The sequence below is a fragment of the Podarcis raffonei genome, chromosome 11 (genome assembly GCF_027172205.1).
Source record: "Podarcis raffonei isolate rPodRaf1 chromosome 11, rPodRaf1.pri, whole genome shotgun sequence".
NCBI classification, from domain to species: Eukaryota; Metazoa; Chordata; class Lepidosauria; order Squamata; family Lacertidae; genus Podarcis; species Podarcis raffonei.
In genome coordinates, this window is record NC_070612.1 from 44258465 (window position 1) to 44330553 (window position 72089).

The 72089-nt window shown below is 41.6% G+C and overlaps 1 protein-coding gene across 6 annotated transcripts; it reads left to right on the plus strand.

Annotated features, from left to right (window-relative positions):
- The first annotated feature begins 1050 nt into the window (after window positions 1–1050).
- COMMD10 (COMM domain containing 10) lies at window positions 1051–58691 on the plus strand. 6 transcript variants are annotated; one of them, XM_053407748.1, is made up of 8 exons: window positions 1052–1153; window positions 2370–2460; window positions 3144–3254; window positions 4238–4393; window positions 15132–15242; window positions 34993–35072; window positions 57986–58045; window positions 58531–58691. In XM_053407748.1, the coding sequence occupies exons 1-8, from the start codon at window positions 1119–1121 to the stop codon at window positions 58577–58579; spliced, it is 693 nt and encodes a 230-aa protein (XP_053263723.1). In that variant the 5' UTR covers window positions 1052–1118; the 3' UTR covers window positions 58580–58691. The 6 variants fall into 6 exon arrangements, with proteins under 6 accessions (XP_053263724.1, XP_053263723.1, XP_053263725.1 ...); XM_053407750.1 differs by lacking the exon at window positions 34993–35072; XM_053407749.1 differs by lacking the exons at window positions 34993–35072; window positions 57986–58045; window positions 58531–58691 and adding an exon at window positions 17946–19334 and having other exon boundaries at window positions 1051–1153.
- Window positions 58692–72089: the final 13398 nt, after the last annotated feature.

Genomic DNA, 72089 nt, shown 5'->3' on the forward strand with positions numbered 1-72089 from the left:
TCTGGTGGAACGCTCTGTCACAAGAGACTAGGGCCCTGCGGGACTTGACATCTTTCCGCAGGGCCTGCAAGACAGAGCTGTTCCGCCAGGCCTTTGGCCAAGGCACAGTTTGACCCCCTCCTTTGGCAATCCTCACAGAACTCTAGCCCAATGGTTGCCATCAATCTGATTTGAACTGATTTTATAATGAACTGATTTCATAATGTTGTATCATTTTACTGTTGTTAGCTGCTCTGAGCCCGGCTTTGGCTGGGGAGGGCGGGATATAAATAATTTATTTTTATTTTTTTAATTATTATTATTAATGATGAAGATGAACAATAGCTGTAGGGATAAAGGCTTCTGAAATTGAATAGTGCCCTCTTGAAATAACCATGCTGTAAGATCTGGACTCCCTCCATGCATACTGAAGGTGCAAATAGGTGAATAAACCATATTTCTTAAAGCTATGGCAGACCCTGCCGTGTCTCAATTCTCCAAAGGAACACAGATCCTAGGAACCTTCTTTTCTCTTGCAGAGAGTAAGGGGGGCACCCAACTTTTATAACAACCACCACCTATGTGTTGTACCCAGTGCTTTTTTCGGGGGGGGGGGACGACGACACACACAGGGCTACACATACCCTAAACATTTTGTGAATCTACGTTTGGCCACATTGAGGGGCAGTATTTCAATATGAGTAGGAAAATGAGAGCACCCCTGGACATATTTTTAATATATAAAAGCACTTGTTGTAGCTACTGAGAAGTTCCATTAGAAAAACAATTGTACCAAAAGGAATTATTGTGAAAATAAGAAATATTTCAAGGGGGGCGGCCGCCACATTTTGTCCCCGCTCAGGGCACCCTGTCTCCCAAATCCGCCCCTGCTGGGTATTATTATTCCTGAGCAGTGACCCATTGGCGTAAAGTGATCTGGCATATGCGAGCTAAGGACTGCGCCGCCTGGCGGACAGAGAGGAGACGCCCCGCTTTGCATCTCCGACGCTAAACCTCAGTCCTGTGGGTTGAAGTCGAAAGGCGGAGCTAGCTCGGGGCAGCCTGAGCCGGGATTGGCTCTCGGCTTTAGCTGCCTGGCTATTGGCTGGGCGGGGACAGTATGATCGTCAGCGACCAAGATGGCGGCGCCCACTGTTATTCCGGACACCGTCAGGTAGGCTCTGCTCTGCCGCCTCCTCCCTTGTGGGTCTGCCAAAGGCGCTGCCAACCCCTTTTCTCCCTTTAAATATGGCACGGGCAGGCGGGGGGTGGCGGCTTGGAACGGTTTCCAATGCCAAGGCTTAAAGTAGTAAAAACAAAGTGGTGTCTGGGCATGTGCAGGTTTCTTTCCCCGCACCAGCGTTACCTACCTAGTGTGGGACTGAGGCTGGGTCTCCGCAGCTGCAGGCTTGCCGGTATTCCTGTGTCTGAACAGTTCCGTGGCAACCGGGGTTGCTGTTGTGCACACGGTTATTGGGGAGCAAACTCCTCTGGACTCAGCGGGTCTTGGTTTCCGAGACGTGCATCAGATTGTGCTGCAAAGAAAACCTATTGCTGATTCCCCCCTCTTAGCATAGAAGTGCAGTGGTAGGAAAAGCAGCAGCAGCAGCATTTGCTGTTGAGTAGCCTGTGATGTGTGTAGAGCAACGAACCAAAGAAAAAAGCAATAGCAGTAATGAGCTCAGCGACACGCACTTTTAGGCAGGGCGGAGGATGGTATGCTGGTTGAGAAGCAGGAACTAGACAGCCCAAAACCAGATGTAAAATTCTGCTTGGGTATAACCCCCTCCAAGTCCTTTGTTCACAGTTCCAGCATTTTTAATTTCTAGCTTCCCAGAAGCTGAAATGCTACGCTCAAGCATAGAATAAAGTGGTAATTCCGTCTTCTTTTTTCTATAATTTTTATTAAATTTTCTGTTTTACATTTTAGAATATTCATTTAAACAACCTTAAAATATCAGTGGCTTCCTTTCTTCTCTTTCCATGGTTCATTTTGCATAACATAAATCTCTACATACTTTGTATAAACTAAGCCATTCAATATTCCATTATTACATCCACCAAAACTTATTTACACTGTTAAATTTATCTTATTTCTGCCCACCTTTTCAAATGTAGACAATCCCCCCCCATATTCAATAAACATTTTAAATAAAGTGGTAATTCCTGATCAGGAGACTATTTTATTTTCTTCAGCGACTGCGTCTCTGGTGGGAGGTTTTCCCACAACACCTGTGTGTTCAGGAACTTTGTCTGGAAAAGTAGCCAGTCCTTTTCATTGTTGTTTAAACCTCTTCCTGGCATCAGAAAAGAGCAGAGAAAAACTTATTGTCCCCACCAAGTCCCTTGTCTTTAACTGATTCTTGCCATCCTCTCTTCTCCTTTTCTAGTGTTCGAAAGGCTGTGTCCCTCATCAATGCTATAGACACGGGAAAGTTCTCTCGGTTGCTTTCCCGCATCCTTCAGAAGCTGCACCTAAAGGTTTGTATACACAGAGAGAAAATGACTGCACAATGCACAGTGAAATCTCTTAAGCTGGTAGTATCCATGGGCTACAATTGAGTATAGATTCCAGAAAAGTACAATACAATTGCTTGTCCAAGTGTCTCTGCCAATGGCAGCTTTCCTCTGAGAGCGCTGTAAGGGCAATATTTTCTGCTGGGAGGAACACCTGGGAGAAAAACCATTCGGTAGATGTTTCACAGGTTTTTTAGCTTTGCGGGCACACTGATGGGGTTAAAAAATGCTGCTGTGCTCTGCTGTGCTCTCCTTCAGGCAATTTTATTTTGTGAACCACCCTGAGACATGCAGGTATAGGGTAGTATATAAATTTAATTATTACTACTACTACCACCACCACCACTAATAATTATTATTCCACTCTCATGGGAAATGGCTGAAAGCTAGTTCAATGACAGCCAAAGGATGAGGCTGGAAGAGATGGGAGAGGGAACTATATAAGGGATGGCGACTCCTATTTGAAGCTCTGGAGCGATTTTGCCTTATACTGAAAGCTAGGTGAACCAGTGGGCTGACTCAGTGTAAAGCAGCTTTTGCCAATATAATTGACATTTATGCTGTTTGTGAAAAGGCATGAGACCAATCAATCTAGTGAATAAAATAGTATCTTAATTTTTGGTAAATGGATTTTTTTTTAATTTCAGGCTGAGAGTACTTTCACAGAAGAGGAGGAAGAAAAGCTTCAAGCTGCTTTTTCAGTGGAGAAGCAAGATCTCCATCTTGTCCTTGAAACCATTGCATTCATTTTGGAACAGGTATCTTCTATTATAGTTCTATACTTTCAGTAAATTGATGCAAAGTATAAGGGATAATCCTCCTCCTTTAAGGTACTGCATCATTAAAAACTCTTGGGATTGCTTCTTTGTGCTTTAAGATTCCTGTACCTGCATGCTTATTAGTGAGTAAGCTGCATTAATCAGAATAGAACCTACCTTCCAAGAAAACATGCATAGGATTGTGATCTAAATTGGGATTATCTGGGGTTGTAATTCAGAATCCTGTGTGTGTGTGTGTGTGTGTGTGTGCGCGCACACACATGTCACACATGTAGTCTTCCCTGGTTCTTGCAGTGGTATATATAATGGTGTGCTGTAGCGCATGGAACTGAAGAACATATACCCATATGTTAACTGGGATGGGTGCATAGGAAGAAATAATAGAGATGCAATTTCTTCCTTTTAGGCAGGCTTCCCCAACCTCGGCCCTCCAGATGTTTTGAGACTACAATTCCCAGCATCCCTGACCTGCTAGCTAGGGATCATGGGAGCTGAAGGCCAAAAACATCTGGAGGGCTGAGGTTGAGGAAGCCTGCTATTAGGCATTTAAATAGGTTTACAAATAATGCAACATCCTGATCCTAAACATTGACTTAAGTAGGATTTTATCGTGGTACTGTATATCATGTGTCAATTGTACAAGGCCTTTCCAGACAGTCGGTTTGCCCTGCAACAAATGTGCAGCTAATCCTTTCAATGGTTCCTGCAACTTTAAAGTATCCTTTCTGTTGCAGAAATATTTTGTTGTTAGAAACATTCTGTTCTTCCTTCAGCCAGTGCCCTCATTGCTGTTGTAAATTTTGTGCTAACTTTTTTTGTGTATTTTGGACATACCCACCGTGACTTAAATAATGAACCACGAGTGTCAAATATTTACCATCACTTGAGTTGTTTAGCATGTTGTCTAGCATATCAGCTAGGGAAGTGTGTGTATTGCATTATTTTTCTTTCTTTTTTTGCAGGCTGTGTATCACAACTTGAAGCCAACTGTTCTGCAACAGCAGTTGGAGCATTCCAAAGTGGATCATGACAAAGCGGAAGTGTTTGCCACCACATGGGCTGCTGCAGGTCCAGAGACAGTGGAAAAGTTCAGACAGAGGACTTTGTCACCTCAGAAGGTAACAGTTACAGAAACATATAGAAAATACTTTTTCATTGGGACAGAAGGTACACAGTAAATGGTGAATGTGATGCATATGAGCTAAGAACTGGGTGTGTGCCAAAATTGAAAGAAATATTTTAATAGCGAAAACCTAGATTTTATTGCTAGCCAAGCAATGTAAACATTCTAGTGTGTGTACATACATATGCATGAGTCATCTTTGAGAGTTTGACACATTACGTTCAAAAAACAGCAACAAACCTTGCTTTGAACCCATTAATTCCTTGTAGAGAATCCATTAGTTTACGTGACTGGCTTGTCGGTTGAATAAGATACTTGGCTGGTGTAAGAGAGTACAGCGTTAAATCATTCAAATAAGGCAATGAAACCATTTATTTAAGAATAACCTATTGCATAGTATTATCGGTAGATGTGGTTACTGGTTGAATTGTGAAATGTACTTGGGCAGTGTGCCCAAGTTTCCTTAAGGTAACACGTACATGTAGCAAGATCAGAGCATTTATTTATTTATTTATGTCGCAATACATTAATAAATAATACATTCAGAGCATTCGTTTCTGTTGTATCACCACGAATCTTATTCTCTGCTGTGCCTCATCTTATTTTAATTGGTTGTCACTGTACTGATTGTTTACAGTTTTCATTCATGTACAATTAAAAAAACATACATATGAGATGGATGCATAAGGGAAATGGGAGGAAATTAGAATGTCCTGAGTATTAAAACCTGGGACTATTAAAAAAATAACCACCTCTGTTACTGTTAAGAGCATAATTAAGGTGACAAATGAGTTTGGAAAGGTTTAAGCAAAAACTACTCTAATGGTGCTCTATCAAGAGAGTTGTGTTTACTTCTGTGCCTCATGTGGGATAGATTGCTTCTTTAAATGCTCTTACATACCCCATTAGGTAAGAAGGCAGGAAGGGGAACATTGTATTATGAACTTTTATTATTGATCCCATGGAGAATCTGCCTGAGCCCAGTAGATGGTTGAAAAGCTACACGCTTTTAGAGAGGCAGAAGGTCAGAGCCAGATGAAAAGGTGGAAGGATGTTAGCTCGTCCTTCGCTCTGACACGTTAGTTTTTTGGGATTTTTTTAGTATTGGGTGCTATTTTAACAAGAGCTACCCTCATATTAAAGGAACGCGGGTGGCGCTGTTGGTTAAACCACAGAGCCCAGGACTTGCTGATCAGAAGGTTGGCGGTTCGAATCCCCGCGATGGGGAGAGCTCCCATTGCTCAGTCCCTGCTCCTGCCAACCTAGCAGTTCGAAAGCATGTCAAAGTGCAAGTAGATAAATAGGTACCGCTCCAGCAGGAAGGTACAGTGGTGCCTCGCAAGACGAAATTAATTCGTTCCGCAAGTTTTTTCTTCTTGCGAGTTTTTCGTCTTGCGAATCACGGTTTCCCATAGGAATGCATTGAAAATCAATCAATGCGTTCCTATGGAAACCGCCTTCAGACCAGGTCCGGGACAGTCTGTCCCCCGACCTCTTCTGAAGGCTGGGGGGGACGGACAAGGGCTTTTCTTCCCACCGCCAGCCTTCAGAAGGCTGTTCTGAAGGCTGGCGGTGGGAAGAAAAGCCCTTCTCCCCACCTCCCATCCCGCAAGCTCCGGGGACAGGAGGGCTTTCCTCCCGACTGCCAGCATTTTAAAAGCCCCCGGGACAGCGGAGACTTCTCCGCTGTCCTGGGCGATCTTAAAATGCTGGCGGGCGGCAGCGAAGGCTTCAGGAAGTCTCCACTGTCCCGGCGGCTTTTAAAATGCTGGGGGTCGGCAGCGAAAGCTTCGCTGCCGCCCGCCAGCATTTTAAGATCGCCCCGGGACAGTGGAGAAGTCTCCGCTGTCCCGGGAAGGCAGGCGGGGGGGGGGAGCAAAGACTTTTGCCCCCCGCCGGCCTTCAGAAGAGGTCCAGGACTTTTGCCCCCCGCCTGCCTTCAAAAGCCGTCGGGATAGCGGAGAAACGCGCTGCGCTTCTCCGCTATCCCGGGAAGGCAGGCGGGGGGGGGGAGCAAAGACTTTTGCCCCCCGCCGGCCTTCAGAAGAGGTCCAGGACCTCTTCTGAAGGCCGGCGGTGGGCGAAAGTCTTTGCTCTCGATGGCCAGCATTTTAAAAGCGGTCCGGGATAGCGGGAAAGCACAGCGCGCTTCCCTGCTATCCCGGACTGCTTTTAAAATGCTGGCGGTGGGGAGCAAAGCCTTTCAGCCCCCGCCGGCCTTCCTGGACCTCTTCTGAAGGCCGGAGGGGGGGCGAAAGGCTTTGCTCCCCACCGCCAGCATTTAAAAGAGGTCCCCGGAGATTTCCCTATGGGCTTTCTTCTTGCGAAGCAAGCCCATAGGGAAATTTGTCTTGCAGAACGACTCAAAAACGGAAAACTCGTCTTGCGAGTTTTTCGTTTTGCGAGGCGTTCGTCTTGCGAGGCACCACTGTAAACAGCGTTTCCGTGTGCTGCGCTGGCTCGCCAGATGCAGCTTGTCACGCTGGCCACATGACCTGGAAGTGTCTTTGGACAGCGCTGGCCCCCGGCCTCTTAAGCGAGATGGGCGCGCAACCCCAGAGTCGGACACGACTGGCCCGTACGGGCAGGGGTACCTTTACCTTTACCCTCATATTGCCTGGGAGAAGTACCAGTCTGCAGCAGGCTCCATCAGCTGTTTCTGCTCTTAGGACTCATGTCAGCTGTTCTTGCATGGAAATGCCATATGTGTGAACCGGGTTGAATCGGTGTGATAGACATACACATACACTAACATGATTTGTGACAACTTGAAAGGAAGGGCTCAGATTATAGTAGAGTCGTTAATGAAATCCACAAGCCAAATCTTGATCCCTGTGCCACTACTGTGCTCGCTTCCCCGCTGCCACCAACCCGTTACTCTCGGGTAAAACACTGAGTCCAGACAGTTGTTAAAAGTGAACCAAATAAACAAGTTTATTTTATAAACATTAACAAGTTTATGGTTTCTCAGATAATATTCCTGTCAGTTTCTTAACTTTAGTTTCTTTACCGCTTATACCTTCCTAATACCTTCTGACTGATTATATCAGCTATTTGACTGACTCCTCTTAACAAATTCTCTCACTCTCTCACACCAGACTAGCCCAACCCACAGACTTATCCTCTTTGTCTCTTCTAACTCCAGACTGTCTTCTCAGCCACCCTAACTCTAACTTCCTTCTCCTCTAAAAACCTCTGTGCTTAAACCTTATACACAATTAACTCTGCCCCATTGGTTAGTCATTTTACAATTAGTGAACCTTTTCCTTAGGAACCCAGTATGATGTCACACACCTAGGAGGGCAAACGCCACACCATGCCTCTGCTTTTTGATTTGTATTTCCAAGATTGGTACAGTCCCTCAATAACTTAAATCGGGTCGGCAAAGTTTTTGTGGCTTGGTCCGGGTCACGGTCCCGCAGATGCAGCGGTGGGCCGGAGTGCACGGCAGGAAGTTCCTGCAGCCAATGGGAAGCTGGCCAGCATTGCGGAAGGGGGTCCCCGCTCTGCTCCGCGCCAGTTTAGCACAGTTAGCACAGTTTAGCACAGGAGCTGACTGAGTGGGCGGCAGGGGTCCATGGGCCGGTTAAACGAATTAAATGAACATGAACCTTTTGATCATTTGTATGGATAGAACACAGGACGATATTCATTCTCACTGCCTTCATTTTGTGTTCCGTGGGTGGGTGGGTGGAGGTGGAAGCAGTTATTGGCTTCAAATGGCTTCTTGTTCAGGTATTTAACATAGATTAAAATCTCTGTCTGCCTGTAGCTGTTTGGAAGCAATGTGTTAGAAGCTGCCTTGAAATTAACTGGAATAAATTCAAAGCATGAGTGTTCACATTAACAGCTTGGTTAGGGGTCCTGCTAATGCCAGAAGGAGCAGAACTATTAGAAGTAGATCCAGATACATGGCTAGATCTAATATAAAAATAAATGTTTAGTTTTATTTTTCTTTTGTGCTCAAGGGATGACATAATGAGGGACTGGTGTGGTCTGACTGATAGTTGATTATAACAGAGATCAATACGAGATTTATTACTGTGCCAGAACTTTGTGGTTGCTCTTTTTCATTGTGCTTATACTATTGCTGTGTTAGCAATCTTTTCTTAAAAAAAAAAAAAAAAGGAGAAGAAAAATTCATCAAAAGATGATTCTACGGCATTAACTTTTATATATATATTTTTTATGCTGGCAAGATTCTACTGCTAACCTGCTGAAGGTTGACACACAAAACAAAAATCCACAAAAGTTAAGTGAATGAAACCAGCCCATATTATGTTTTATAGCCATGGTTCCCAGTTAGCTAAGTATTGCGGACCTCTGCTTTTGCCCCCAAGCCATGGACCCCCTACTTTTGAAAATGTTGATCTCTCTATGGTAGTTTTTGTTAGGTGATTGGAACCACAGACCCCCTGGGTGGCTTACATGAACCTTCTGGGGTTCAAGGACCACCAGTTGGGAAGCACTGCTTTATAGGCTCAGATTTGCTCACAGTTATTTTCTTGACATGATGATGTGTTGGATCCCAATGCTGCAGTCCTCTCCCCTTCTCCATGCCCATCATTGCAAGTAGCCAGGCACTAAGAAACCTTATACATTCCTAGGACTGGGGTACTGTGTGGCTCATTGGCTGCACCATAGCCACCAAATGTGATGTGATTGGTTTAAACAGCTGCAACAGTTTGAGTCTGAGCTCCATGTCCGGAAGAGGCTTGCTACTGCTCAGATGAGATGCTTCAAGATTGGTGTTTAATGCATATGTAGCCACTGGCTCTAGTGGTATCCCAGTTCCCAGAGATGCTTTTGACACAGAGAATGCCAGTCCATTCCTAGAGGAAGGACAAAAATTCATTGCTGAGTTTCATTTAAATCTGGGCTAGTAGTTTTAATGAGTGTTTGAAAAATAGGACATACAAAAAAGAATGGGAAAAATTAATAATCTCCCCAAGAGAACACTGTAAGCGAATCAAAACGTTAGCTGGACTTTAAGAACCACTTGTAAAGTAACGGGTGTTATGTACAACTTACACTTATGAGAAGTATGGAGAAGATATTGATATGTAGATTGGTAAAAAATTGTTATTAGGACCCATGTAAGGGATTGGGGCAGGTCACGAGATTCAGAGAATCTCATGGCTTGATTATATAAAGAATTTTTGTTACCACTTTGTAATTATAAAAACTAATAAAAAATATTTCAAAAACAAAGAAAAGAAAAATAGGACATAGAGTAGTGAAAAAGGTCCAGTAGAAGACTCTCTTTTGGAAGAATCCCTTTTTGCTGAAAATGAGAAACATTTGCTGAAGAGCAGGTGATTTGTAGCTTCCCATATTTTTTCTGGCAATGTCCTCTTTTCAGGAGCTTAGAGCCACTGTCTGTTTAAAGATCCTCCTGCGCTAATGTTTAACGATGCTTATCGTCCTCTTTTTAGCTTGATTCCTAAAACGATGTTGGGCTTTGTCACCTTTGTCATTACTACAGAGGCTGTTTTAACACTGTTATAAATCACATTAAGTTCATTTTTAAATGCATCATCTAACCTGTCTGCAGTCTCTTTCTCACTCCCCAGTCTCTTCACCTGTTCCCGCCTCTCGGGAGCAGGAATCCTTCACGCGCAGGTTCCTTAGCTTAAAATTGGAGCACAAATAAGAAATTTATGCAAGTGTGACTTTTCGGTGCTGGAAACAAGCGTTGCTGGCAATAGCAGCTTCCATCCAAGGTCAAATAGCACCTAGAGGAAGGGATTCTCATCAGGATCCTGAGGGAGGAATTAACCCTAACCCCCCTCCACTATGCCTGCTATTTAAGAAGAAACAAAAGCAGGTTTTTCTAGTTTGAGCCACTGCTGTACTCTGTCAGGTTTGGGGGGGATGGGATTGGGAGGAATATGTAAACTGAATTGAAATTTATGTATCAAAAAGAGGACTGTGTAGGCCAAGAATGTGACTATAAAGTGTGTTTGTGTAGGGTAAAAAGGTAAAGGGACCCCTGACCATTAGGTCCAGTCGTGGCCGACTCTGGGGTTGCGGCGCTTATCTTGCTTTCCTGGCCGAGGGAGCCGGCATTTGTCCACAGACAGCTTCCGGGTCATGTGGCCAGCATGACAAAGCCGCTTCTGGTGAACCAGAGCAGCACACGGAAACACCGTTTACCTTCCCGCCGGAGCGGTACCTATTTATCTACTTGCACTTTGACGTATCTATTTATCTACTTGCACTTTGACGTGCTTTCGAACTGCTAGGTTGGCAGGAGCAGGGACCGAGCAACGGGAGCTCACCCCGTCGTGGGGATTTGAACCGCCGACCTTCTGATTGGCAAGTCCTAGGCTCTGTGGTTTAACCCACAGCCCCACCAGCGTCCCTTTTGTTTGTGTAGGGTACCCCCATGCAAAACATAGGTGCCCATAATTAGTATTTAGGGATCCCAGTTCACAAAAAATGCTTGCTGAACTGGAAGTAGCTTTCAAGTGTTCAGGGAAAGCTCTAACAGTTGTATTCTTTACGGCAACCCTGTAAAATAGGTTGATATTACTATCCCTCATAGCGTAGTTGGGGAAATGAAGGCAGAGCGAAATGGGGTGGCCTAAGGCAGAGATAAGATTCAAAGCAGAGACTGATTCGTAGTTCATTCTTTTAGCTGCTGCGCTGCACTGTTGGTTGAGGTTATCTGCGGTGGGCCGTTGTTCCTAAATAAAACAAAATATTGTGCAAACTGCAGCAATGAAAATGGTTCATGGCACAGGGTGTTGGAGGAAGGAAAGTGTGTGTGTGTGTGTGTGTGTGTGTGTGTGTGTGTGTATTCTCACCTTTCTACTCAATTGTTTTTATGACTTTGTACAAGTTTGCTTAAAACTGTTTTGTCATCCGTTATATATGTTAGTAGGGTCTCAGATTTTTCAAGCACCTTTAATTTAGATACTGTGAGGTTATGCAGTGCCCTCATTAAAGAGTGCCGTTGCTTAATGAAGGGTTACTCACTGCATATGGATATAGTTTTATTTCTATCAATGTTTAATTGCTTTTTAATTATTGTTTTTGTTTTGAGCAGTTCTTGATTTTATCTGTAAGCAGTCTTGAGTCCTGGCAGGGAAGAAGGCAGGGTATAAATATAAAAATGATGATGATGATGATGATGGTACTTGCAGAAAGCAGCCTGCTGGCCAGTTTCTAGTGAGCTGCATAGTCTCTGTTGGTGTTGGGATTCCTCCAAAGAGAACTATGTAGAATTTGGTCTGATCTTGCAAATACCTTGTTCTTAAGAGTGTATGGTTGGAATACATTGGCTGTTAAAGAGATTGTGTATGTGTGTGTGCATTGGTTTTTTGTTGTGTAAATTCGAAACACATTGGTGGACCATGGGGAGTCTTTAAAGCGGGGAGGGACATAGACCACTCAAGAATGAAGTCAGCGCTTTCCCATTCTAATATAATACTGAAGGTTATCCACTGTCTGATAAGTTATTGCTTCTGGGAAATGATTTTGAACTGTGTAATTCTACATATTAGGTGTGATAATTTTGCACGCACACATTCAAAAAACAAAACCCCAGCCTTAAAACTTGTGTTTGGTAAGAGACCTGCTGTAAGTAACAATATATTGTTGTATAACGTTTTTTCAAAAGCAAATCTCTGTAAAATAATTTTGCTTACTTGGAGGGTTCCTTAATTCTCAGCATGTGTTAAGTAACCCACTTCTCTATGCCTATATGCCTTGTCCCATTTTATTGCGATCATATATCATGTACTCTTAGCAGTCAGAATTGGATGGACTCTATTATATTCAATCTTCCTTTCAATAAAATAAATAGGTAAGCCATTCTGAAGCCCCAGGCAGCATATGGTACATTAATCAAAGATTTTGAAAGCATAGCTGTACTTCTAGAAATGTGGGGTGAAAACTCCACTTGAATTGCACTGGAAAATCAGACTATCCAATCTATGAAAAGGTTACTTGTGTTTTCCTTTGCTTGCTAACTCTGTTAATCTGCAGTGTAATTTGTGATATTTTTTAAAGTGTGCATTAAATCTGAATATATATTTTTTCTAATAGTTTTCAATGCCATTGTGGTAAAATAACCATACGTCAAAGAAAGTGTAGTTGTGAGGAAAACCTGTGCTCCATGCACAGCAATGCTCGCATGGTGTACAGTGGTACCTCAGGTTAAGTACTTAATTTGTTCTGGAGGTCCGTTCTTAACCTGAAGCACCACTTTAGCTAATGGGGCCTCCTGCTGCTGCCACGCCGCCGGAGCACAATTTCTGTTCTCATCCTGAAGCAAAGTTCTTAACCCGAGGTACTATTTCTGGGTTAGCGGAGTCTGTAACATGAAGCGTATGTAACCTGAAGCGTATTACCATGAAGCGTATGTAACCCGAGGTACCACTGTATTGACACAACATCACATTTCATGAGTTGGGGATGGTAGAAAAGGGAGCCAGCATGATGCAGTCGAAGAGCTTCTGAAATGGCTGATAAACGTGTGGAATTGTTTATGCCACAAAAGGAATCGTTGTTATTTGTATTTATGAATTTCTCTTCCACCAAGGGACCTTGGGGTGATTCACAGCAAAATATTCATAAAACAACAACTCTTTAAACCTGCTCAAACCACAGAGTCAGTAAGTGAATAAAAAACCTTGGCTATAGATGTGGTTTGTTTGGAGCAAAACAAACCATGGTCTCTGGGTTGGACATAATGTTAACTCAGGGATCATGGCTTGTTTCTTCTGTGAGCAAAGCGGCCAATATTTGTGCATTCATTAGAAACTTTCATTATGGTTTACAATGACATGTGAGCAAGATATCTTTGTGGCTTGTGTGTCAGAAATGAAACATGTTTTGAGATCACTAAAACCAGGATGGAAAAATGATTATGTGACACTAATACCTGTGTATTAAGTCTTTGTTCTGACAAGAACATTCCATCTTTCATCTCCTTATTTCCATAGGAGACAACTATACTTGTAAAACAGAGATATATTAACATTAATAAGGTCAAATGTTTTATTTCTCATATAGTGGAAGCCCCAGGGCTACACTGGTAACTTTTCACTGAAAGTCTAAGCCTAGCTTTTTTAAAAAAGTTATCAATTCTATCTCAAACTTTTAGCAAAGTTGAAGCTTTAAATATCCTGATTTACAGTATTTAAACTGGTACACCATATGGTGTTCCTGTTTGATTTCCCCCTGTGGAAGTCGTGCATCTAAATAAATGTGATATATGAATGAAAACATTTATAAATAGCCTGGCTTTCAAGTATTTACATAAAAATAGAATTTTGGGACAGTATGGCTATGAGGACCCAGTTGCCTTTTAGACAATGACCCAGGATCCTCTGGGGCCAAACAGATTCTGAGAGATTACGGTAACTCAATTAGGAAAATACTGTTTGCAGCTACCAGTAGTACCACTTGCTCACATAATCAAAATTGTCTAAGGGATGGTTAATATTGTAATGGGAATCCAGAATTCTCTACCCACATACTCTGGCCTACTGTTTCTGTTTTGTTCATACTCACCCAGAGAATAAAAATCTCCCTTTTGAACTTTATAGCACTTGATGGAAACAATAAATATGGCCCAGCAAATAATACCAGTTTTCCCTCCCTTTTAAATAGGTCTATATCTATATCATGTATATCTATATATATATCTCTCTATAAATCCTGGAAGTTTTTGTTTCCTGTAAAAATAACAATGGTGTTTGCCATGTGATACTTGCTTACAGAAATGTTTGGAAATAGAACACAGAAAAATCCTTAGGTTTAAAAATCGGTACATCATGTTAAAGTTTGCAACTTTGCCTTCAGGCTTGCATTTTGATCTGCTCAAGGAAACTGCTTTTGAATCATGCGCTTAGCTCGGCAAACAAAAAAATGGCTGACCAGTCAGGGATGTATAAATATATTTTCATTGCTAGAATAAAGGTAAAGGACCCCTGGACAGTTAAGCCCAGTCAAAGGTGACTATGGGGTTGCGGCGCTCATCTAGCTTTCAGGCTGAGGGAGCCACCGTTTGTCCACAGACGGCTTTCTGGGTCATGACTAAACTGATTCTGGCGCAACGGGACACCTTGACGAGTGCCAGAGCGCACGGACATGCTGTTTACCTTCCCACCACAGTGGTACCTATTTATCTACTTGCACTGGCGTGCTTTCGAATTGCTAGCTTGGCAGAAGCTGAGACAGAGCATCGGGAGCTCCCCTGTCATGTGGATTTGAACAGCTGACCTTCTGATCAGCAAGCCCAAGAGTCTCAGTGGTTTAGACCACAGTGCCACCAGTGTGCACCTCCTTGCTAGAAGCCAGTAGCTTTGACTGAATGCACATAGGAAGCAGTTTGGCTGATTTGACCTCTCCAGCACAGGCACTTTTTATCTTTGTAGCTCTCAAAGTTAATACCTATGAGAACTAGGAACTAGCAAACATCATTTGTGGTTTGTGGTTTTAATCACAATTGCATACTTTTAGGGTGCTTGAAGTCTATCCTCATGAATAGGGTGATTGTCCTAAAATAAGCCTTATCTGTTACTTCATATAATTGCAGTGAAAACGAGCCAGGCTTTAGGTTAAGGAAGAACTGAGTAAAGTTTCTAGAAGTGTGTTTCTTGCAGTCTGTAGGCTGCCTGCATTTGCTTAGGGAGTGATAGCATCAGCCTTGAAAGCTAAAACATTGGTTTACCTGGGTGGTTGTGGCACATCTTATTTTAATTTGCATTTGTGTTTCCTAGCTTGAGTCTGTTGGATGGCAGCTTAACCTTCAGATGGCTCAATCAACCCAAGCAAAACAAAAATCTCCTCAAGCTGTTTTAGAACTTGGAATGAGCAATGAAGATTCAAAGGTAAGAAGCCTCAACTCATATCCATTGCTGCATTGCTGCTGGTGATGATTCAGCTGGCTCCAGTTTTCTGATATCAAATATAGGTAACAAATTTAAATAGGCCTTGGTGTGTAGAGCTGCTGAGGTATCATTGCCCTGCTGAATGACCTGGGTTTCATGATTCTTATATGTGTGCCATGCAGGGAAACTCTTCTCTTGTTTTTGTAGTGAATTACTGTATCAGGGCTTTCTTTGGATCATTAAGGTGAAAGATGCTTCAAAACCATTACACATAATATTTATTTAAATTGCCATTTTCAGATCACCAGTAAATCTAAAGAGTATACCCTTTAACCATCCAACTCAACCGTTACAGCAGTTCAAAATACCTTTTTAATAAATATTATGAATGGCGCTAATTGTTGATTGAATCACAGAACTCTCACCTTCTTGAGCCTCTTCAGAAGAATACCATGGTCTGTAGTCTCGAAAGCTGCTGAGGGGTCAAGAAGAAAGAGAAAGTTTACACTCCCCCCACCCCACCCCAAACAAATGCCATCAGCCACAGCAACTAAGGCAGTTTCAGTGTCCTGAATTGGCCTGAAGCCCAAAAAGGATCCAGATATTCAATGTCCTCCAAATATATGTGAAACTGGACACACACACACACACACACACACACTGAGCACCTTGCCCCAAAAGGGAACATTTGCCACTGAACAATAGTGGGCACTTCTGAGTCCAGGAAAATCCTCTTCTGGAGCGGATGCGTCACTGCCTCCAAGGTTAAGTACAAATAAATAAAATAAATACTACAATATCTTAACCTTAATACAAAGATTACACAATCCTAAAGAGCACTCAGCACATTTGAGATAATAGTCGATACCCATTACAATGAGCTTCAATTTAGAAATATAAACCGTACCAATCTGTGCAGCTGAATTTGTGTTGGGGGAATGAGAACCACTTATTACTGATGTTCCTGTCTCCTTTTCTGTCCTTTCTGACCCGTTCCCAAAATAGTCGGCCATCATTAGCCACATATGCAGGACTTCAGTAAAATGAATGGCATATTGCATGTTCTCAGCATCGTCTTGATGCTGAACTCTAGAGCTCAGCACAGTCCCGTCTTTTGACCTTATGGGATGCCACAGGACCAATCCTAGGAAAAATGCCCATTGCCATCCTCTGTGATCTCCCTGATAGAAGTGGGTAGATTTACTCCAGAACAGCCTCTCTAGCAACAGTTTCCCTCCACCATTACGAGCGTTCACAGCAAAAAGTGGAACACAGCTTTTTGAAATGCAGCCTGTGGCTTTGCAAAGCTCTCTTATAGCCTATTGAAATGGATGCTGGTACAACTTGCTCCTTGCAGAGGCATGATATGTAACGTTTTGTGCTCAAGCCCATCATTTTAAAAGGATCCTATGAGTTCCCTTCCCAGAGAAATGGGACCTAGTAATCCTTATCACTTTCCCTATACGGATTATAAACAGGATTCTAGATTAATAGTGCCCCAACTTGCAGATTTACCTCCAGTTAAGCAGATAATCTCTTGCTGTATAAATTTTTTCACTTGACGTAGGAGTTCCTTTTAAAATAAAGTGTTTTTATTATTGTTCTGGAAAGTTTCCTTGCCCTTTTCCTCAGCCAGTAGGTGTCATGCTGACTCAAATGTGCTTAGAAAGGAATGAGGCAGCATGTTGTTCTCCACCCTTTCCCAAGGCACAGTGAGATGTCCCTCTCTTCCAGTCCTTTCTACTGAGCTCTTAAGAAGAGGTGTGGTAAGCAGTGAAGCATCTTTCTGCTTTCTGAGCCCTTGGAAGACTTAGTGCCATGGTAACAACATACACCCTGTTCCTCTTGCCTGTTTTGCGGCGAATGTGCAGTCTTGACTTTGCAGTCATATGGACTCTTGAGAGATGGTCCACGTGATCTTGGGCAAGCCCTCCCCCCCTTGGGAGAAGGGTAGGATCTGTGGCAACTGTGAACTTTGGCTGGCTACGTAGACCTCTGATGGTATATATAATACACTTGTTCTTTTGGGGACAATTTTTCAGTCCTCCGAATGTTGCAGACATTAATAACTTTCTGCTTACATTGCATCTTGAATCTTAATAAAAACCAACTGAAATAAACTTGAACTATGAAGAGCCTTTTGTAAAAGTATGTCCCCTCATTAAATGAATGCTCTGAACTATTTATTTTGAGGAATGTATAAAATCTTGCTTTCAAGTGTGATGAAACACTTGTGCCTTTATTCTTCTAATCCTTCTCAGCTTCCTCTTCCTCATTCAAAGCTATGCTGTCATATTTTTATTTATTTATTTTTTGCTGAGGAAAGCAACGACTTCAAAATCTGATTTTACTAATAGTAGTTGGCGGATAGCTATTTATTGACCGAAATGTGTGTTGCATTAGCTCGCTAGAGGGCAGTAGTGCTCTTCCAAGTGTCTGTGTTTCTTTGACACATTGAATGCTTTTTTTCCTCCCTCAAATAACATTGTTGAATTAGTTGTGAAGTTAGTTGTGGTGGGAAACAGTGTTTACCTTTCTAATCTACATACAACAATACGGCTCTGTTATACCTGCCTGCTCATTTTAATGCTTTTTAAATCAATGCAATGCTTTTTTCATGAGTGGAAACCTTATTGCCCCTTTTTAAGGAATCCCAGTGGACTATATACCTAAGGGATTTCTTATTAGCTTGGACTCCTCAAGTATGGGAACCAAAGAAGAAAGGTTGCAGTGGGAAACTTTGTGTGCTGTTTTTGGCCACGGATGTTTCCAGTGCAGAAGAGACAAGCCACTCATCGGTATAAAAAGCAGCTTGTCTCTTTGGCAACAGAAATCTTGTGAAGCAAATAGCAAAGCTAAACTGTGTTATGCCCATGTAGGCCTTATTTGGATCATGGCAGCAGTACTGAGTTCTGAGAGCTGATGTGTGCAGTCACTGATTCCATATGTTTTGTTAGCTTTTAAATGCGGGGTATTGGATACTGATTCCCCCCCCCCCTATATAATATATAAACTGCCTACCATTCAAAAAGATTGTGGCGATGTACAAAAAAGAAATAAATAAAAATAAAGTACAAGATACAGAGATACAAAAGAAGAATATATTAAATCCACTTGTAAAACCCACCATTCTTTTAATCCCATCATGTGGTCAGATGCCATCTAGACATAATTTAAAAAAAATATTCAATAAATGACTATTCAGAGATAATTTAATATTCCGTTTCCTTACGGGTTCCTACATCTTAAGGCATATTCCATCAATGGGAGGAGAATGAAGTGTGTAACTTGATAAGGTGCAACTCTTTTTGTTGAAGTGCTGGATAGTCGTCATTCATCATCATTCATCTCCCAGTGCTGCCTGTCTCCTTCCTTCTTCCACCTTCTCTCTGCCCCTTCTCTCTCTCACTTCAAAGTGGGCTTGATCCCTGCGATCAGTTTCCCACCAGCTTGCCAAGTGAGTCGGTGCTATTAGCTTCCCCGTCTTCACTGGTGGCCACTGCTGATGTGAAGCACAGACATGGGAACTTGCCCCACGATCACCTTACTTGTACAGTTAGTTCCGCTTCATGTTATGGCCAGGAGACTGGCAACTTTCTACAGGGGTGCTGATTTCCTGTGGTGAAAATGATGTCTAGCATGGCTTTCTTCTTTAAGTCTGCCCTGTACTGGAATAGTTAGGAGCGGAAAGAGTTTTCTTGCCAGTGCATGCTCAGTTGCTATTGTGTGATCTGTCTGCTTGCTGGAAAAAATAAGCACAGAGTTTTTAAAAACATTCCTTGCTGGAAAAATAGAAAAAAGCAATGCTTACGAAGTGAGTATAAGGAAATGGACGGACTAAACTGTGAGGACTCACCGCTTACGGTTAATGCTCTAGCGTTAAGAGATTTGTGTTGTTATGTCAGAGCTCTTTGACTCTTGGGGAATATTTTGCACTATCGATTACAGTGTTCTAACAGTGAGGGAAAGGAGGCTCTCCAAAACTTAGCAGTGACTGAACTGATGAAGAGAGATTTTGGTAAATTCAGATCTAATCACTTCTGGTAGATTATATTTATCATAAAATAAAAATTCCATTTTGCTTTGAGTTTATATTTAATCCGTCTTCCCAGGGTGCTGCCATAAAATCGCCTTGACAACAAAGGATAATTTATTTTACAAAAAAAATTGGATTAGATTCTGTTTGCAGAGGGTGCACTATTTGTGGGAAGAGTTTCAAATTGGAAACACTCTAGATGAGAAACATTGTCTTTGCAAAATGTATCTTACTGGCTCTTCTTTCCTTTTTTTTTTTTAAGCGTCTCCCTTCATTCCTGCTTACTGTTGTTACTGTGCCATAAATTTTCCCTTTCAGTGCAATTTGGTGCATGTTTGCTTGGAAGAAAGCCCCACTGTGTTAAATGGAACATACTTCTGTGAAAGTGTGCATTGGATTGCAGTCTTAATTTCCCCCCCGTAATGATTGTGTTTATTTCCTCAATTGCCACTGTTTCAACCGAACATATATTTTGAAAGTTCTTTTTAAGCTTTTAAACTATGGATGGATGGGTAGTGTGGATCAATTGACTATTATACTGGAAGTCTGCAAAGAGATATTGATTGATTGATTATTAAATTTGTTTACTGTCCTTCATCCGTATATATTGGGGCAGTTCACAACATAAAAACACAAAACATATAATAAAAACATGAACAATAAACCCCCTACCACCCCTTAATGGCTATTAAAATATTGCGTAACCTCCAGACTACAGAATCTTTGGGTTATGGCTGCGGCAAGCCTGGAAGTGTATACTTCTGGGTTTCGCCGTTCGCGCATGCGCAGAAGCGCTCTATCGCACCGCACATGTGCGCAGAAGCAGCACCTCTAGTTACGGGTTTTACAGAGTGTGCATGGCACCCCAAAAGGAATTAAATCCGTAACCAGAGGTACCACTGTAGTTCATTGTATCCTGCATGTAAATAAGAGAGCTATGCTGACACAGCGCGTTGTAAGTGGACTCCTAAATGCTGTCATTTCAGCATTTTTGCCATATAAAGTTGCAATTGTAGGCCTACTTCCCTGGTAGTGAGTCCTGTTTATCTTTCCTTCTGACTTCCTTCAGAGTAGACATGTACAGAATTGTGCTGTAAAAGGCTTTGAATGTCCTGCTCCCCCCAAAGAGGAATGTGTGAAATAAAGGCTGTGCAAAACCCTGAAAGTTAGCCTTTCTTTCCTCAAACTTGGTGAACCGAATGCTGCTTCCCCCCCTCTTTCTCAACAACGTTCATGTACTTTAGATTTATTTGTACCATGCTGCAACATCAGTTTGACAACAAATGAATAATGGCTACGTTAGGTAAAGGGTAAAGGGACCCCTGACCATTAGGTCCAGTCGTGGCCAACTCTGGGGTTGCGGCGCTCATCTCTCTTTATTGGCCGAGGGAGCCGGCGTACAGCTTCCAGGTCATGTGGCCAGCATGACTAAGCCGCTTCTGGCGAACCAGAGCGGCGCTACGTTAGACTTTTGTTAATTCCAGTGACAGCAAATTTTCCAGATTTGAGCCCTTCAGATTTTCTATATTTTGAACAGCAAAAAATGAGATCTGTATCCATTGAATAATTGTACTCTTCTGTTCATCCTACTTAAATTTTCATCTCTTTTGAAAATATGAAGAGTAACCGTGGACATAATAAATAATAATAATAATAATTTATTATTATACCCCGCCCATCTGGCTGGGCGGCTTCCAACAAAGTATTAAAAATACAATAAAACATCAGACATTAAAAATTTGCCTAAACAGGGCTGCTTTCAGGTGTCTTCTAAAAGTCAGATAGTTGTTTATTTCCTTGACATCTGATGGGAGGGCGTTTCACAGGGTGGGCGCCACCACCGAGAAGGCCCTCTGCCTGGACAGAATCTAACATTGTGTGACTTTAACTCTTGCAATGGGACATTACCATCCTGTTCTCTGGAAGCTCCCACAGACACCCCTAGTGCCCCCAAGCAAATTTTCAGGGTGCACAAATAGTTGCAGAGAAGAAGAGGAGGTGCTGTTGTGTGGTCCCTATATCACTACGTGAATATCTTCTAGAGGGAAAGCTGTCTATCTGTTGAAGCAAAATGTATGAAGAGTTTTGTGGCACCCTGAAAACTCATAATTGTGTTTGTCTATAAGGTGCCTCAAGACTCTTTGATTATGTGAATACATAATCAAATAAAATAGTAGTAAAATAAAAATAAAATAGTAGTAGCTGTAGTCTGTATTGTTCAGGTTGCCTCCTAAAACATGTATCTAGTGAAACCTGCCAGAAGATGAAATCCACCACGCTGTGCGATTTGATGCGTTTCTGTGGACTCACACGCAAATTCTTTCCTTTGAAAAGTGTGATTGTGCAAAAGAAACCGATTAAAGGAATTTACAGTATCTTCTTGACAATCTTTAATTTAAGCAAAATCAAATGATACTGAAATGTAAAATACAAACTTGCTGTAGATTTATTTTATGATTTCTTTCTCTTATGGACTCTTATCTAGCCCTGCTTTATAGCAGCCTGATAAAAATCAAAGCATAAACATGCCACTGAGATTTATAAACTAAAATTACTGTTCTTTTCAAACTGAAAACTTTTTTCCAGTCTGTTTTAATCAAATGCTATATTGGCCCTTTCAAGTCTGTCCACAGGGTTCTGCCTTCTGAAAATGTTTCAACTTGCTAACTTTGCCATACCTGTCGACAGCCTTTTTAAACCAGGAGTGCACACCAGGAAGTATAATTTTATCCGTATCCTATATCTGTGCTCTCTGCCCCTTCTCTGCTGGAAATTTGCCTTTTCTTTCCTTTCAAGGAGGGCAGACAACGCATATCCTCATAAATCTTGGAATTTCAGAAAATGCATGGGTACCTACAAGGTGGGAAGATGTGGTTATTGCAGCCAGCAGTACTGACAGTGTTAGGCTTTAGGTTGTTCTTGGCAAATTCTGAATCTTCAGTTCGTTTCTTATAAAATGTAGAATTCTTAAAGCGGTGTGTGTGTGCACACGCAGAAACACACACTTTGCATATAGAAGTAACTGTTTTGGTACAATCTTCAAATCTTATTGCAGCCCCCAAACTGCTTTGATCTTTCTCTGCCGTTCCCCTGAGATACCAGTGATGCTGTGTAGTGCTTTTGTAGGGAGTGTAACTTTTTAGAACAGCTGGGAATATGAGTGAAAGCAGACTATAAATAGAACCGGGAAGTAGCAGTGGGCTTTTCCCTTAAGCCTAGGTGCTCGTCGCTCAGTTCTGCTTTCATGGTTACTTCTGTACTGTTTGTGACTTATTCTTGCCTTGCATATTGGCTATTGCACATTGGTGATTTGGATGCCTCTTCTGCCATTGAACCTTATTGAAACTTTTTTTTTTAAAGCCAATTACGTTTTCAGTTTGGACCTGGACTTTTGTAAACTCTTGTTTGCAGATAATGATAAGTGATCCCTGAAGCAAGGAAACATGCTTCAGATATGTGGCAGATGAGAGTAGAGACCATCTGATTGAGAAAGCATCTAATGCCTTGTATGTGAGCACTTGCTCCTAGAGACGGATCCTAACACTGGACAGAGCTATAATTCTTGCACCCGAAATTGAGGCTGCACTGACAGAAGGCAAAATAATGAGCTCCAATAAAAGCGGGTGTGTTGCAGGGAAGTTCCAGTATAAAGCAGACGGCAAGTTATAAAGCAGGCTTGTTGAAAACGGTTACTTCAGCAAAGTCAGTATTTTTAGTGAGAGTACATTTTCACTGTAGACCTTCGCAGAACCTTGCAAGTTATACAGGATATCCTGCTAAGCTGGTTCAATGTACTAATTGTAAAAAAAAAGAGGACATTTTGCTGAAGTATATAATCGTAGTCGGGACACGGGTGGTGCTGTGGGTTAAACCATAGAGCCTAGGACTTGCCGATCAGAAGGTTGGCGGTTTGAATCCCCGCGACGGAGTGAGCTCCCGTTGCTCGGTCCCTGCTCCTGCCAACCTAGCAGTTTGAAAGCACGTCAAAGTGCAAGTAGATAAGTAGGTACCGCTCTGGCAGGAAGGTAAACAGTGTTTTTGTGCACTGCTCTGGTTCGCCAGAAGCGGCTTAGTCATGCTGGCCACATGACCCAGAAGCTGTACGCCGGCTCCCTTGGCCAATAAAGCGAGATGAGCACCACAACCGCAGAGTCGGCCACGACTGGACCTAATGGTCAGGGGTCCCTTCACCTTTACCTTTATATCATCGTAGTCAGTCTAACTAGAAATCACATATAGTTACAGTACCCGTTGTTATGCTTTTGAGTGTGGACAGGATTGGTCACACACCTTGCATTTTTTTATTTATAAAAAGTGTGCTGTTAATATTTTTGCTACAGCTGCAAGGTTACCAAAGGATATGGAATGAATGCTGAGTATTGGCTCAGGAATTTCTATATTACCTGAATTGGTTTCTTTGCATTAATTTAGCACACCAATTGTAATTTTGGCTTAGTATCTGAAGAATCAGATTCCCCAGTGTGATAATTTACCTGTAAAAAACGACCTTTTGCTCCTCTCGTGCACCTAGAAGAGTTCTGTATCGTTCTTCATGGCACTCCTATTCTTGGCAGACGTGCATTTGATGCATTGAATGTATAGTTGATGGACACATCCTTCCTCAGTCAAGTGCAGCTGCTGCAGTACAATCACAGTTTCAGCCGCATCAGAGCACCAGTGTGAGGGGAAACTTGGCTTTTGTTCTTAAAATTAAACCGAACAGTATGTGATACCTGCAGATCAGAAGCTACATTGTTTACTGTTTGAAATTAGAGATGCTGTGTTGGAAGGGATTAAATACTTGATACGAAAGGGTGTTATTGAGGAGGCTGGTTAATCTGAACTGGTCTCATGATCTAGTAGACAGAATTTTAAACTAGCAAATGCATTCATACTTGTTCATAAGAACATTGGGCAATACCTTTATTAGCACCGATAATCCCACAAAGCAATGAGCAGGCTAGATATTGCACATAGCAACAGTTGGGGACGCTGGGAATGGAGTTAGTGCAGAAATTAGGTTAGATGTTGAAGCCTTGAGGTCTTCATTTCAATTCAGCCTGACAAAGAAGATTGCAGGCTGAATTAGTCCCTGCTGGGTAGTTGCAGGTATTCAGTAATACCTAACATTCTAAGATGACAAAACAATGGCTGATCCCCATTTGGAAAAACCTAAAGGCTGGTTGTTACCCAGCTCTGTCTAATGCTGTAAGCAAAAACCTGCAAGTTTCTGGTGAGGCAGGAAGCAGCTGCAAAGCAAAATATGGCAGTATTTATATTAGTAAAGCTGGAGATTAATTGTGGGTAGTACATTAGCTAAAAGTCATCTGAAGCCAAATTGTGTAGTATTGGTCATTGGAGGGCATGTAATCCCTCAGTAGTAGTAGTAGTAGTAGTAGTAGTAATTTATTTATACCCTGCCCATCTGGCTGGGCTTCCCCAGCCACTCTGAGCAGCTTCCAACACAGGATGCGGAATCCCAATTCAGGTGCTAGAAAATAATCTCTGGCTATATATTCCACTCAGCATGCTGTCTCCTAGGCATATAAACAAAGGCATCTGTTAAAAAAACACCACCACCCAAATCCGCAGGTAGGCGGCCCCTTCATTGGGACCAACCAAATGTCACAAAATGGCCAACAAGGTTTCAAGTTCTCCAGTGCTCTTCATCAGGCAGGAATGTTATACAAAGCAAGGGCTGAGGGAAATCAGGAGGAAAAAACCCAAACATACAAAGAATAGGAGTCATGAAACTCACTGGGTGACCCTGGGCTAGTCATTCTCATCTAAGCTACCCCTCAGAGTTGTTGTGACTTGGCATCGTGAGGTCCTTGGAAGGGAAGGTAGGGGGTTAAAACATAAAATCAATAATGCAGATTATTGGAAGATTAAGTTTCATCTCCATAAAACCTGTCTTGTTTGACAAGCTGAATATTGCAGTCCATATTGTTGCATGGTATAAACACTGTATAGGCTTAGCAGGGAGCAAATAAGCAGTCACAGTGTTCCAGCAACCATTGCAGACATGTTTCAGGTAGCTGAAGTTACAGGTCACCACCTCAATCAGTTACAAGGCCAGCAGTTTACATCGATCCCATTGTGCAGTTTGCAGCAAACAAGTTTGCCACCTGCAGCTATTCTACAACTTAACTTTATCACACTTACAGTTGTCGGCACAAAGGTACAGAAGGGAGTATCCTTAAACACAAATGAACACTGTGCGCACTAGTTAAGGAAACAATTCTGAATTCTCAAACTCCTGTTTAATATAAACCCCACCTTGGTTACACATTGCTATAGCAGGGGACCTCTGTTAATATCTCTAATTAATGGATTCAAAGGCTCTTTACAAACAGCTGCAAGAATGAAGCCCTCTTCCATGACAACTTATAACCAGGTGATGGCATTGTTTTGACTCTAGTAAATTTGCATGTTTATGTTTTATATTTGGGGTTCTCCTTTTGGATGCTTTAGTTTATTTCCCCCCCATATGTGCTTTTGGCTATTTCAAATGCTACAAGGATATGTATTCTCATGGTATTCTTGTTCAGGGTTCGAGTAAAGACAATACAGTGGTACCTCAGGTTACATACGCTTCAGGTTACAGACTCCGCTAACCCAGAAATAGTGCTTCAGGTTAAGAACTTTGCTTCAGGATGAGAAAAGAAATCGTGCTCCAGCGGCACAGCAGCAGCAGCAGGAGGCCCCATTAGCTAAAGTGGTGCTTCAGGTTAAGAACAGTTTCAGGTTAAGAACGGACCTTCTGGAATGAATTAAGTACTTAACCCGAGGTACCACTGTATGTATTATTACAAATCTATATTTTATCACTGAGGATGACCAGCATGGGTTGAGTAACATTGTGTTTTTAGATTCTCATTCTCCGCCCCCCCCCCATTCCCACATTATTATATGGTATTATTAGGTACATCATTGACATACACTGCCTCACTAACCACAAACTATACAGGAGAGAGCTTACCTATGAGTCTTAGTTCAGGAAAATCTGGGCTTCATGTGGTGCCGCAGCAAAAAGGACTGGAGCAAATCAGTTGCAAGCTCATCTCTTGAAGCCTGCATGTTTGGCTTAGCACAATCAACTCCAAGCAATAATATTGCAGAATTGCTGAACTATCTGTAAAAAAATATATTCTTACAGTCTGTTTTTCTGTGTATTTGCAGAATTGCAGAAATTGACTTCAAACTGTTTAGTGAAAGCTTGTTCTGAAGACAAGATTCAATTGCTATTTGGAGAGAGAGAAAATCTCTGAATGCTTGCAGTTAGTGTCATATTATTTCACCTTACAAGGATGGTTCCTCCCCTCTTATTATTGACCCTTTGGATTGAGGACTGCTCTTTGTGTTATGGTTTTAGTGGCTCCACAGTTAAAGGCCTGTGTTGTATGCCCACTAAGATGGTAACAATCATTGAACACCCCTCTATTTCCATCTCATATACATCTCCACTCTGGAGAGAGTGATTGGATGTGACTTCTTCATGCATATTTCTGCATTGAACATAAGATGAATAAAAAAACCCACCACATTTCTTCCAAACATTACAGATTAGCAGGAGTGAAACACTTGCCTGTCATCAGCATTTATAATTTGCATGAGCTGAAATTGGAGCTCTTTTTACAAATTATTCAAAAAATACCTTTTAGTTTGAAATATGATATATGTGAATATTAATGCAAAATAGAAAGCAGAAAAATAAAAAAAAAGAATTTATTCATTGCTTGTGAAAATGTTATTTCACTAAATGAGATGGGGTGGACAACATTTTAAAAAATCTATTAGGATGCACTTGGTAAAACAAACAGATTCAACATTGCAGCCAGCTGCTGCTGCTGGGTTTGTTAGGAGAAACACAATTTAAAAATAATGAACAAAACAAAGCACCCTCCCACACGTGGAAAATATTTAGATCTTATCTGGGAACAGGCAGATCCGAGAATAGGCATGTCTTTCCTTCCCTCCCTCCAAAGGTCTTTCATGGTCACTGAGATATGGGAATAGTTAGTCCTGCTGATCAGTTGAGGAAGCATGTTATTCTTGACACCATCAGTAAAGCTTTTGATTAATACCAAAATACAGTTCTATTAAAGAGTCATGCATATATTATAGTTGCAATCCTGTTTTGCAAGTCTCATGTTTTTTATTGCTAAAAGTATTTTATCCCTACCCCTTATTTGTTTATTTGGAAAGAAATCTGCCAAATTCAGTGGGACGCGGCTGGCGCTGTGGTCTAAACCACAGAGCCTAGGGCTTGCTGATCAGAAGGTCAGCGGTTCGAATCCCCGTGATGGGGTGAGCTCCCATTGCTCGGTCCCTGCTCCTGTCAACGTAGCAGTTTGAAAGCACGTCAAAGTGTAAGTAGATAAATAGGTACTGCTCTGGTGGGAAGGTAAACGGCGTTTCTGTGTGCTGCTCTGGTTTCGCCAGAAGCGGCTTTGTCATTCTGGCCACATGACCCGGAAGCTGTCTGCGGACAAATGCCAGCTCCCTCGGCCAGTAAAGTGAGATGAGCGCCGCAACCCCAGAGTCATCCACGACTGGCTCTAACGGTCAAGGGTCCCTTTACCTTTCCCCTAGCTGCATGGACATTGAATTGTAGATTAAGACTGAAATCCTGTATTCACTTACCTGGGAATAAGCCCGTTTGAACTTTGTGAGACTGGCTTCTGAGTAGACATGCATAGGATGGTGTTATTAATCTTACGCTACTGACGAACATCTGTTCCCTGAATTATTAAAATATCCAAAGTGTAAAATAATTTCTCCCCCTGCCAACTCCAGGTCTGGCTCTCTGATTGCTAACCTCAACTGCGCATTTTATCAAGATTTCTTCCCAAAGAGCAAGAAGCTGCAAATGCACTTCACGTCAGACTTAAAATGATATATGTCTCCTCTTAAACCTTCTAGCTCATAGTAGCTCCGCCTCAAAGCTTCAGCAGTTTATATTGTACTATGACTCAAAATGATAAAGTGAATTGTAAAATGTCGCTATTAGCAGCTACTGGGGTTTCCAGATTCAGAGCTACACTGGAACTTTCAAAGTTTTTATTATGACCTTTTTAGTTTGTGACAGATATAAATATCATACCTTGAGGAAGTCAATGAAACATCAGGTATAATGCGTGGCATTGAGAATAATTACTCTATATATTAACAGAAATCAGTAACGGGCTGGGGGAGGGCCAGCAAGCTGAAGATGAATCCCAACAAGATGGACGTGCTACGGGTATTTGGTTCTCAGGTCTGGGAGATTGGCGTTCTTCCTGTTCTTGACAGCCATGGATGCCCCTTTCTATTCTTTCTGACTGGCAGTATGTGCTATTTCCTTAAATAACCCGATCCAAAATGTTTGAGTTTTAACACAACGTAAGATGGAGTACAATAGGTTGCCCTAATCCAGACATGACTCCATAGCTATTTGCTTCTGTTTTCAAAGGGAGCTGTTCCTAATTTTCTCACATTGTATGTTTGGAAACGCCTCCTCAAAATATCTTCTTTATCTGAAGCCAGATTGGTTGGGTTGAGGAGCAAAGCCACCTTTGTGGTGGCACCTGCTTTATGAAACTCCTTCCACAGGGAAATCCCATCAGGCCAGCGTGATTTTATATTATTATTTTTCCTTTATTATCTCAGTAGGCGTTTGGTAGTTTTGCATTAAGTGATCTGCTACTGCTGAAAACTTGGTTCACAATGCATTGTTTAGTTTTGTGTGTGCTAGCTTGGTCAAATTTGTTGGGAAAAGATGGAACGTCAGAGTTTGATTTGTTGAAGGCTGCCCTGAGAGCTCTGTAGAGCCAAGCTGGCAGGAAAGGAACAAACAAATAAATCTTCTGTACGTTTCAAAGTAAATTAGAATGTTAACAGCCCTAGTGATGATTCCGGTTAGACGTTCTCTTTAGTACTTCTGTTCCCCCAAAAGTAATAGCTTGTGGGCTCACGATCATCAGTGGACTTGGGAAACCAGCTCTAGTGTCTTCCTTGTCCTCCAACACCCAAGATTGAAGACTCATTTGGCGGTGATAATGTACTTATAGAATATCTGCGACTGGGAAGATTTCATGGCTGCATTAGAGCGCAGCACTTGGGAAGATTTGGAGACATAAAAACTGTCAGGAAAATAAAGTAGAATTATGTTCAATTGTAAGTCCAAACAAGGCCCATATGCTGCTAGAACAGTAAGCCATTGTAAGGTTATATTATTCTTTGAGGAAGTTTTTCACCGCAGAACGTTTCCTTGTCCGCTCTTGGGTCCCTGGAAACTCGTTGTTCAGCACTGTTTGAACCAAATAAAGCCCTTTTGTAAAAAGTTTAAATGATGACATAATGACCACCCAGGTAAGAAATGTGGTAAAGGCCCTCGGTGGGATGGATTCCGTCAAAGGTCTTATTAAAATGAAAAAGGAATTTTGACTTACATTTCCTCATAGCTCTTAATGTATAATTGAATCATGCTATTTATTTATTTTTTTAAACTTGGGGAACAAAAATTATATTTCTCATTTCTTCCAGAGATTGCTCTGATTTGTCTTAATTGCTACATCAGATTTTGGCCAGAAGGGGATTTTTTAAAAAAGCTTCACAACTTTTGTATTATTTGTGGGCAAGAGGAAGCTAACCTAAGTAATATGTGGTATGTGTGGTCTGAGTTAGGCTTTTATTGTGCATCTTTTAATAAATATATATTATAGAATGGATATTTTTTTTACAGTAATTAAAAATAGAACTCTTATTGGACGACTGTCTGGCTTCTTAACTAAACTCCAAATCAGAGATTATAATTATAATAATGTTTTATTTTTATTTTTGCAGACATATTCATCTTAATACCTTATTATGAGAATAGTGGCAATCTGCACATCTGTTAACACTAAAGCTGCATTGTAAAGTGACCCTCATTATTGAACAGCATCATTTAAGGTCAAAGGCCACAATAAGCCTCCTGCTGTTGTCCCTTGTCATAAATTTCAAATGTACCCATAGTGCACATTTTAGAAGTTCCTTAGTTTAATTAACTGAGACTGCAGAAGCACAGAATTCAAAAATAAAGAGGCCAAGTATACCACTGGCTTTTTCACAGTTGTTATTTTTTATTACAAGCAATAAAATGTATTTGTGTATAGCCCCCCCACCCCCCCGTATTTTGAAGTAAACTTAAATACCAGCACACATACACACTTTTCTTATTTATAGCTACAAATCCTGTTTTTTAACCTTAAGTTTCATTTGATTGTGTTTTTAAAAAAATCTTTGTCGCTTATTACAGATAGGAGTGACATATTACTGACATTTGTTTGCATTTTGGCAAACAAATTGATAAATATTGTAAAAAGCGGAACGCTTCAAGAAGGTTTTAGGCTAATTGCTAGTCTCCAATTGTCTGATTTCGACAAGGTGAGGGACAGACTCTAGGCTAGAACTCTCAGTCAGCCAGTTACAACCTCCTCTTGATTTGGAGTAACAGATTTAAACAAATGGTCTGAGTTCACTGGGTTTCTGTGAAGCCCTGAGGCTCCAGCAGCAGCTCGACCAGGTTTGGGATACAGGCAATGGCTGTTTTGTGGGGGGGTTGCATTCCTGACCCCTGCTCATGTTAGTGGAGCGCACACATGTCCGCCCCGGCCACTTCCAGGTTGTGGTGATGCACCTGTGTGCACAGTCACACGTCAATTGGATGCGTGTAAATTGGTCATTGTCTGTACTTCAGAGGACACCGTTTCATGTCAGAAGAGTCTTGGACCCATCCTGTTCACAGCTCAGGATTCATCCGAACCAAATGCACCCTCTTGCCTACTACTTAGGCCTTCAGAGTCAAATCCTTGTGGTGAGTTGTTTCTTCGCCCACTTTTTTACACCTGGGTTGCAGCATTACCAGAAACCCAAGCAGCAACAGTTTTTACATCTCTTCTTCTGTTAATATTTGCTTTTGCACAAAACTAGGGACCTGTTGGGACGTGGGTGGTGCTGTGGGTTAAACCACAGAGCCTAGAGCTTGCCAATCAGAAGGTTGGCGGTTCGAATCCCCACGACGGGGTGAGCTCCCATTGCTCGGTCCCAGCTCCTGCCAACCTAGCAGTTCGAAAGCACGTCAAAGTGCAAGTAGATAAATAGGTACCGCTCCAGCGGGAAGGTAAACGGCGTTTCTGTGTGCTGCTCTGCTTCACCAGAAGCAGCTTAGTCATGCTGGCCACATGACCCGGAAGCTGTACGCTGGCTCCCTCAGCCAATAAAGCGAGATGAGCACCGCAACCCCACAGTCGGCCACGACTGGACCTAAAGGTCAGGGGTCCCTTTACCTTTATCTTTAGGGACCTGTTAGCTGTTTCTCAGCTTTTCACATGCCCCAACTAGGGCTGGGTGATATATTGATATATTGTCCAAAACTGGTTTGAAGTCCATATCATGATATTGGTTGCATATTTTTGACTTGGCAATATATTGCAAATCATGATGTGTGTGCATGCATGTGCATGCCATGCAAAAATCACAATGGGTGAAAAACTGTGAAGCCTGCCAATGCCTCTACATAGCTTCATCCTTATTTCAGACATTGTGATATATCAAAGTTTAGCTGGTGCTATATCTTGATGTTGAAAACCAGATATTGCTCAGCCCTAGCGCTAACCACGTTTTGCTGTGTCAGCTCAGTTTTAAGTCTTATTTTCTCCTTTGTGGAATAATTTTGATACCTGGTAAGGTTTTAAACATGCCTGATTCCTGACTGAAGAGGACATACACAATCTCTACCAAGAATGCCTAACCTGTGGCCCTCCAGATGTTGCTGAACTAGAACTCCCATCCTGTCCATTGCCCAGGGAAGGTGGGAACTGTAGCAACATCTGGAGGGCTACAGTTTTACCACCTGTGATCTCTCCAAATATGGTGCGCCTTGAATAGATGCCCTATTGAGGAGAGAACTGTGTAGCATTGTGAGCAGCTTAAAAAGAAACTGATCATTTTCACGTTCCACAGTTGTTGGTTGCCTGTAGTTGCAATTATACATTAATTTTGCACATGTGATTTAGGTATCCGCTGTGCTTTAAACTCTAGGCTGCATTTGGTATTGCAGCATAACCAGTCTGCATCCAAAGGCCAAGCTGACCAGTTTCCAAGTCGCTCATTAAATCTTTCAGGTGTGTTACATTACTGAACTTTCAAGATAACAGTGAATGGCTTCCTATCTGCCACCAGGTTCAGTCTACAGCCAGAGATATAATTTGAGTCGATAAAGTTTGATAAGATTAATGAATGTAATTGGCATATAAAATATCAGGATACAGTATATCAGAAACTGGATTTGTTTAGAAGCCAACCTCTTCTTTCCCTCTAGCACAGCAATGTTTTGTTTGCGATGGTGCTGTGGGTACTTGCTGTGTGTGTGTGTGTGTTGCGTTCAAGAAGGGGTGCCACTGTAGTCATTTGATTTGTGAGTTGGGAATGGAGAGAGTGTTCTGGGTGGTGTTTCTTAAAGTATTTCCAGCAAAAGGACCTTTCTGGTGGGCTTTGTTTATGTCAGGAACTATAAAAGCAGAGGTGGATTAGGCAAAGAGATGATGACTACACTGAAGTTTTAACTAGTGGACTTCATGGCTGAATAGGGATTTGAACTTCGGTATCCCCAGTTCTAGGTAAGACAGCAGAGATGACAGGCCGAAAAATCCAGTATCAGTTTAGCTCCAGTACAAAATAATACTTCTACCTGGGAATACTTGAATCTAGTATGTATGGTTTTGCAGTTAATATTTAAGAAGTAAATTGCACAATAAAACTTGGTATAACAACAACAACAATCAACAGCAACCATTGTAGCCTGCCTATCTAACTGGGTTGCCCCAGCCACTCTGGGCGGCTTCCAAAACATAAACATACTAAAACAGTACACATTGAAAGGCTGAAGGTTGGCTTGAATTACAAGGAATTGCAAAACTGAGCAGTTACTGGCTTCTGTGTTACTATTATTGCCATCTCTGATATGGAGATCCTGGCTTATTTTGGACCAGAGTTCCCTGTTGCTGCCAAAACAGAGAACTGGTTTAATGCGTTGCCCTAGGAGCCATGTTCAAATCCCAAATCAGCCATGAAGCTCACTTCATATTGACTTAGCCTTCCCCCAGGCTCTTGTATTCTCCCTCCTCCCCCCATCACTTTCCTCCACCACAGGAGACCGGAAGCTTCTGTCTTCGATGAACACTTCAGCACACTGTCCAAACTTAAACTGTGGTTAATCTTAGCTGTGGCTCATGAAAACAATTTAGCTTCGTTAATTATGGCTTGCTTCCACTAAAATTAACCATGGTTTGTCCAGCTTTGGATGCCACAGTAAACTGCGTTTAATCAAAAATACACAGCAAAGTTTCCAGACTCCTTGTGGCTGCCCTAGTGAATGATGGAGTGTGTGCAAGCCTTGGAAGAGGCTAGGCTCATTTTCATTGACTCTGAATTAGCCTACTGCTTCAAGGTTATTGTGAGGTAGAAAGGAGAGGACCATATATGCTGCCCTGAACTCCAGATAGGAAAGACAAGTTATATAAATGAAATTAATTAATTAAGAGGAGTTGTTTTTAAGTAATGTTGCCACCTGCAAGATAATTTCAACACAATCATGTAGGTACAGTGGTACCTGGGTTGTCAAACGTTTCGGTTTTCGAAGGCCGGAAACCCGTGAGTAAATGCTTCCATTTTCAAACGAGGTGCGTTTCCCAATTTTCTCAATGGAATTTGCCAACCACCCATTGCGCCTCGGTTGTCGAACGTTTAGGAAGTCAAACGGTCTTCCATAACGACAACCAAGGTATCACTGTACTTCCTAGCATATATTTCAGTGTTTGGGTTAATAGTGGGAAAACCTTTACCTTTGCATTTTTAAAGAAGGTTCTTTTAGAAGTACCACATTTCTCTCTAACCTCTCCTACCCTCCACACCCCCCTAAATATGTGTATGAATAATCAGCTTTTTGCAATCGGGGATGTAGATGCTTGTATGCTGCTCAGAATGAGACACTGTGTCTGGGCAAAATTACTTATCAAACTGAAGATACTTTTTCACTCTAGTAACTTCAGCCAAACTAGGTCATTCAATAAATGTCAGTAAGACAGGAAAGTAAGTTAAATGTCACTTGAAAGAGGCACGTATGCATAAATTTGCGAGGCACTCTAAAAGCTTTTATAGGTAACATGACTAAAGGTTTTTTTTGTATCGGTCTCTAGCGATAAATGAGTGAATGATTACATTAATTTATCAGGAGGTTTTCTTGCTTGCCTACTTGTTTATGTAAAATACCTAACAATGATGATAAGTAGTGGCGAATGAGAGAGCTTCTATCTTCTTGAAGTGGGTTTGAAAAGGCAGCTAGATTAGAAAAGGTTTCATGAGTGGGTTATTGTAATTGATATTGATTTAGGAAAAGTAACCTAATAGAAGCTACTGTTTTGTTGTGACTGTTCAAAGCCTTGCCATCTTCAAGCTATTACCTCTTGAATTCATGCCATGCTTTACACCTGTCACAATAAAAATATTTTCAGCATATATTGAAATAAAATTACAAGGCAGCTGGTTTTAGTTTCTCCTTCTAATGTGGGTATCATGCCTATCTCATACAATAATCATGCGCAGGTCTTATAAACAGAAGCTTTGTACACTTATTCTTTCTTTCCAAATGCTCAAAACTTAAAAAATTAGATACAATGTGTTTCCTTTTAGGAAGCTCATTGCTGCAAGTGGCAGGCGTATGTTTCAGTTAGAGCTACTTGCATTATGTTGGAGAAGTTGTTGCCAATCAGGTAAGCAGTTTTCATATTGGAACCCAAGATGGCTGCCACGAATTCACACTTGGTGAATATTTCAGTCCCCATAAGCGTGAGAAAATTAACTCCAATTGCAAAACTAACAAGGAGATCAATCACAATGTGTTATTTTTATTAACACATTATGATTATGTTATGTTATATGTTCTGTTAAATAACACAACGTGTTATTTTTATTGTATGCATAAAATACCACTATTCATACAAAAAAATATATGCAGCTAACAAAAACCACACACACACACATATACACAATAAAAACCATGTAAAGATTTCAAATAATAGATCAGCTAATTATTAAAGGAAGATTTTTTTTCCAATGCTTATAATAAGCTTGGTTTTCACCAGATTTTTAAAGGCTAAAACAGAATGTACCTGCTGAATATCTATGGACAGAGCATTGTGCAGGATTAGGCCAATTGTACTAAAGGCTTGATTTCTTTTTGCTATCAGATGAGCTTCATCAACTTGTGGGACAGTCAGCAATGCTCCTGCAGATTATATTGTTGAGTAAAACTTCCATGCAGCAGCTGATGCATGGTGAGGTCAGTCCTGCTCATTTGGATGATGGAGAGAGCTCCTTGTAGGGAACTTTTGCTCACTTGAACCCAGCTAAGTAGGATGGAGTCCCCTTCTAAAATGAAGATTTTATCTCCTATGCTGGCCTCCGGTGTGAGAAGGTCTGGAAACACTGGTTAGATGCTGTGGTGGCTTTCATGTTTTCTTGGTAAACTAGGGTCGTCTTGTGATTCCTTCTTGAGGGTTATGGCTAGAAGAGGCATTGGGGGAAAGGTAAACAGGAGTCAGTCCCTTGGACCAGTTTGTGTGGAGGGCACCCATGGCTTCTACTTGTGGTCTATAGATTCCAATACTTGGGAGTTTGGTTACAACATAACCTTAGATGGAAGGCCCATGTAGCCTATGTTACAAATAGAGCCAAAGCTATCTCCTTGGCGATCTTGCGATTCTTCTTCACTGATGGGGCCCTTCATATCCCATCGGCGTTGAAAGTCTTCAAGGCCAAGGTGATCCCGACAATTGCTTATGCCATCTCAATTTGGGGGACTTTTGTCAACCTATCTCACCTAGAGGTTATTCAAAATCAGTTTTTAAGAGGGATATTGAAACTGCCCAACTGTGTAAGTAATACAGCGCTACGCATGGAACTTAATATTGTATCCCTGGAAAACGCTCTGTGGAAGCACATACTTTGTCACTGGTTATCTCTATGGCACAATCTCCCAAACTTGTACTTGATACAATGTATGTGGAGAGATGATTTCCAGAGCCCATGGGTAAAAAATTTACAACTGAAAATTACGGCAATGGGAATCTCCCCATCCAAATTACTAGAGCAGGATATAGTTCCAGCTAAAAGAACAGTAACCTGTAAACTAGAGGAGATGGACTTGCAGCAGAAAATGGTCTTGGGCAATGGTACCTGCTCACCTCTAAACCTTGGTTTATTACCCCTCTTAAGGCTCCCAAACTATTTGAATTCCTTAACTTCTTCGGCTCATAGATATGCCTTTGTAAAGGCAAGATTCAACACCTTCCCATCGAACGTGCTGAGAAATAGATTCTCCAATGGACAGATATCGCTCTTATGTGATTGTAATTGTGGGGCACCGGAATCGTTGCATCACATAATTTTTGATTGTGCTTTTCACTCATCGGCCAGGAGCAAGTTTCTTGCTCAATATCTAAAGGGAATTGCCGATGATACGAATGAAGCCAAACTGAGATATCTATTAAATGATGATGACCCCCTAAGATCACTCATGGTTGCCAGATTCTTGATCAGCGTCCTATCCCTAAAGAAGAGAAACGGACTCCTGTTTAATCTCTTTAAACTATGATCTATGTTTTAGGATGTAATTAGGTGATTTCACCACTAATGTCTTCTACTAATTTATGAGTAGAGGGCGATGTTTATGTTACAAATTTATTGTAATGTATGATGTTGGTCTTTTGTTTTTGTTTTGCTTTGGTTCTTGTCTGTTTTTTGTAAGTCTTGGCGATTTTAAATTTGGAGGTTTAAGTACATTATGTTGGTATGGGAAACTGTCTTGTGATGGGCCAATGGCCGTAATAAAGATCAATACAATCAATACAATGCTTCTACTTGTGGGTAGTACCTGGAAATGAACCTTGGTGTTTGGTTGCTGAGGTGAAAAGTGGACAGCTCTAGTTAGATCAGCCTGAATTCCCTTTGGATTTGGCAGAATAGTTGGTCAGATAAATGCCGTTTCCTTGCTTGTAGGGTCCCTCTGCTCAACCAGTCGGCTTCCTCATTTGCTTTTCCCACTGACACGCTCCACATTGACCTCTGCCCATGTCAGGAGCAATGCCTCTTGTTTAGAGCAGGTCCAAGAGGTTGGAGTGAAGATACACCCTTCAGGTGAGTCCAGTGGGTCTTTCCATTTGTTTCAAATCAGGAAAAGGTTGTTCATAGAAACCTGCTGCTAGAAGGAAAGAGGTGTGTGTGTGGGTTATTTTGTTTTAGCAGTACTTTGTTGGTTGTGAGGTCCTTTTGAAGTCCTGGCTTCAGAACTTCAAAGTGCATAATCACCTGATGTGACGGCTCCCATCCCCAGACTGTGCACACCATAGTACTTTAGGTGCGTATGTGTGTGTCTTTTTTGTTGCGGTTTGTGTTCTAACAGCAAAATGAAATTATTTTGGTCCAGGACCAAATGTGCCTCTGTATTAAGGAGCATTTGTAAAATTGACCTCTCTATTTTAGTAGGTATGTGATCTTACACTGCCACTCTTTTTAGGGAGGTGTTTTTTTTGGTAAAACTTCCTAATGGACTACGTCCACAGCGGGTGATGGTAATTTAACCGCTTAATGCTTTTTCTGTCCAGTGATATTTCAACAGAAGTGCTTTCTCTTTAAAACTTTTAAAGACAGTGCTTTTGGAAATACTGCGTTGCAATCAACTGATAAGAATGATCAAATAGTAGCATGACAGTTGCACATTTTTATATCCGAACATTTGCAATGTTTGCATATGTTGCGCTCCTTTGTATGCTGAATACAAAGGGCATTGGGTCCTTTTGATGTTGCTTTAAAGAAGCTTTTTAGACATCTGATTTACTGAACAGTATTGCCCACTGCTGTTTGTAACGGTTGAGTTGGTTTAGGGGATTTTAACTGTATTTTTTTTTAATTAACTGTTTATGATTATGCGTTTTATACTGTTACTTGCAAACTGTTCTATGGCTTTAATGAAGAGCATAACATTAAAAAAAATGATTTTCTTTTAATGTGCCACCTCGCACTATATGAGTTTCATGCAGCAAAATGCAAAAACATACATACAGCTGAAGGAATGGAGATAACCCCACCGGAGCTGATACATGCTTAAAATTGGAGCATCACAAGGCTTGCTTTTGGCCAGCATCCAAAGAGCTACGTTAAGCTTATTCAAGAGTTGGTACCCACCCAGTGGGATTTTAGATTTCAACAGCAGATTTCATCTCCCCATCCTTCCATGCCATATCCTAGATTTCTTTTGCTGCTCCCCTTGGTTTTGAGAGCTTTTTACTATACAGGATGCAAGGCAGCTGTTCATAAAACACAAGTACAGCTTTGGGTACACGAAATTTGCTTTTGGGGTCTTGGCTTCTATGCAGAATAAGAGAAGGCTTTTATTTTGTCCAGAGTTTATGCCATTTAATATGCCTGTTAAATGAGGAGTTACTCCTGGCTTTTTAAATTAAGCAAGCAAGGGTTCAGCAAAATATTTCCAAACCAAAAATGGCATAATTTGAATTTATATTTTGTTTGCATATGTTAGTGCTTACGATGCCAGTGATATTTTTAAACTTCAAAGCCAAATAACTTTGTGGTAGCTACACATACAAGCTCAAAGGAGTTTAGGTTTGGGCAGATTACTAGTCTAAACAGTTTGTCGCGTAAAACCAATTCATATTGATAAATGACAAGCATGATATACTAACTGTACAAATTGTAACTAACATCTTGTAGTATGTGCTTCAGAGTGAAATACTACCTTTTGGGATTATGAAGATAAATGTTTTCTTCAGCTGTGACTCTATACACATTTACCTGGGAACAAGTCCTACTGAACTTAATGGGACTGACTTACGAGTAGGCATGTGCAATATTGTGCTGTCACTGAAACTTTTATGCTTGCGTTGTGAGTTAACTGTTTAAGATAAGACCTTTACAGAACATTGTCCGTTCCTGACAATCTTCTGGGTAGCTGTGTCAACATTAAGCTCTCTGATCCAACAGTGAATCCCTTCTAATAGTTTTTTTTTATTCTATGACATATCATGGGAACACATTTCATGTATTTTAGGTGTGTTAAATGCTTTTCAAGTTGTTCCCCTATCATGTCTAGTTTTCAAATAGTTTTTCTAGGCAATGAAAGCTTTATTAATTTAGCGACAGCAGGTTTCCGGCAAGATCCTTTGCCTACTTTCCTAGTGATTTCATTATCTTCCAGTCCAATTAATGCAGATCTTACTGTTGCAAGTATCCTTTCCTAGCTTGACCTGCCTCAGAATAGAAATTATTCATTTCAGCATTAACCACAGGTGATTGGAAGCACAACAAGGCCACTCAAAAAGAAGGGAGTGGCATCTATATGCTTTGGGGGCTTTCGCAGGAAGCTGAAGTATATGTGCTTATAAATTAAAAGGGTTTTCCTTTTTCTTTTTACAGACCAAAATGGTTCTAGGACTTACAGAAATCATTGGCATTTGAAACTTGAGAGAGTAAAGGGATTTGAAAAGAGCATAAATTAGACTCCTGCAGACAGACCATCAATTGAGTGTATGAGGGAGAGCAGTGGAGATATTGAATGTTAGAGTGTACGCCAAGGGGGAGAAAAATGGAGGGCAGGTGATGAGAGGCAGTAGGCTGCCTTAGAGCCCCAACAGCTTATATTGAATCCTGGAGGGAGTATGGGGGGGGTTGTCCCCCCACCACCACAGCCCCTGCACTTATACAAGAATGTTTCAGCAGGAAATGAAGGGAAAAGGAACATGTTTCCTTTTCCAGTCTCCAGGACCCCCACCCACCACTATGCCGTTATTAAATGTTCTGCAATGAAATCCTTCTGCTAATACAGTGGTACCTCGGGTTAAGTGCTTAATTCGTTCCAGGGGTCCGTTCTTAACCTGAAACTGTTCTCAACCTGAAGCACCACTTTAGCTAATGGGGCCTCCTGCTGCCGCCGCGCTGCCGGATTTCTGTTCTCATCCTGAAGCAAAGTTCTTAACCTGAGGTACTATTTCTGGGTTAGCGGAGTCTGTAACCTGAAGCGTATGTAACCCGAGGTACCACTGTATATGGCACAGGGCTTGGGGTGGGGCCAGAATATGCCCTTTCCTCTTCCTATCCCCTGAAATGTCTCCCTCTCCCGAGAGGCCTGCACAGGGTTCCTGTCCCAGGCTAGCTGAAGCCCTGACCAGGAACCCTCCTCCGTTTAGGGACCGGAGATAACTGCAATGCTTTGTTACAGGTTCCACTGGAGAAGGCTATATATAATCAGCTAAGCTTCCAAAAAAACAAAACAAACCTTAGTGACCCTGAATATTACTCAGAAATCTTTGGCAAAAACAGCCACAAGTAAGTGTTTGACACCGTCTAGCAGTCTTGGAAAATGGGGGCAGCAGGCTATGATGTTGTTGTTATCTGTGAATACAGTCTGTCCCTTTCTCAGCTCCGCTCCACAAGCTCAGGCAAGTGTCTTATTCTTTTGTAAACGGAGCACTCCTAGCTCAGGTCTGATCATTTCTGTATGCACAAAGTAATGTTTTGCTGATACTGAATCTAAAGAAAAAGATTTCTACTTATACTTCGAACTCCTCTAAGCACTAAACTCTGTGAGGAAAAAGAAGCAATTATAATATTTGGGTTATGTGGAGTTATACGGGTTATATTTGGGTAATGTAGAGTTTCTTTAAGCAGACATTATTCCTGCAAATCTTACTAAAGTTGTTCTCTGTGCGGATGTTTCTTAATTTACAGGAAGCATCACTGCAGGAAGTTCAAGGATGTAGCATCCTGTTGAGCAATAGGGTGTTACTATTTTTTGTACTTACTTCTTGGTTAGTTGGCTCATAATTGACGAATTGATAAAAACAGGAAAAGCATAACTTTTAGACAATATAATCACTTGAGCTGAGATTTTAAATTCCCTTTTGCCAGGAACTCCTTGCTATGCTGTATTGTGCTTCTTCTCTTCCTTTAAATTTAATCTCAAAGCCTACTTAGACCTTGCCAAATAGACACAAGGGAGATCTACAACGCCCTTGTGGTTGTTGTAAATATCTGCATAGCAGAGTAGTGTGGAATTTGGAGGAATTTGGCCTCCACATGGTGGGCCTGGGTGATGTACCAATGTATGAGGCAATGTATGAGGGCCAGAGTGTTCTGGTAGCTTCACCCAGCGGTATACTGTGAGTGAAACCACCACTGCTCTTGAGTTCCTCCACCTCCAGCGCCCGGTGGCAGGAACTTGGCCAGGCTTGAGATGGGTGGATGAAGGAGCATAGAGAATTGGGCATGCAGTGAAAGAGGTTTGAAATCGGGATGGGGGACATGCACCACAGCCCAGAGGAGAAATTGGCTCTTTGGGAAATCAGCTGCCCTGAGGGGAAGAGACTGTGGCGCTGGGAAGGTGGCAAACGAACGATGGAAAGCAAGGAGACGGCGATTGTCCTTCCCCTCTCCTAGCTTGCTGGGTGGGTGTGTTGCATCCCCTCCGTTTAGCAACACAATGCATAGCCGTATTGTGATGTTTGGCTGGTGATACACTGCTGAGTTGAAAAGCTGACATCGCCCAGCCCTGCCACATGTATGTAAGAGAGACAGACAGACAGACATGAAACAATGCAAATACCCTGCAGAAGTTTATATTGCCCCTCATAGTTTGTGAGACAGCAACAAGCCCATTTACTTGAAACTCCAACATGTCAAATATTTCAGTTGTGTTTGGAGAATGGTGTTAGGGAATGACCATAGAATTACTTAGATTATGTTATTAATGGTCATTTAATGGATGCACCATTAGCATTTCCCATTATGACTTTGCTTCATCTTTCTGGTCCCTTTTTACATAACCATTTTTGAAGAACTTGTGACAATCTCTTTCCCCTTAGGCTAGAAATAGTTTATAAACGCTGCTGTTTTGCTGTGGTTATAAATGTTGCTGGGTACTAACTTAAAGTATGTCCTTGTTGGTGCTGAATGCTTGCCTACTCTTCTGATTTATAAGCCAAGCTCTTTGTGGTGTCATGATTTCGAAACACTTCACAGAATTAAATAGTCCCTTTGGACTAAAAGTTACAGACGACCATAACACCCAGCTAAAGAGTGGAGAGGAAATGTTACAACCCCTTTCTTTAACCTTGAAGGGAAGATGCCATTGTTCATAGGTAGACTATCTGCATTTGCATGCAAAGCACTTAATATTCAAACCTGCATCTCTTTTTAAAGGCTCTCTGAAAGCAGAACTGGTAAAAAAGACCACAAAGTGTTGCTGCCATTTAAAGACATGTAAGTATATCCTTTGGTATAAGGCAGCTAAAGGCAACCTGATATAGGTAGGGCCAGTGTGGTTGTAGAGGTTAGTTTGTTGTACTAGGACCTTGGAGACCAGTGTTCAAATCCCAAAATCAGTCTTGAAGCTCTTTGGGTGACCTTAGGCCAGTCATTCGCTCTCAGACTAACCTACCTCATAGGGTTGTTGTGCCGATAAAAGGGGAAAGAGAACTGTGTACACCACCCTAAGCTCTTTAGAGAAAAGGTGGGGTTTAGATGAAATAAACAAACAGGGAGTGTCTTGCAAAAGTACTGTAAAAAGTTAAAGGTAAAGGGACCCCTGACCATTAGGTCCAGTCGTGGATGACTCTGGGGTTGCGGCGCTTATCTTGCTTTATTGGCCGAAGGAGCTGGCATACAGCTTCCAGCTCACATGGCCAGCATGACTAAACCACTTCTGGCGAACCAGAGCAGCACATGGAAACACCGTTTACCTTCCCGCCGGAGCCGTACCTATTTATCTACTTGCACTTTGACGTGCTTTCGAACTGCTAGGTTGGCAGGAGCAGGGACCGAGCAACGGGAGCTCACCCTGTTGCGGGGGATTCGAACCTCCAACCTTCTGATCAGCAAGCCCTAGGCTCTGTGGTTTAACCCACAGCGCCACCCGCGTCCCAATGCAAAAGTACTGTAGTTGTTACAAAATATGACATCCAACCTAGGGATCAGGTGGCAAAACCAATAGTTGCTTTTTTCCTCCAAATAATGGAAGCAAACTAGGTTTTCACTGAGGCATTCAGAAGAACCTCTGTGGCATCTGTAATATACCTTTGTTTGAAAGCATTTTTATACCACTTTTTGCCAGAAAGGCTCCCAGAGTGACTTCCAGATGATCAGTCAAGACAGTCCTTTTTGCCCACAGGCTTGTAATCAAATGAGAAAAGGAATGGGATGGAAAGAGAAAAACAAGCACCCTCAGGCACCATTTTTTAAACTTGTGAAGTAGTTTTTATAATGACCAGCTGCTCCCAAAACAGCTGAGTGGCACTGCTTCCCATCTCAATTGCTGCTGCAGCCTGATAGGGTGGACACTGGCAAGTAGCACTTGAGGAAGGAGCCTGATGGAGCTGCTGCTTCAGCAAAGCTACTGGAGCTGCCCCAAAATTTGTTAACCAGAAATACTAGACCAAATCCAGTGAAAAAGCTATTCTGATCTGGCAAATTTCCAGTTCGTAAAAGCATCTCTAACAGCTTTCGAAATTTGAGCCCGATATATATCTAAAATGTTCTTTTCTCCATTATGGACACAGTCAATATAATAAATGAAGTATAAAAGTGTAACACAAAACATAAAAACAGATGGGTACTGTGAATGGGTAAGTAGGAAAACCTGATCTTTTCACTCTGTTCAACAGAACTTCTATCCCTCTGCGTTCAGTTCCAAACGACGAGACTTCTTACAAAATAACACATATCCTGTGATTCTTCTTCGTTGCAGTCACTTCTAGGAACAGTTTTGCCATTATGCGAAGGATGAGGAAATTGTCCTTTTCTCCAGAAGCAAGGTAGCAAAAGACATATCAGACAATTAGTAATATCAGACTTCAAAACCCATCCCACCCCCCTTTTGAACATATCATTCATATGTTTGTCCCAAATTCTGCAACAAGATCCTAACTCCTTCTGTGAACAGAATATAGTCACAGAACGGGGTTTTCCATCCTTCCCCTTTCCACTTCACTGTAACCTCCTAAAAATCTGTCCTGGGGTTTGGGGGATGCTTGGGAGAATGGTGTGTAGGATAAGGAGCTGTAGCAGGTGGGGGCAGAGGAAATGCCATTTCCAGTCTTTGATTTCTCTGTTTATCAGACCTTCATGCTTAGGTAAAAATAAGCATTTGAAAGCGTTGGTAGATATAGCATGATTGCACCTTGATAGGGAAACAGTATTTTGTTTAAAAAAGGGTCTCGCTTAGCGGCAGATTAAATGTTAAGTTGGCATCTGTGGTTTCACTGGGAGGCCCCTTAGGGAAGGGTGGTTAACTGGAGACCAGCTGGGCCAAATTTGGCCCAGGCACCGCCACTTGCTCATCCCCAGGCCAGACATATGTTTCCCCCTTACTTGGCAGAGTTCCTGTATTACCTCCAGACAAGTCCATTGATTACAGTAATATATGGCAAAACATAAACTTATTTACTATTTAAAAAATCGTTTTGTATGTAAGTTATTGTAAGCGATTGTATGCTTGTATGAGGGCTAGTTGAGTTTGAGTTCAGACTGTTGCAACAAAAGTTATGCGGTGCTTTTTTAAAAAAAGTTGCTATTCCAGGTTATTAATTCTCCCTCTTTTCATCTACTATATTTTATAAACCTTTCAGCAGAAACCGCAATATCAAAGCAGTAGGTAATTATTGTTTGGCTGGTCTGAGATCTATTCAGGAGTTCACGCAGCTTTAAATTGTAGACGTATGTTCATAATTATGAAGTCCTGTGTGGAAAATAAAATAATCTACTGCAGGGGTCCTTCCTGCGAGTTATTAGTGAAGGCATGCACTCACTGTGAAACTGAATTTCTAGTTATAGATCTTTTTGTCATGAACTTTTGTATCCAAACTGAATAATTAGTTAGTTCATCTTCTCATATACATTCATTTCTTTTTGTTTGGGGTCATGAATGGAATGTTCTTAGAGTGCTATTAAAACCTGGCTTTCTACAATTTTGGTCTTGTTTCCTGTTCATGCCGGAATTTTTATTTTGTTTTTAATGTAATTGACATATATGCACCAGTGTATGTTCAGGGGACAGAGTGCAGCCGAAGGACGTTTAGTTGGTTAGACTATTTTTAGCATGTCCTGAACTGCATGTTGCTCATTTCTGCTGATATGTTAAAATAAAATGTGCATTTGGCCACTTCTCTCCATGTGGTTGTCGGGATATGACCCCATGCAAATGGCATCACCACAGGTAATCTACTTAAAAGCACTCTCACTTACGTTATGGCACTTTCCCTCCAACACTCCCGGCCCACAGCTAGCCATTACCAGATGGTTTCAAGGCCTGTTTGGTTCTCTCTAAAAATCTCAAACTAATTCACTTGGTGTCGTGAAAATTCTACTCATTATTGATCCAGAGTGGATTCCAATGTATTGTTAGCAGAGTAGCAACTTAAACACGTTGCAGGATTCCCCCCAAAATAGACCAGAGGCCATTGTATTTCATCCAGCAGAGCTTTACTGCTACTGAAGGCAAATGAGCATAAAGGTCACAAATCCAATACATTCAAGTTTGGCCCTGACCATAAGATATCCAGTTGCAGCAGACATAACCTTACAATAACTTATAATAAGTTTAAACACTAAGCATACTATGTACAGAACACCACAATAAGAGATAGAAAGAGGACGTGAAACCCTGGCTCCTTCTGGCCTTATTATTATAGTCAGCATGACCTTGACTGAACGAGATAACCAAATCAGTTCAAACCAGCTGTACTCAGCTTATCTGAAGGAATAACCCAAACATCATGGACCTTCTGCTTGTTTCTTTCGCACAGATAAGCTTCCAGAACCCTCTTGAACAAAGTAGAATAGGAAAGATCTCTGCACATCAGATCAATACGTTCTGTACTAAGAAATGCAAACTGACACTTGGACTATTTTAATGACACAGAGTACTTTTTGGTGACATGAAAGTCTCGGGGGTTCTATGCTTGCAGGATTCAGTGGTTACAACCCTGGAACCTGCAATGGGAGTACAGATTGGAGATGATGTATCATTTGGCAAAACGAATGACCAAATTAAAGTTAGGGTATTTTTTTTGTCATTCCATTAAAGGAAAATGTGGAATGTTGTTTTTCTTTCCCCTGTACTTCCTTGCTTAGACTTGGGCTACACATCTACCAGAGTGAGGTATATCAGTACTTTGAACGGTCTGTAAATGATTCCATACTGAAAAAAGTCTGTAGTGTTTTCTGGATGTTTTAAGAGCATGGAATTAGCAGTAAATTAGTCTCTTACAAATTTCATGGATTTGATTTTTTGTTGTTGCTGTTTTGCATAAATACTTTAGCTTAATATTTTTTTAAAAAAACACCACAAATTTATATTCAGTAGCTTGAGTATTTATTTTCACCTTTTTTTCTCAGTGCCAGGAATATGTTTTCATCCATATTTGAAGTGTTATAGTCATATGTTGAAATTATATCAATTTGTTTGATTGTGACATGTAAGTAAAGGTATAATCATAGTTAATTTAAAATGATCTTGGGTTGTGCAAAGTGGTTAGCATTAGAAGGCGATTCAGGATGGCATGTAAAGGAGATTCAGACTGGCAGCCAACTTGCTTTTCCGGTGTATGACCTCTTCTTATTAAGAGCAGCAATAAAGGGTCCATACTAATAGCCTGATTATTATTAATATATGCTGTCTGCTACTGACCCACTTTGTTTAGAATGTGCATTGGATATGAAGCTCCAAACACTGAAGTTGTAGATTTAAAAAATTCAGTTTGAAAGATGCCCTACCATTGTACATTTTAATAAGAGTTAACAGAAAAAGGTCTCTGCACGTTGCCAGGAGCAATATAGTAAAAGTCCTAAGTGTTAGTTGTCTTATTGTCATGTAGGGGAATTGTTAATCTGGTCACTGAAAATTAATTTTCCTAGGATGGACCGGAAAGCAGATGGGCTTGTTTAAAGCCTGCATACTGATTGAGTCAATTTTTGGAAGGGAGAAAAATGTAAATGATACTGTAGGACTTTTAAAAAAGGATTTTTGAATTTGTTTTCTGATGTGAGATACTATGCAACAGCATAGGGTTAGTAGTATGTGTGCCACTCCCCCTGCCCCTTTACAACTATATTGTTTTACTGATGTGGTGAGATGGCTGGAGTACAGTCAGTATTTCTTGTGTTTATGCATTTTTAAAAAAATGTAGCCTGTGGCTGTTGTTCAGTACTCTTAAAACAGAAAGTTGAGCTAGTTGATTCTTCTCTGAAATGCAACCACTCCTTTAATTATGAAACGCCATGTCTTCTGTAACATTTCTCCTTTAGCTTTTTCATCAGCAAAAACTGCTGATCTTTTGCTTTTAGTTTTATAGCCAAGAGAGAAACTGCAACAACACGCAACCCAAACTGTCCTATGGTCTGCCCAGCAACAGTTGCTATTAATACACTCCATAGCATTAAACTGTTATTTACAGATGCTGTTAAAAATGAACCCAGCCATATAGTTAAGAACATTCCCTTGCTTACCTTCTCTTTTTTACGGATTTCCCTCCAGGGTCTTATTATGAGCCTTTTAGGAAAAATAAAAGCAACTCCAGGCTAAATATTGGCACGAGGAACTTGTATTAAATGTTTCTTTGAAATGGTAACAAACAAACAAACAAACAAACAAACAAACAGACAGACAGACAACATATCTCAACCATTTCAAGGTAGGGACAAAATTAATGGGAAGGTATCTTAAAAAGCAGAGACATCACCTTGCCAACAAAGGTCCGTATAGTTAAAGCTATGGTTTTCCCAGTAGTGGTGTATGGAAGTGAGAGCTGGACCATAAAGAAGGCTGATCGCTGAAGAATTGATGCTTTTGAATTATGGTGCTGGAGGAGATTCTTGAGAGTCCCATGGACTGCAAGAAGATCAAACCTCTCCATTCTTAAGGAAATCAGCCCTGAGTGCTCACTGGAAGGACAGATCCTGAAGCTGAAGCTCCAATACTTTGGCCACCTCATGAGAAGAGAAGACACCCTGGAAAAGACCCTGATGTTGGGAAAGATGGAGGGCACAAGGAGAAGGGGATGACAGAGGACAAGATGGTTGGACAGTATTCTCGAAGCTACCAGCATGAGTTTGACCAAACTGCGGGAGGCAGTGGAAGACAGGAGTGCCTGGCATGCTCTGGTCCATGGGGTCACGAAGTGTCGGACACGACTAAACGACTAAACAACAACAACCAATCTTGGAAGTGTTCACTATATGCCTTTAAAATGCTTTTTCCTTCTCTCTCTCTTTGTAAGAACAGTTAAAACATTGGAGGGCCTGGCTTGCCAAGCCTGGCTATAGCACACTCAGGGTCTGTCTGAAGATGTCATGCCACGGCATGGCTGTTTCCAAGTCAGACAATTTCTCGTTTCCCTTCATTTTTATACCCCTTTGACCTTTATGAAAGAATTTTGTTGCATCTCCTAGCTATGTCTGTGTTTATAGACTGTGATCTTTTGGCTGTACTGACTTAAATGGTACTTCCCAAATATGCTGTATAGACAACTGTCTTTTTAGCTTTGCCATTCTTCAGTGTTTTTACTCTACAGAACAAACATTAGAACAAAGGGTACCATTCTACTCATAGTTCTTCTGATTCTATCCGGGAGCATACTCTTAGCAAAGTCATTCTAGTTTGCTGTCATGGCAAGCGTTTGGTACAGGACTATTAATATTTAAGCATCAACAATCAATCATAAATGAGAAATAGTCACCATCTGATGGACACCAGGCTTTCCGTAGTGTCAGTTTCAGAGACTGTATTTAGGTAATCAATATATCCTGAAAAGTATAAAGGTGGCTCAGATTAAAATCCTTTAAAATCCTTGAAAGCGAGGCCATTGCAAAACACACAAAAATTACTGGAATGTTAAATGGCCAATGTGTTAACTGGTTAACGTGTTTGTTGTAGAGAAGATGGAGTGCAGAGCAAGACCACATTTTTTTTTTAAAATCATACTTGTAAGATGAAAAATTGAACCCTGAATTGAGCAAGTCTGCTTCACAGGCCATAACGGAAAAAACAACCTTCTTTGTTCTGAAGTAGAATCCCATTGCATGTTGGGGAGCAATGGTTTGTTGTAGTCCAGTCAACATTTTGTTGACCATTGTGAGAAGAATGTTAGACTTGCGTTTGATCCTGCAGGAATTGTCTTGTAATGTGTCTATTGATTACAGTGGAGCCTATTTTAAGAAAAATATACTTAAAACATTGGTGTGCATTAATGATTTCGAATCACTTCACTAGTTCTGGCAAGTTCTTCATCATGGCTCAGTCTTCCATTGTCTTAAAATTTGAAATGTAACATTTCCCAGTAGACCTTAGGCCTTCTGGGATAATCATGTCCCCTCTTTTGTATTTTCATATGGCTATTGCTACTGTCATTACGAATTAGGGCTCATATCCCCTGATAAATAAACCGTAGTTCTGAAATACACACAAAAATGACTCAAAAGTTCTGTAAATAAGATGGGAAGATGCCTGCCTTTAAAGTATATAGTCTTCAGCCTCTGTTCATAAGGTTGTTCCAGGAACATTGACATTGTTTATAGTAATGTTACTGCTTATAGTAATAAATGTGTTCACAGGACCAGTATTTTAAATGCAAATACAAGCTTTGGGACACTGACACACAAAATATAGGAAGACTTGGATTATATTCCAAGCAAAAAGTGGTAGAGTTCAACCTCATTGATATGAATGACCCAGGGGCATTCATAATATTGACAACAGATATTTAAACAAAGGTGAGTGCTGTTGAAATAGATGTACTTTCTTATGGTCCTGAATCGTTAGATGTGTTGGAGGACATACCATGAATTAGATTAAATGGGAGGTTGGAGTTAACACGTTTCTTACAGAATTGCAGCCGATTTTTCTTTCCACAGCTTTGTGGAAGAAAACGCGATGAGTCCAAATGTCCAGTAAGGCACCAATGAGAATCCAAATCAAAGCAACCTTAGCTGATTGGTGTTGAGCCTTGGGATATAGCTGTGATTTCTTATAAGAAAGTAAGCAAATTATGTGATGACTTGGCTCAACATAAAGACTTTTAAACCCGTGTGACTGGCTGCTTTTCTAGAGCTTCATTAGCCTGAAACAAATTTCTCCCCACTGAGCACAATCTAAGCTGGTTTTGGGAATTTTGTTGATGATGATGTAGAAGAAGCTGATTCTATTTTATGGGAAACTGTTATTGAAGAAGATATGGACCAATCTGTGTCTTGCATATTGTATTCTGTTCCTTTGAATATGGTGACATTAGTTTGAGTACATGAAATATTATTAGTAACACTGATTGGTTCCAAAGTTTTTGCTCTCCTGGTAAACCTACACCTGATAAAGGTCATTGTTCAAGGGCAGTCCTAATATATTATTATGTACATCACTTCATCCATTTTTAACCGCTCTTGTAGCAGCACTGAGAAGCTAGAGACTGGCTGTGGGATCTGCAGCCTCTTCTTGCATAGGTTGGAAGGAGGGAAATGTGGATTGCCAAAGCCAAATGGCGTTACTGGATCTGACCTTCAGAACCTGAGTGTTGTGACGAAGGGCCCAGAGTCAGATTGGGGTGTGTGTGTGTGTGTCCTGATGGGAGACGCTGGATCCCTTGCTATTGCTGCCTCCTTTGGCAGTGAATCGTCTCCACTTTCTCCGTAATTTTATACCCTTCTGTCATGTTGCCTCTTCCTTGCCTTTCCTCTAAACTAAAACAGCTATGTTGTTGAGAAATATTAACTTGCTTTTCTCATTGCCTTTCCCTCTTGTGCTGTAACTGACTTCATTACTCTGGAGTTTAGGCAGTAATGTAATTTAAAAGATGAAGTGGTATGTTGATTCATTTCTGTGATTAAAATATTACTGTACCAAACAAAATGGATTTTGACTGAGGAAGGCAGAGCTTTGCCTTTTAGCCTTTCTCTCTCAAATCTCTAGATAATACAGTGTGATTAAGGTGTGTGTTATTGCATTTGATACAGTGTGCTTGGTTAGGAAAAGAAAAGTTCATTTTTAATACGTGGGATAAGATAACAAGGAAAGAGTTATTGCAATAGAAGCTCTTTCTTAATTTAACCAATGATTTTCAGTTAATAGTAAGAAGTCCGATTACAGAGCAATGCTAAGCCTTAATGATTTTCGAAAAGCAACTCTTAACATATATATTGCATTTTATGTTTGTGGCTAAGCTTTTTCCTAGTGAGCTTTTAAATCATAGTGGCATATCTGCACACACAGACACTTTTATATACACACACACACATAAACAGCAGTAAATGAATTCTCTATTCTGATTGGCATGTAGTTGGTAACCTAATTCGTTCAATGTGTTCTGTTTGAGAATGTAAAAAAGCAGAAATACTGTGCCAGATAAGAGATCGGTACAGAAGGAAAGTAACTCTTGAATGGTCACAGTTTGCTCTTGGCAAAATTTCTTCAGCAGGTAAAAAGGTCAAGGAAGTCCACAAAATGTTTGTATTTCTATCCATGCTAATGCAAGTAAGTATCAACTTGTACTGTAAGATAGTGGGTTTGGAAAAATAAAATAAAGCTATAAAAACCAAAACTATCAAAGTTGTTTAATTATGCACAGACTAAATCTTACTATAGAGTTACATAACAGATAAAGACGGCTTCTGTTTTTGTCCCATTAATTGGATGAAATTGCAATGGGCTCTGTTCCCATTGAAATAAATGGGGCAAGTCCCATTTAATTTCAGTAGTAACTAAGTGCAGCTAAGTAGTGTGATCAAGGAACAGATCCTGGCCTATGAAATAATTATTATTATTATTATTATTATTATTATTATTATTATTATTATTTATTAGGGTTCCCTGAGCACCATTGAGGAAGGGAGAGGATTTCCATCCTCTCATCCATGTGGAAAACACTATGCTATTAAGGTTTTCTCTAACCTTCCCACTCCTTGCACCTGAAAACAGGTCAGTTAGGCAGCCAGCTGCTTCACGCCATACCTCCACTTGTTCCTCAAAGTGCTGACAGTGATGATACTTCAAGCCATCTTGTCAGATTTGTGATTTTGTGGACAGGCCTAGAGGTGCAGCCAGGTATCTTGATATAAGGTACTGCATAATCTGTGCAATCTAAAAGAAAGCTTCACAAGCTGTATTTTAGCTGAACTCGTGTTTATTTTCATGGGATTAAATAGTATCTTGGGCAGGTAACACAGTGAAATCCCAATATTATTAAATAATAAATTTTGTTTTTACTCCATATAGTATTAGACTCTTAAAAAGTAAAGGGTATATACTAGGCTTCCATTAGTTTCTACCAACAAACTATTGAAAATTCTGACTGCTGCTTTTGCAGCAAGAGCTATTTTGCAGCTCATTCACAAGCCAACCTGTCTCTCCATCTGCCTTCTTAGATGTGCTTGACATTAATTTGCCATGTTAGTGCCTTTTTTTTTAAAGGTAGCTTTTAGTTTTAAAACTTGACATCTGTCAGTATTATGCCAGTTTTACTTAGAATTGAGGTGACTTTTTCATGTCAGAATCTGCATGTTTGATGAAGGGTACTCTTCTGACAAACAGCTAAAATATTTCCCAGAAGAAGAAGAAGAAGAAGAAGAAGAAGAAGAAGAAGAAGAAGAAGAAGAAGAAGAAGAAGAAGTTGTTTCCTTCAGTTTTTATCTGGATCCTGAACACAGCTCAGATGAAGCTGTGCAAAAGGCCCTAACGGCTGGTTTATTTTTGTAAGACTTCAGGGAGCCCTGCAAGCTTGGAGATGCTCATTTCTTCCTCAGTCCTGCTGCTGCTTTGTTGCTCCAGCACCACCTGCTGCTGCTTACCTGGAGCCAAGTCATGGATTGGATTGGCCTTACATTTGAACCCAGGGCTCTGGCTTGTTTCTCTCCAAACAATGAATGGTAGTGCCAAGAATAAAGCTTGGTTACAGCTTGTGCTTTGGTTTGAGCCTTGAACAAAACAAACTACGAACCAGAGTTTGGGCATAACGCTAGACCAAACCATGGTTTGATTCTGCAGGACCTGTGAAGAATAAAGCAGATGTGATTTTTACACACTTGCTTATCCATGGTTTGTCTTATTGTTACGTGCAAACTGGACCATTGTTTTATGCCATGTTTTATTTTGTAAACTGAGACGCTAATTTATTGTATTTTCATCTGCTAGAAAGGATATATATTTTAATGCTGCATTTTAGTGGGGGTTTTTTAACGTGTTTTTTTAAATTATTACCTTGCATTTTAATACTACTTGTTTTGTAAGCCACCCAGGGAATGTGTGTTGATGGACAACATATAAACCTTGTAGTAATACATAAATAAAAGTAAACACAGCACAGCCAACATTACAAGTCAAGGTAGGAGTCCAGTCTTAAATATATATTTTTAGTGTTCACCATGAGTCTCATCATTCATTTATTTATTACATCTTAACAGTATTTATATGCTACCCAATAACCAAGTTCTCTGAGTAGCTTACAACAGTAATAACATTAGTTAAAAAGTAAATGAAATATGCAGCATGCTGTCAATTCCAGGTTGCCAGTCACTAATACAACTGCACAAAATGTGGCAATATTTTAAATACATAATTCTGTTTTCATATGTGTTCCCTAGAAAGGCAGGGGGGGGGAAATAGAACCAAGTACATCCTGCTTTGTGTCAAAATGCAGACTGGAAGAATGAATGAAATATGCAACATGAATCAGTACTAGGCTGAGTTGAAGTGTTTGATGCTAAAGTGCTGAAATCTCTCAAGTCAGGCATGAAGAACCTTTTTGGCTTATAAGGATCTAACCTCATGGGCTAAAATTGACAAGTGTACAGGGCTGCTCATTTGTCAGTCACGTGATGTCACAATGACATCAGGTGATTGGGTGATTTGAAGTCCCAAAGTCAAGATTTCAAAGCACTGCACAGCTAAATCCTGCACACCTGATTCAGCAGGCTTTGGCTGTGCCATAGAGTCACAGCCTGGATTCCCTCACCAATGCACAATCGGAAGTGCACTTTAAGCTCATTGGCGGCTGCACCTCTACAGGCCCTACACCTGATGTCACATATGATGTCATTTATGGGTCAGGTCAGGTGACTGTAGCTTATGTAAAAGGGGCCAAATTTGAACCGCTGGAGGTTCCTCACCCCTCTCTTAGATAATATTTCCCTTGCATCATCAGTAGATTATTTTTTTCAAGACCAACTTCAACAGTTTACGTTTTGATGTGTCGTGCGCTATGTGGTAAAGGTAAAGGGACCCCTGACCATTAGGTCCAGTCGTGGCCGACTCTGAGGTTGCAGTGCTCATCTCGCTTTATTGGCCGAGGGAGCCGGCGTACAGCTTGCGGGTCATGTGGCCAGCATGACTAAGCCGCTTCTGGCGAACCAGAGCAGCGCACGGAAACGCCGTTTACCTTCCCACCAGAGCGGTACCTATTTATCTACTTGCACTTTGACGTGCTTTCAAACTGCTAGGTTGGCAGGAGCAGGGACCGAGCAACGGGAGCTCACCCTGTTGCGGGGATTCGAACCGCCAACCTTCTGATCGGCAAGTCCTAGGCTCTGTGGTTTAACCCACAGCGCCACCCGCATCCCTTGAGCTATGTTGTACTGTTGTTTTAATGCTTTAATCGCTTTTTTCTTTTTTCTTTTACCATGGTTGTCAATTGATCCAGGACTTCTTTTTAGTGGAAAGCAATGTAGTGAAAGTAATATACCTAAACCCTATAAAGTATAAGAAGTTCTGAATGTTGATGGGTGCCAAGGATATTACATTTAAAACAAAAATTAAAGTAAAGCAAAATTTCCAGTCAGCGGTACTCTTTCACAGCATTGTTATATACTTATTTGTTGAATGGTTTAAAAGATACATGCAAAAGTATATTGAGGCTTTTCTTCTGTGACTTTCTATGAACAGTTTTGAGCAACGTAGGGTCTGCGCTAACCAGTGCCAAATCTCGACTGACAGTTGAGCAAAGCGCCCAAGTTTTGTTTGTATAGCGTGAAGAGCAAACTTCCAGTAATATTTTCTAATGTTTGTGTGTGTGTGCTTTTCAGAATTGTGTGTTAGTAGCATTGATTCAGTTTGCAGGTGATAAACCAGGAGGTTGAGACACTACAGTAAGTTGTTGTTTAGAAATGGGTCCCTCTTCTGTTGCTCTCTGTTTCAAGGCCGACAGAACATTTTACAAATCTTTCTCTTTCCTTTTAGCGTATTATGGTGTGTGCTTTTTATAGAGAGAGGAGCAGCGGGAATCATGGCAGAAAGAACTCCTTTTCCAGGACTTCTATTTTTTTATTCACTACCCCATTCCCAGCATTGCTTTGTTCCTTCCACTAGAGCTAAGACTAGTCTCTCATACAAATTACTGGTCCTTTGTAAATTCCCCCAGATTGCTAGAATAGGGGCTTTTTCTGCTGAAGAGAGGAGGCGGCGTTGAGGTAGACATGCTGGCCCCAGTGATTTTATGGCTGTTAATAGCCACTTTTAAGGGTATGCATTGGGCAGTGTGTTTGCTTATGAAAGTTCAGTAATCCAGTCCCAAGTTCCCTGAAATAGTTGGGCCGGTGGTCAAATCCAATCCTTGTAGTTCCTGTTTTTCTTTCCTGCCTTGAACTGAAGATGCATATAAAGCACATCTTAAACCACTTGGGGGAAAGAAGTGTCATTTTAATTTGTTTAATCTTTTGGTCTGGCATGGTCACAACTGATTTTATACACCCGTTATAATAATAAATCACTTTACAGAAGGTCCGAGTCTAACCTTTGTACACATTTTATTCAGAAACTCTTATCTGTTATAAAATAAAGGTTATGTGAGTGGGTATTTTAGGAGTATCCACTGTGTGAGAATGCCTTGGGACCTACTTAGTTGCTTGTTCTTCCTCTTGCTTCAAACATAGCTGAAGAAACCTTTTTATTGTTTTTAACCTTTCTGGAAAGCCAGAGTTCATTCTGAGCTCCCCTGACTTTCTTCCTGTAACTGTTGGGGATGGGGGCGGGTTGGGGGGGCAGGCCATCTCCTCATACTGGCTGTGGCAAGTGATGTATTTAATGTATGTGTTATGTTACATCCATGTCTGAATAGGCAAGAAAAATACTATATCAAAGGAAAAGGATTACCTTTTACAATATTTTGCTTAGCATTCTGAAAAGCTCCAAAGAATTTCCACCTTAAATCAACATACATTTTGCATTATCCTTGTTTAATGTGGATATACCAAGTAAGCTTATTTTAAAGAGCACCACCCCACAGTTTAATAAACCATTCGTTTACCTTGGGGTTCCAATGTTTAGTACGCAGTAGTCTGGGCACTAAAATCAGATTCTTTAGCCTTCAGAAATTATTTCCTTTTAGGTAACTTGATCAACAATGTCTACTGAAAGATTAGCTGCTAATGCAGTAGTTTTACCTGAAAAAAAGTACACTGGAGTGAGTAGAATTTTCACTGCAGCCTTCAAGAAAACTGAATGGGGTTCTTGTCCCAATTAGTACCTTAATATATCTCTTAATTGGGCTGGAGTGTACTTTGTGTGTATGCGTGTGTTTGCCATCAATTTGTTTCCTGCACCTCCTTCCGTAGTCGGTTGTGCCAAGAAGAAATTCTTCCATACAGATCGATAAAGCAGCACACCAGGATCAATACAACAGTGACAGCTTTTCTACAGGGATAGTTGGGCCAATGTGGGATAGACAACAGTGTGCTGCACCTGGGTTGGGGAGACATGAAGTGTACTTTTGGACAGGTCATTCCCTCGTGGCCTAACCCACCTGCCAGAGTTAGTTACGGTGCATCTCTATGTCCTTCAGCTCTGGACGGGATGCAAGTGTGATAGAAAACAGTGCTATGTAACTGGAAGCAAATGCAGAGGCACAATCAGTGTAGGAAGACATCACATGCATGCTTTTTTTGACTCAAGTAGACCATCAGGTTGGATATACATATGGGAAAAGCAACAATACCTAAAACAATGTATTTAATGCCACCATCAAACCACCATAGGCTTACTAATGCACAGAGCTGTTACCTGTTTCATCCACTGTGTCCTTTTTCCTTTTCCTTTGAGTTCACCACTGCTTTGAAGCAGCTTGGTTAATTGTTAACTTTGACTAGAATGACTGCGTGAATGGCTGTAGCAATCTCAGCATGAAAAGTTCAGAACTGTTAGATTAATTTGAGGTATTAACTCCGAGCTGATGTAGTTGCTTTTAACGGCTCTGTGAGTTCAGTCACATTCACTGCCTGCACAGTCTCCCTGCAATGGAATTTGCCAGCACTTGAAAGGACTACAGAGAAAGTTGAAATGTAATCTTGTGTTTAAAAAGAAAAGCACAGCAATGAAATAATTTTCTTCCTTCGCATCTACTTATGTTATGACTTGGAGAACAACTTCCAGAGGAACAAATGAAGTTGCAGACCAAAAAACATCATTTCTCTCTCTCCATAATGTAAATATGTATGTACTGTGAACATCTGTAGGAGTTTGTTGGAGTATTCTGCTCTTTTATGTCCCAAACTGCTGGAGTTAAAACTTTAAGAGTCACGATGCCTAAAGGGAGTGTTGCGGGTAACATCACATTATATGGATTGACTCTTTTCTTCTCTTTCACAGAACATGGAGAAAGTGTTTGTGGAATTCAGTCATCAAGAGCTGTTTGAGTTCTATAACAAGGTCTGTACTGGTGCTTTTACAGACTTCCTAACATTTTGATAACCTTTCTTTTACCTTTAATAAGTCTTTATTACCAGTCCTTTCGTTCTAGCTGTTTTTGGTTTGAGCTTTCCTTGTAAACATGTAATAGCTTTATCCCCCAAAGCACTGCATCTCTGAGTTATGTCTCCTATAAAGCACTAACTGAATGCAGGTTTCACATTTGCCGTTGAAGTGCTTTCAAACAAGGTGATGCTTGCTATACCCTTTTAAATCTACAAACTTAACAAAAGGACAAGAGACTTTCAGTATAACATATCTGTATTTGTGCTTATAAACATGGTGAACTCACCCAGTCAGAATAAACATTTATATAGATTGCAGATTTGCAGGAATTAATTTCGTGGGGAAACACATTCAGGATATATTTAATTTGCATAGTTTATTATTTCTCTTCTACTTTCCATGTTTCTAAACATTTTTCTTTTTTCTTTTCTGTTAAATAGTTGGAGACTATACAAGCACAGCTGGATTCTCTTACGTGATACTGTGTGAAGACTTAATTTCTCCCACCACATTCCTCTCACTTCAATATTGAAGATACCTTGGCTGGCAGTGTTTGCTGAAATACTTAGTTGGCTGTTGTCAATAAATGGCTTATCTCTTCTTTGGCCAGTAACTTAAATTAAATCATTGATAGGAAAACTGAAGTTCTAATTGACTTCATCTCCTCAGAGTTCCCAGTGTTCAAGAACATGTATCATTGAAGAGCAGAGTATGCCTACCTTGTTTTGCTGTTCTTTGAATTACTTTAAAATGTATTGTGCTCGTTTTGGTTTTGGTTACGTTTTTGCAGAGAAGATGGTAACTTGAATATTGGTGGTCCATAAATGAAATGTGTATTGTTATTGTTTTCTAAGACTGTAACCTATTCAAAAATTCTATTTTTAGTGGGGAAACTCCTCAGACTAGATGGATGAAGGTCTTGCTGACCTTCTTACCAAACTATCAATGAATCCAAGTATAGTCCACATAAGCTTTTGAACCCTGCATATGCAGATCCCAGTCAGGGATAGTCCCTGCCTCTCCTAGTTTATAATCAAAATTAAGAAATCTAGAAATTTTAAGGACAGATTTAGTTTGAGGCACAATTTGGGTCAAGCACATGAGATGGCCTTTTCTTGCTTTTCTCCAAGTTTTATAGATTTGATACTCTGACAGAATTTATCTTTTTACTATGCCTATACACCCAGCTGTTCTTCCTTCAGAATGGTCTTTTATGTGATTTCCAGGCATTCTCCCACTTAAGGCAGTAACCAGGACCAGACTCCTCAATTCTAGCTGGTATATTTCAATACCACTATTCTTTAAGACTATGCCTATTCAAGACCCTTAATTCTGCTAATGGAGATGAAATTTTTCCTTAGCTAATGAGTAATAACTATTTCCACCTGTATGCTATCGTTCCCACCCTTTACCATGAGGTCCCAGGGTGGGTTGCAACTATTTAAAAATACAGTGTTTAAAAAACCAGTTAAAACAGATTACAATCAAGAGAACAGGGTGGGTCTTAAAATATATATCTCAGGTGTCAAAGGCAACAGTAAGGAGGTGTGCTTTAAGCATTTGGCAAGAATTATGCAATGAAGATGACAGATACACACGTGTTTGTTTGTTTTGTGTGTGCAGGGGGGAATTCTGCAATGTAGGTACTCCTGGAGTGAATCCCTTCTCCTGGAGTACCCCTTATTTCCCAGGAAAAAGACTTCTGAAGGTGGTAGAACTACAAAGTGTGTCCTCTCTGCCGATGTTGGCACCCTAAACCCCTACCCAACCTGGTGGCAAGTCAGCATGTCATAGTTCAAAGACCAGGGGTCAATCCACACAGTCAAAGTCTAACCTGAAGCGCAGTCCCATAGAGCACCAGGCACATCCAAGCCAAGGTCCACCAACATGGGCAGTTGAGCAGACACAGCACCTCAGCTCTGCTTCCCTTTGGTACTTGGCATGCTGATTGCAGCACCTGGGCTTGATGAGGCTTGTGACCCTCACCTGTTCCAAGCCTACTGCAGCTGAGGAATCACACCTCTCTTCCCAAAGCTAGCAAGCCTCCTGCTAGTGAGCTGGGCTGTGGGCCCTGGCCTGCCTCAGTCTCCTGGATCGCCTCTCCTGCTGCCCCCTATGCCTTAGAGCCTGCCATGTTCATGGAGAAAGGGGTCCTGCTGCTGTGGTTCCTGTGCACTGACCTTCATCCCCATGCCATTCTCCGTCACCCTGTGAGTACTTCTTTCCGCATTCTCTGTATGTCCTGGTGAGTCCCAGTCCCGGCTACACCCCTTGCCGGGATCCCCTTCCTCCTTCCTGTTGTCTTACCAGTTCATCTTTTAGACGCATGGGGCTTGTTGCTGTAACCGCTAATGGTCTGCTGGTCTGGGAAGAAATAAGATGCTTGTATGGTATATTACTGAGCAGGGACAGGGACCTTTTTTCCAGACTATGAGCTGCCTGCTCTTCTGGGCAGCCTGCCATGGACCATGTGCCTTTGGTAAGTGTGGCAAGACACAAAAGCAGCCAGAGCAATAATTTCACCTCTGTGCAGCTTGGTTTCTACACACCCACCCTCTCGATCCTCCATGCAGGCAGGCAAGAGGCATTACCAAGCATTCAAGGACACATTCAAACCGGGCAAAAAGGACTCGGGGTGCAAATAGAACCAGTGAGCAGTGTGGCTCGGGGGCATACCAAGGGCTTGGTAGAAAGGCAGGGAGGGCCACATTTCCCCAGGCCTGAGGTTCCCTATTGCAACGCATGCAAAAAACAAGAAAGGAGCAAAGCTGGACTCAAATCTCCATCCCAACATGCAGAGATTTCTCAGGTTTGTAGAGAATTTTATGTGGCGAGGCGTTTACACACTCTACCCTGTGTCTGCTATCTGACTAAGCAAAAGGTTGTGTGCAGCAGTCCTCACTTGTTACTTACAACATAGTGGAGGCACCATTGTTGGAGGAACTGGACATGGAGGAAAGGGTTAATTTCCTTCATGAGTGTAATCCCTCCATGTATGAGATAAGCTAACAGGTGCAAGGTTAGCCAAGCCAGTTGCTATGACAGCGGTCCAGTGCCATCTATATTAGTGATTAAGGTATGTCCGGTCAGTGAGTCCGCCTGTGAGTCAGGAGTCTGTGTTATGTCTTGAATTGCTGGAGCAACAGAAATGCTTTCTAATTATCTGTATCTGTCTCTTCAAAGCCTACAAGGGGTGTGTGTGTGTATCACAGAATTGTAGAGTTGGAAGGTACCCTGAGGGTCTTGTCCAACCTTCTAAAGTGCAGGAATCCTGCCCACAGCTGTCAACATCAGGAACTGTATTACTGGAGCCTAACCTTGAAGTCCAAACTATTTTGGACCTTAAGCTGCCTCTGTGTAGTGACTGGAACTGGGGGGGACTTTCGCTGTGTGAGTAACTCACCTTCAATTCCCAACCACCAATAGTAGGGCATATGCTTTCTAGGGAGAGGATTCCAGGTTCAGTCCCTGCCATCTCCAGCAAAAGGGATTAGGTAGCCAGGGAAAAGACTTTTCAGCTTAAACCGCAGAGAGCTGCTGTCGGTCAGAGTATGCAGTACTGGCATACTCCTATTTATTAGTGCATATTAACCCCCAATCTGTGCAAAACAATTTCCCTTAGAGATGGCATGGTACATTGCCATCAACCTACCGTTGTCTTTTAGTAATTGATGTGAGGTTACTTGACTAATTAAATATGATGGTAATAGCATGGCTACTGTTTTAAGTATCTAAATATGATTCAGCTCTGTAGAAGAAAGGAGGAGGATGGGACGTAATGTTGGAGAAGCAGAACAGATACTGTGTCCTACAGATACAGTGGTACCTCGGGTTACAGATGCTTCAGGTTACAGACGCTTCAGGTTACAGACTCCGCTAACCCAGAAATAGTACCTCGGGTTAAGAACTTTGCTTCAGGATGAGAACAGAAATCGTGCTCCGGCGGCAGCAGGAGGCCCCATTAGCTAAAGTGGTGCTTCAGGTTAAGAACAGTTTCAGGTTAAGAATGGACCTCCAGAATGAATTAAGTTCTTAACCCGAGGTACCACTGTATATGGGCATTTATGACAGAGCTGAAGCAAAAAAAAAAAAAAAAGAATGTGCTGAACTGTAACTATGAATCATTTCCAGATTTTGCAATGATTTATGTTCCAGGCTCAACTTACATCTTCTGAAAAGCCATCAGCAGTGTTTTTGCATTTAGTAGGCAGCAGTATAAAATCTCAATTTACTGGTGACTTTAATTTCCTGCTAAGAGGTATATGGTTCATGATCAAAAGTAAGATAATATAACCTGAAGTCACTGAGTGGATTACAGTATATGATTCTTCTCAGTGATAAGGATGCCAGATATGTGTACCATTTTGCGTGCTTTGTGTTGTTGTTTTTTATGTTGCGAACCGCCCTGAGATCTGCGGATGAAGGGCAGTATACACATTTAATAAAAAATAAAAAATATTTTAAAAATAATACCATAGAGCTGAAGACAATTCCATACTTCCTGGGCATGCAGTATTGATCCATAATACACCCTTTACATATTCTGCGAAGATGCTGATACTGTAATTCCCTACATTGTCCCGGCCTAACCTAATGGGTGCTGTTACTAATTTCTGCCTGACTTGAGGGCCAAAGCAGATGAGAAGCCATTCATACTACTCTCAGTTGCTCGAATGACTTAAAAGTAATTACCGGTAGCAGGCACAAGGCTCCCCCCCCCAAAAAAAAAATCTGGAAGTGGATGGCAACCCAGTGTGACTATGGGGGTGGGATGGTGCTAATTCCTCTGTGCTGTGGTCAAGATAAAAAACAACTGCACTGTAAGCCTGCTTATTTCCAAAGGAAGAAAAGGCCCATTCACATCAATGGAAGCTTTTCTTCCAATGTAAATATCAGGCATGATCCTCCTGATCAGGACCACCGCAGGGGGCAAAAAGGTAATGCCCCTGTGGCGATCACACAGGGCCCCCGGACGTTAGACGGTCTGTTGACCCTGTGCCACCACTGCGATTGCTTTCTTCGCTGCCATCACCCTGTTTCTCACAGGGACACACGGAGTCCAGACAGTTGTTAACATTAACAAATAATCAAGTTTATTTTTAAATGCAGGAACAAGCTTATGGTGTCAGTTAATTTTTCTTGTCAGTTTCTTAGATCTTAGTTCCTAACAACTTCAAACTGATTATTCCCAACTATCTATCTGACTCCACCTGACAATTCCTCTCACTCTCTCACAAGACAGCTCTACCAACCCACACCTAATCTTCCCTCTTCCTTCTTCAACTCCCCAGCCTCAACTGACTTTCAAAACCTCCCACTCTAACTTTTACTCCCCCCTTGCATTCCCACTGGCCAATCACATTCTCACTCATTTAACCCTTTCCTAATGACCCACCTAGGAGGCAAACGCCACAGCCCCCTACCAAGGTCTCAATTGGGATCTTCCTCTCCTCTGCTGCCCAGTTCCTGCTATTTTATTTTAAAGAGATATTTACACTATTTCTAATTGTATGAATGGCGCCTTGTCTGTTTTAGCCAGGACATTCGATGAACCAGTGGCATTAGTTCCAGTATTCACTAATGACCATAAAATGATAACCACCTCTCTCTCTCTTTGTTTTTTCTGTGTTAAGGTGCTCTCTGAAAGTTATAGGAAAAGTGGCATTATGCCTAAATGGCATTTCAGTGTGATTCAGAGTGTATTTCTCTGAAGTAGGAAAGTTCAGGCTGGAATTCATTTGGATTTCTTCAATCTATAAAAACAAGGGGGATAAGGGTTTGGATACAGTGCGGCATTTCACAATATCTCAGTTTAGACAACTTGTTTTGTTGAATGGTGTTTTCCTAATATACTCCGTTAAAACGATTCAAAACATACACACACAACCTTACTGCCTGTTATTTCTTCTGATTTCAATTGCCTCTCTTAACAAACCGTTCAGAAAACCTCCCTCAAACCGTCAAATGTGTTTAATACAGGAGCTGTTTCTTCAGGTGGGCCAGGTTAGGAGAAGCTCAGCACTTCACATAGATTGTTTTTCCATTTAAATGGATTGCAGGCCAGTTCTGGGATCACTTAGGCCAGTGTTAGCTTGCTAGTTCTCTCCTGGTGCCCTTTTCCTGCTTGTTTCCTTTGCTTAGAAATCCTGATCTTCAAGAAATCTTTTCCACCAGAGGTTTCCCTGAATTCATAGAATCAAAGAATCAGAGGTTTCCCTGAATTCATAGAATCAAAGAATTTTAGAGTTGACTCTACTAAGACCCCCTAGATCCCCTTTCACATGTAGTACTGGCAAACCAGGTATCCGCCATCTTATATTTGTGCTGCTGGTTATTCCTGCCAAAGTACAGAACCTTACATTTGTCCCTAATCAAATTCATTTTGCTAGCTTTGGCTCAGTTCTCCAATCTGTTAAGGTCATCTTCAAACCTGTCTTCTGCGACATTGGCTATCCCTCCTGGTTTGGTGTCATCTGCAAATTTAATGTTTCCTGTTTTGCTGCCCTGTAAGAACGCGGGTGGCTCTGTGGGTTAAACCACAGACCCTAGGACTTGCCGATCGGAAGGTTGGCGGTTCGAATCCCCGCGATGGGGTGAGCTCTCGTTGCTCGGTCCCTGCTCTTGCCAACCTAGCAGTTTGAAAGCACATCAAAGCGCAAGTAGATAAATAGGTACCACTCCGGCGGGAAGGTAAACGGCATTTCTGTCTGCTGCTCTGGTTCGCCAGAAGTGGCTTAGTCATGCTGGCCACATGACCTGGAAGCTGTACGCCGGCTCCCTCGGCCAATAAAGCGAGATGAGCGCCGCACCCCCAGAGTTGGCCATGACTGGACCTAATGTTCAGGGGTCCCTTTACCTTTACCTTTAAGAACCAAATTGAAGCCCGCTGGAATTACAACCCATAAAATGCTGGCGTTTGGTGCCTTGGAGAGTGCAGTCTTAGACTTGTCTTTCTCTTCGGTGATCTTCTGCTTGTGAAATGAAACTAAATGAGAACTTACCGGGTTCTAGGATAACATGTCTGAGCCATTAAGTTCTGCTGCCATATGTAACAGGATAAAATTTAAAGGTAGGAAACCAATTGGAAGAGTTTAGAAGTGTGCGGAGAACACAAAATAAATCTGAAGAACTGGTGCTACTAAGATTAATGACAACAAAATAAGAAAGTCATATATTAAAAGGTAAAATATAAAATGCTGCACTCCGGAATGTATTAAGAATAGCGAGAGAACGTCATTGTAATATAAAATCATTCCATAGCAACTCTAATAATTATTTCTGGAATGCCTCTGCCCAAACCAGTCCTGTAGGCTTCAATTCTGTATATACTTACTAAGTGGCAAGTGCCATTTAATTCAGTAGACAGGCTTCTGAATAAAAGCATGCATGGTGTGTGCTTAAACCAAGTTAATATTTATTTGATTCTAATAAGTAATAGTATTGGTTGTGGCCAGCTGAAATGACAGAGAATAGAATCCACAGCTTGAAACCTAAGACTAAGGAGCTCAGATTATCTAGTTCAGTCTGTTGCATCTTACATGAATTTCCAGTACACTGATCTCTTCAGATATCTATCTAGGCTCATTTCCAAGCTTCCTTCCACACAGCTTGAGTTTCAGTATCTGTCAGTCTCTTGTTGGATCTAGTTTACTGTTAAACTTTCCAGTGTTTCGCCATACTACTAAAATTGAACATTTTCAGTGCATTTAAAATGTATCATATGCTTGTAGAACCTTGCAGTTTTTTCTGTACATAGTCATTTTCATTCAGTTGCATATAACTTAAGTTCTTCTCAGAGTAAACCCACTGCAATTAATGGACCTAATTAGTCATGCCTATTAATTTAAATGTATCTCCTAACATATGACTTAACATTGGATGCAACAAATAGTTTTTAAAAGAGCACTAGCCCCCTTTGGTAGAACCAGGTTTTTCCTTTTTTGTCACTAATTTTAAAAGGCTACCATAGACTCAAAATTATGCTCAAAGAGGAAGAGAAATCCCATGATCCATTCCTATGTTCATTTACCTGGATAAAGTCTTGCTGTGTTTAGCAAGACTTAGTCTTATGTAAGTATATGTAGGATTGAAGCCCGAGGATTCAGAAGTCTGATAGTGGAAAATCCAGTTTTCACTCCATCTATTTCAGAAACCTTCTAAAATTCAAAACATATAAATTCAATAATCAATTAATGATAAACCAACTGTTATTTTAATACTCTCTATAAAGAAAAATCACGCAGAGCTGATACATTAATAATTTATATATCATTTTAAATTTCCAAACTGGGACTAAGACACAATGAATGTTCAGGAAATGGTAAGCAAAACTGTCCCTTCTGAAAAACTGTGTTGGACCATTATTATTTTCCCCATTTTATAAGATGGGGAACTGAGGCTGACTTAATGAAAGCCTTCCAGTGAGCAAGTTTGTAGATAACAGATTGGCACTGCTTTATTTTTAATCCATTGGATCATAGTGCTTTCTATGATATTATAATTAATCTGAAGTTGTGTGTGAATGCTAGTGGGTGACACACACACTATATGATATAAGAGAGAGGAACTTTAGGGCAATGTCCTGTCCACTGAACCATAGTATCAGATTTTACATCTAAGCTAAAAAGCTTTCAGAATTCTGCCAAATGCTAAAGAGTAAACCAGCATGGTGATTTCAAATCCCTATTCGGCTAGAAGCCTGTTTCTTGAAATGTGACAGATTCAAAGCCATATTATAGATCTGCTACAAACTGTGCTATTTTTATAGAAAGAAGATGTTCTGGAACTCACCTGTGAGCTGAGTTCCCCTTTGGAAAGAAAAAAAAGCCCTAGCTACAGCAATGCTTCCAGAAGGCTATATCTGTCCAGTTAGAACTTCTGCAGTGAATTACTCTAGTTTCCATATGTTCTTACACACTGAAGATTGGGAGTGGGGTGGAGTATGGCACAGCTTAGAGGTCATATTGGTAAGACTCACCTGACCAGCATTATTTAAAATGGCTTATTGTTCAACTCTCATCTGAGAGAGAGAGAGAGAATATGTACCTGTCCATTGGAAAGGAAGGGAAAAACAGCACAGTCAAGTCTTGGCATGCAGTTCCATTCTGAAAATGAGTAATTGTGGTATGAAATGACATTAGCATTTAACTCCCTGTGTTGAGGTTTTCATACAGGTAAGGTGTTGAATAGAAAAAAGAAAAGCAAACTTTACAATCCCACAGGGAAGTCATGTTTTGCTTATAATGAATTCATTCTTTGGAGACCAGGATGCTTGTTGTGCTTGCATTCTGTACTGCCAGCTGAATAATCGCCTAACAAACTATGCCCATAGCCCTGCTATTTCATTTCTTTCCTAATATGTACCATAAAGCTGCTAACCTCTTCAGCAAATACACCTAGGTCGGGGAATGTCAGGTTGTACAAACACCATTTCCCACTTGTATCTTTCTTTTAAGTAGTATTGATATTTGATTAAAAAACATATCTGAAATAATGCTGATGGATAGCACAGGTTTCTCTCCCAGATGTATTTTACAGACTGCTGAAGCAAAGCGTGGAGGGGAGAAAATGAAACACTTTGTCAATACGAGATGTGCTAAATAAACCAGCTAGAAAAAAGAAGAGAAGAGAAAAAGATGGGGAGGGAGGTTTATGCTTAAGCAAAACCAACAAGTTTCTTTAAAGCAGAGATCTTGTGAGACAAGAGGGCTGAATCTACGGAGAACTTCTCTGATACCACCCCCAGTGAAATGTATAGGAAACATGCTGAAAGCACAGCTATGATCATGTGCGGCTCCCATTCAGTTCAATGGCACTATGCTCGAGACATTGCTGTTTTACTTAACAAACTGAGTATATCTAAGTGAGGAACACATTCAGACAAGTTCACACAGCTATTGCTTCCAGCATGAGCTAACTTTTCCTTCTGGTTGCTGCCTTATGTTTTGTGCATGCTTTGGTCTCGCAGTGATTCAGTGCATAGTCAGGGTTGTGGGCCAACCAATAGTTAGGTTTCTTAGTAATAATTGTTGTTTAGTTGTTTAGTCGTGTCTGACTCTTCGTGACCCCATGGACCAGAGCACGCCAGGCACTCCTGTCTTCCACTGCCTCCCACAGTTTGGTCAAACTCATGTTAGTAACTATGAGAACCCTGTCCAACCATCTCATCCTGTGTTGACCCCTTCTCCTTGTGCCCTCCATCTTTCCCAACATCAGGGTCTTTTCCAGGGAGTCTTCTCTTCTCATGAGGTGGCCAAAGTATTGGAGTCTCAGCTTCAGGATCTGTCCTTCCAATGAGCCCAGGTTTGAAAACAAGTCAGAAACTATTTACAGCATAAACAGTGGCGTAGCGTGGGTTGTCAGCACCCGGGGCAAGGCAAGCAATTTGCGCCCCCTAAGCCGTGGATTTTAGCACTCGAGTGCGAGCGCCCCCCCCAGATGTTGCGGCCGGTGCGGCCGGCCCCCCTGCACCCCCCCACGCTACGCCACTCGGGCTGGGGGCGAGCGAAGGAGCCAAGGACCCCCCCCAAAGGCTCAGCAGGAATTTATTAAATTTATTATTTGCGGAGCCCCCGCGGGCCGAGGCAGCCGAAGCCCCCTCCCCTCGGGCGCCTCCCCGCCCCCTCCTCTCCTTGGGCTATAGGTGGAGCCCGCGCTCCGAGGCGCTCCAGATTCGGGCTTGGCGAGCGCCTCTCCTCCTCCCGGCCGGGTCTGGGGGCTTCCAGCCACGCTCCGTCCTCCCCCCCCCCCGCAGCTGAGACTTGCGCTGAGAGCCGGAGCCAGCGGCGCCCCCTTCTGCCAGGAGACCCTCGCCCGCCCGCCGGCTTCGTCTCAGAGGGTTTTGGGGAGGGCAGGGCGCGTCGAGGCCCCTCAGAGCTCTCCTCCCTTCCAGTCGGCAGAAGCAGCCGCCGCCTGTGGCTGGGCCGAGGGGATGGCGGCGGCGGCGGGGTGCGGAGGCTGCCTGTGCCCGGCCAGGCGTCGGTGGCGGCGTCGGCGCTGCTGCAGCGGCTGCTCCTCCTGTGAGCAGTGAGTGGAGCGCAGGCGCAGCGGCGGCAGGGGGGGGGGCGTGCGCGCTAGGGCGCAAGGCTGGTGGTGGCGGCGGGGAGCCCGGCGGAGGAAGGAACTTGTCCCTTCCCTCTGGACTCGCGCCCCCCCCAGATGTTGCGCCCGGTGCGGCCGGCACCCCTGGCACCCCCCACGCTACGCCACTGAGCATAAAGAGATCTGACGGCATCCCACCAACATAAAAGTGTGTTTTATGTGAGAGTAGGAAAATGGAGCTGAGGCTCCAGTACTTTGGCCACCTCATGAGAAGAGAAGACTCCCTGGAGAAGACACTGATGCTGGGAAAGATGGAGGGCACAAGGAGAAGGGGGCGACAGAGGACGAGATGGTTGGATAGTGTTTTCGAGGTTACCAGCATGAGTCTGACCAAACTGCGGGAGGTAGTGGAGGACAGAGGTGCCTGGCGTGCTCTGGTCCATGGGGTCACGAAGAGTCGGACACGACTAAACGACTAAACAACAACAACAACAACAGGAAAATGGATGGACTTAGTGGTGTGGATTCAACTTTATATGCAGGAAACACAGGACTGTATCCAACTAAATCATTGAACAAAATGAAATGCCCCCCCCATCCCCCCACTGCCTCCAAATCTGCTCTGAGGTTTTCCCCAACACTTTGGAGCAGGTTTGGGGACAGGGGAGGACCACAATACCTCACGGACCGTCTCTTTCCATATGAACCTACCTGGACCCTGAGATCATCTTCTGAGGCCCTCCTTCGTGTACCTCCTCCTCGAAAGGTCCAGAGAACAGGCCTTCTCTGCAGTGGCTCCCCATCTATGGAATGCTCTCCTCAGGGAAGTTCGCCTGGCGCCTTCATTTTAACCAGGCCTTGGGTTGATCTTATTTACATCCTATGCCCTTTTAAAATGTGTGGGGGTTTTTTGTTGTTGAGGGAGGGTACTATTGGGTTGTTTTTATTTTTATTATGTATTTTGTGGTTTTATATCTTGATTTTATTCTGTGAACCACCCTGAGACCCCCGGGTATAGGGCGGTATGTGTGTGTGTATGTATTATTATTAATACTAATAATATAGGAAGAGGAAGGGAAAGCTACATTGGGCATGCAGTGATTTAGGTGACTACGATCCATAGACTTCAATATTAATGTGAATAGCTGTTTTATAATTGTATTTCACCCTTTAAGGGATTTTTCTAATAATCCTATACTAGAGCGAACACTTTCAAGAGTTAGAAGAACTTCATAAGTCTCTAATTATGGTGCCTTTGTGAATGTTCTCCGGTGTCCACAAAGCCTCTAAGTCCAGGGGTGCCAACTTGAATAAAATATTGGAGGGGGAGGTAAGCCCTGCCTCACATGCACAGCATTTGAATGGCAATGCCCATCACTTTGAGGGAGCTGTCCCCCTCAAATATTTTAGGGGGGGCTGGAGGGACCTTGACCCCTAGGATTTGGCTCCTATACCTGAGCCTCCAATCTGGTCTGTAAAGCCACCTCTGCAGATGTTATGCTAGTGTCAGACACATAATACGAACTGCTGCTTTTTCTGTGTGCATATCATTCAATGGCAAGCATGACTCTAGAGGTCAAATTATGACGACAGTGGGGTGTTCAAATCCCAATATATTCTGCTTCAGCTATCTAGCCAATAAGAGTTGTGATAACCGGCAATAAAATCCAGTGCCGTTTCCTTAGCTGTTTTCGTTCTGTAAAAGTACAGTTCTATTTAAACACAAAAGTCAGCAGTTGCAACTCTGAATGCAGGCGGAATGGGTCTGTTATATAAGGAAGTGTCATTTCTGCAGTGATGTTTTGTTGTTTTTGCAGAGTAGAGGTGTGCTTTAATTTCTCACCACCCAGGGACAGCAAAATGTTTATGTAAAAAGACTTCTACTTCCTCCCCTGCTTTATAATAACTGCTTGCCTGTAGCTCCGTCGGGAAGCTGGAGATTGGTTCTGACCGGGGTGGGGGTGGGGATAACGCTCCAGGTTTAATCCTGACCATAAGAAGGTAGATTGCAAGGTGTATGGTTGCAGAATGTGTTTTCCTGAGATAAGAAACACAAACCATTTGGTAATCTGAAACATTCAAGGCTCAGCTTGGTCAGCTGAAGAAATGCAGATGGAAACATGTCCAAAGATTCGCCTTACAGTGGACACTGACTTAAATGTCTTTTAGAATACAAGGTTATTGTCATTTTGCATTAATGAACCCTCTGTGGACCCAAGCCTAGACTGAGTATAGAAGCAGGAGCATTGGAACAAAGAAAAATACACAATAAAGTATTATTAATAAATAATATATTTATTATTTTGAAGTAAGACTCAGAATAAGCAATTTTCCTGTGTGCCTTGGATACATCTACGTATTTATGCCTGTGTTTATTTCTTTATTTTCTGACATTTATACCCAACCTTTCTTCCATCATGAACCCCAAGACAGCATATGTATTATTTATATCGATAGCTCATTTTTTCCAAAGAATGTACCCTGTGCTATTCAGAGACATTAAAAACTGATATAAAAACAACCTAAAATACAATAATATGCATAAAAGAGCAATTCCAACTCAAATTCACTGCACTGAAATAATATACAGAGAGTTAAGCTACAAAGGCCTGGCTGAATAAAAATGTTTTTACCTGGCACTTAAAAGCAGATAAGGGCAGATGGAGCAAAGCAGAGCCGGCTCAAGACATTTTGACACCTGAAGCGAGTCACAAAGTGGCGCCTCCCCAGCCAGGGAAGATGGGGTGATTGAAGATCTACATCAGGAACAAGAGAGAGAGAGAGAAAGATTTGCATCAGGAACAAATGGGAAGGGAAGATCTACATCAGGAACAAGGGGGAGAATAGAGGCAACCTTACCTGATGGTTTAAGTGAGAATCAAATGCTGTTGGGATGGGGCGCATGCTCTGAATCACGATGGGTGTATGCAAAGCCCAGGAGACTCCAGAGGGCAGACCC

What these genes read in the sequence shown, in the direction of transcription:
- COMMD10 (XM_053407748.1), top strand. Translation starts at nt 1,119, where the DNA reads ATGGCGGCGCCCACTGTTATTCCGGACACCGTCAG. An exon ending in TTGCATTCATTTTGGAACAG is followed by an intron (nt 3,255 to 4,237) that starts GTATCTTCTATT and finishes CTTTTTTTGCAG; the next exon opens with GCTGTGTATCACAACTTGAA. An exon ending in TGAGCAATGAAGATTCAAAG is followed by an intron (nt 15,243 to 34,992) that starts GTAAGAAGCCTC and finishes GTTTCCTTTTAG; the next exon opens with GAAGCTCATTGCTGCAAGTG.